The sequence below is a fragment of the Thalassophryne amazonica genome, chromosome 15 (assembly GCF_902500255.1).
Source record: "Thalassophryne amazonica chromosome 15, fThaAma1.1, whole genome shotgun sequence".
NCBI classification, from domain to species: domain Eukaryota; kingdom Metazoa; phylum Chordata; class Actinopteri; order Batrachoidiformes; family Batrachoididae; genus Thalassophryne; species Thalassophryne amazonica.
The window spans coordinates 52,005,771-52,077,859 of NC_047117.1; the positions used below are offsets into that span (position 1 = coordinate 52,005,771).

General features: G+C 40.8%; 2 long non-coding RNA genes across 2 annotated transcripts; one reads left to right on the plus strand and one right to left on the minus strand.

Moving 5' to 3' along the window:
• Positions 1–7,689: 7,689 nt before the first annotated feature.
• On the plus strand, positions 7,690–21,481 carry LOC117525597. The gene is made up of 4 exons (XR_004565097.1): positions 7,690–7,701; positions 12,774–12,811; positions 14,719–14,759; positions 21,434–21,481. It is a non-coding gene; the product is annotated as an uncharacterized LOC117525597 (long non-coding RNA).
• LOC117525598 lies at positions 15,651–35,653 on the minus strand. The gene is made up of 3 exons (XR_004565098.1): positions 35,571–35,653; positions 32,953–32,955; positions 15,651–15,664 (listed from the first exon to the last, which is right to left on the minus strand). It is a non-coding gene; the product is annotated as an uncharacterized LOC117525598 (long non-coding RNA).
• Positions 35,654–72,089: the final 36,436 nt, after the last annotated feature.

The following is a 72,089-nucleotide window of genomic DNA, read 5'->3' on the forward strand; positions in this document are numbered from 1 at the left end:
TCTGTCTCAATGTGCCGAAAAAGTGCTGATGTCCACGTCTTCTGCAATTTCTATGGTAGTCAGACGATGTCCCGGATCAGCACAGCATTCAGTTTGGAAATGAATGGCACATTCCACTGTTACAGGAGTTTTTGTCATGGAAAGAGGAGCGGAGGAATTCGCGCGTCGGGACGGAGCCGCATGGCACAAAGCAACGCCGTGATGAAGCCTCACAGGACATGTTCTGGCATGTCCAGGCTCATCCACAATTTCTCGGATAGTCACATGACTGAAAAGCCTCTGAAAGCCATCTGAAAGCCGTCCTGTGAGACCAACACAGAGGTGCCTTTGTCCCGCGCCATGAGCGGCTCTGTGGCGCATCCCTCCACTTCTCTTTCCATGAAAAAACTCCTGTAACAGTGGAATGTGTCGAAAAAGTGCTCATGTCCACATCTTCTGCCATTTCTGTTGAAGTCAGACGACATCCGGGATCAACAAAGCCTTCACTTTGGAAATGATCTGGTTGTTTCAGCGGGGTTTCAGCCTGTCGATCGGCGCTCGGAGTGCGCTGCGCTCTCAGCCGCTGTGGGCGGTCTTTAAACCGGCTGGAGCACTCCTTAATCTGTGTAATCCCCACAAAATCGTCCCTGAAAGCCATCTGAATTTTCCAAATGGTGTCCACCTGGAGGTCTCTCACAGTTTCTGGAAAAAAATTGATGCAGCAAAGCTCCAAATCGTTCAGACATTTTATTCGCAATAAAAATCCGACGAGAGGGGTGGACCAGTGCTCACACAAAGCCTGCTCACAGGTGAATGACGCAACCGACAGGCGTGAAAAAACTCATGCATGCGCACGAAGGTTCAAGCTTGGCTGATGCAATCACACGTGATTCAAATCCATATCGTTTTTGCAAAAAATAAAAAGGTCGGATAGTTTTCTAACAGACCTCGTAAAGTGTGGATTTCCCCCTTAGGTGTTCCTGGATGAATGAAACTCCTCCAGGGAGGCGGGGCACAGGGCACTCAGACTGGCATGCTCCCACGCGCAGGGGTGCTGAATTCGGCACAACACTGGCTGGGAGTGAGCCCCTCTTTGTCCCTCAGTGTGTGAGTGAAGCTGGAAGTCTGGAGGGGAGCAAGACATCTTCTTTTGGCGAGACGCCCCCTGCTCCTCACTGGGCATTCATCCAGGAGCACCTTAGGGGAAAATCCACACTTTGTGGTCTGAACACAGTGTGCTATCATCTGCTAACCTTAGCCCACTTCTTTACTGAGGGATTGGAAGTACGGAAACTTAGAGATAAGAATCTCCCGCTGAACGGCAGTTTCTCGATTTCTGGGATTAATTTAGTCACCTGTCTATCATTTCAAATCCGGTGAGAAAAAAATTGAGTTGTGATGTGTTAGTGATCGTTCTCACATTAGCCACCGGGCGTTGCTGTTACTGGACAGCGTGGTGTGCACGAGGTAGAATAAGAGTTTCTGTGCTAAATAGTTTAGCACTTTTTCCCGCACTTAGTTTGTGTCTGTAAATGTTAACAAAGCCAATTAACAGAACAAAGGCTGGGTAGTTCATGACAGCGCAGGGGTACGCTAAGCGGTAAAAACTTTGCTTTTCCTGAAAAACATCTCTCGTGTGAAATTCCACATGCCAGAAGTGCATATTATGGGAGGCATAATGGTGCAAGTAAAAAAGTTTGAAAGTTTGGACAGTTTTTTGTGTGTGTGTGTGTGTGTGTGTGTGTGTGTGTGTGTGTGTGTGTGTGTGTGTGTGTGTGTGTGTGTGTGTGTGTGTGTGTGTGTGTGTGTGAGGAAAATGTGCTGGAAAAGATAAAAGACAACAATGGCAAGTGTGTTCGAGAAACTGATAAAGATTCTGCAAAGAAAAGTTTGCGTGGACGTGGCTGGACAAAGTTGTACCGCTGACAACCTGCAGCCCCCGGACCGAGTATCAACTGATGTAAGTTAGTACTTATTAAAAAAAAACTAAGAGGGTAAGGGTGGGTGTGGCCCATGATCCACCAGGATTCAACATAAGTTACTGAATAAGTGTAAAATACCACACAAACTAGCTACTGCACAAACTGTACATGATTTTTATTATCATTATTATTCCTTTCAGTACTGTCGAAAGTGTCAACTTGGATTTTACATTGGACTGAGTGAAAAGCAACATACCTGGTTATGTGGTCTTGAGTGGATTTTACCAGGATTTACATGTACATTGGGTTGACTGTCTTGGCTATTTGCTTTCATTATTGACAAAAATTGAATTGGAATGTCTGGTCACAATAAATTTTGATACAATTTATTATGAATTGTTATTCACGGCCAAGATTTTAAACAATTAAAGGTATAAATTAGAGTGTTTTTGATGCACATAAAATAATCTTTTCATCTATTAAAATTCACCAGAATAGCTCCTTTTAAAAATTTAAGTGAAAAATGAAAAATTTTGTCCTTGCGGGGAAAATTCCCCCTCAGTCGCCCACCAGTCTTTTTTCTTCCTCACTGTTCTCATCCCGAGAAGCTCTCTTTCTCTCTCTCTCTCTCTCCATGTATATACACCCCCTGGTGATAATTATTTGAAATAATTTTTCAAGATGATAATGCATCTTGCCATAGAGCAAAAACTGTGAAAACATTCCTTGCAAAAAGACACATAGGGTCAATGTCATGGCCTGCAAATAGCCCAGATCTTAATCCAATTGAAAATCTTTGGTGGAAGTTGAAGAAAATGGTCCATGACAAGGCTCCAACCTGCAAAGCTGATCTGGCAACAGCAATCAGAGAAAGTTGGAGCCAGATTGATGAAGAGTACTGTTTGTCACTCATTAAGTCCATGCCTCAGAGACTGCAAGCTCTTATAAAAGCCAGAGGTGGTGCAACAAAATACTAGTGATGTGTTGGAGCGTTCTTTTGTTTTTCATGATTCCATAATTTTTTCCTCAGAACTGAGTGATTCCATATTTTTTTCCCTCTGCTTGGTCTAAAAAAGTAACTGTTACTGACTGCCACAATTTTTTTTTTTTTCCTGATTTCGTATAGTGTTTCTTAAAGCCAGAAAGTTGCCATTTGAAATGACTTTAGTTTTGTGTCATGTCTGTAATCTGCTTTTTTTCTACAAAATTAAACAACTGAATGAACATCCTCCGAGGCCAGTGACTCCATAATTTTTGCCAGGGGTTGTATGAACAAGTTAGACACCTGATCTCATAATTAGATCTTTTCTCATAATTACGAGATCAGCGGGATAATTTTTTTATCCAGTCAGTGCAGTTCGCTTCCATAAGATATGCCTACATCTACAATCGAGGTAATGTGGTACATTATGCAGTGTTGATTAACAGTGGTTCCTCAAGAGGTGTCGCAGGGGAGTGTGGCAATGCAAGGGGGTGTGTGTGTTATTTTATTATTTTATTTTTTCTAAACAAACTGTTGCTGTAGGATTTTTACAGTGCATCCAGAAAGTATTCACAGCCCTTCACTTTATCCTCATTTGATGTTACAGCCTTATTCCAAAATGGAGTTGATTCAATTTCCCCCCAAAATTCTACTCACAACACCCCATAATGACAACATGAAAAAAGATTTTTTGTTTTTGCTAATTTATTAAAAATACAAAAGTAATAAATCACATGCCCATAAGTATTCAGACCCGTTGCTCAGTACTTTGTTGGTGCACCTTTGGCAGCAATTACAGCCTCAAGTCTTGTTGAATATGTTGCCACAAGCTTGGTGCACCTATCTTAGGGCAGATTTGCCGATTCGTCTTTGCAGCATCTCGCAAGCTCCATCAAGTTGGATGGGGAATGTCGGTGGTCAATTACATTCAGGTCTGGGCTCTGGCTGGGTCACTCAAGAACATTCGCAGAGTTGTCCTGAAGCCACTCCTTTGATACCTTGGCTGTGTGCTGAAGGTTATTGTCCTGCTGAAAGATGAACCATCGCCCCAGTCAGAGGTCAAGAGCACTCTGGAGCAGGTTTTCATCCAGGTTGTCGCTGTACATTGCTGCATTCATCTTTTCTTCCATCCTGACTAGTCTTCCAGTTCCTGGCACTGAAAAACATCCCCACAGCTGTCACCACGATACTTCACTGTGGGGATGGTGCCTGGTTTCCTGCAAACATGACAGCTGGCATTCACCCCAAACACTTAAATCTTTATCTCAACAGACCAGAAAATTTTGTTTCTCATGATCTAAGAGTCCTTTAAGTGCCTTTTGGTAAACTCCAGGTGGGCTGCCATATACCTTTTTACTAATAAGTGGCTTCTGTCTGGCCACACTACCATATATGCCTGATTGGTGGGTTGATGTAGAGATGGTTGTCCTTCAGGAAGGTTCTCCTCTCTCCACAGAGGAATTCTGAAGCTCTGACAGAGTGACTGTTAGGTTCTTGGTCACCTCCCTGACTAAGTCCCTTCTCCCCCAGTGGCTCAGTTTAGCAGTTTAGAGGGAGCCAGCTCTAGGAAGAGTCCTGGTGGATACAAACTTTCATTTATGGTTGATGGAGGCCACTGTGCTCATTGGGACCTTCAAAGCAGCAGAAATGTTTCTGTATCCTTCCCCAGATTTGTGCCTCGAGACAGTCCTGTCTCTGAGGTCTACAGACAATTCTTTTGACTTTGTGGTTTGTGCTCTGACATGCACTATCAACTATGAAACCTTATATGTAGCCAGGTGTGTGCCTTTCCAAATCCTGTCTAATCAACTGAATTTACCCCAGATGGACTCCATTTAAGCTGTAGAAACATTTCAAGTATGATCAGTGGAAACAAGATGCTCCTGAGCTCAATTTTGAGCTTCATCAACAGCTGTGACTACTTATGTACATGTGAGTTCTTAGGTTTTTTTTTTAAAATAAATTTGCAAAAATAAAAAAAACCTAACTTTTTTCACATTATCATGGAGTATTGTCTTGCATTTTGAAGAAAAAAGTGAATTTGATCCATTTTGTAATAAGGCTGTAACAATGAGGAAAATGTACAGCAGTGTGAATATTTTGTGGATGCACTGTGTGTATGCTTTGGCTGCTTTAGTTTTTCTGATACACTAAGCAAGTTGTCATTAGTTTCTCCGTGGAATTTTTTTTTTTATCCCATGGTGTTCACTAACCTGACCAGAAATTCTTTTTCCTTTGTGTAGTGAAGCAAAGTTTGCATCTCTGTCAGCCCCCAGCTTATGGTGCCACAAAAGGGTCAGCAAGCCGTCAGTGGTCCAACGGTAGCAATAAAGGTGTGAGTGCTGCTGGAGACTACAGGTGGGTGATGGATGTCTGTAACCCTGAAACATGTTTAGTTTGAGCATTGAAATGCAAAGCGTTCAAAATTAGGCAAGTTCCAGTCACCTTTTTTTGGCGTCCTGTCCGTCTTTTCAGAATTTGCCGATACCGAGTGCGGTCAGTACACAATTGACATTTATATGTCATATGGGAAAAGTTCTGGGAGGAAAACTTCTCGTAAAGCTGCTAAACATATTTATATGTTCTTTGTCAGCTGATGTCTGGCAATTTAGCTGCTTTTTCATCTCCACAGCAAAAAAGAAAAAAAAAAAGTGACGTGATGTGCCTGGCCAGTTCAGTGTTAACCATGGGGGCAATAATTTACTTCATTGAAACGTTTTGCACAGTGTTATGTTAAACCAGAAAACTGTAAAGGAAACTTTCAAAGTTCCTACCTGTTTAAAACCAGGCGACTCTGCAGTTAAATAATCTGTTTATTGCTGTTATCATTTCCTCCTTGTTACGGTAAAACATCCATAATTTTCCTGTCAACATCTCACTGAAAACAATGGAACATCTAGAGTGTCGCTGATTTTCAACACGTGAAGTTCTCTGTGCTTGCTTGTGGAAGCACTGCATATGCTCATGCTGTGTCACACTCTGACAGAGCCACAAGATTAGTTATATAATTAAGTACTTTTTCTGTTGGCAAATTTGTCAGTCTCCCGTGGAGTTGAGGGACTAATGACATTGCATTTACACAGGGATCTGCATTGATGAATATCCTGTATTTGAGTGGAGTTTGGTGGTCTGAAAGTATGTCATATTTCCTCACTGTTCGTGCCTCCTCATTGAGAGCAGGAAAAATAAAAAAACAAGCAGAGAACAAAATGGCAAATAAATGTGCGGGCAGTGGGGAAGCCTGATCTCTGCTCAAAGTTTTGAACACTGACAAAACTTTCTGATGGCCCTACCAGGCATCAGTGGACATTTTATGGATGGAAAAAGGACTTTTAAAGGACAAAAACAAACATAAACTGATAGTGTAAGCTACTTTTTCATTTCCTTGATCATTAGCCCGGACCACTTCCTTTTTCTTGCACAAGAGTTTTTCATAATAAGAGCACAGGTCAATTGGATGATAGCACAAATCAGATGTGGAAGATAAGACAAAAAACATCGTGAAAACTCATTATTTTTTGCTTTTTATGATGTGTTGAGGGTGACTGAATGTATTTATTTTAGGTGGGTGTTTAAAAACACTTTAAAAAAATAATAAATTGGGTGATGTTTAACCAGCATACTTCAAAAAAGAAAAAAAAAAGAGGGGGGGAGTGGGCTTATGCTCGATCCTGGGCTCTCAGATGGAAGTATAATACATTCAGGTCAGCAGTATGGCCGAACGGTGACTATTTTGTGAGCTTGCAAATTAAATGAATCTGATTTAATCTATGGGTCGACCATTATCGGTGCCGATATTTAACATTTTTGCATATGTCAGTATTGGCCATTTATAGTGACCAGTGTACCAGTTAGTTTTTGCAGCATTGGATTTAGCAACTCACTGGTCACCAAAGTTACACCTTCAAATGTACTTTTCTTTTTTTTTTTTTTTTCTTTTTTTACAAAGGGAACAGCAGTCAGTGACTAAAGTGTAAACTGCAGCTGAGAGAACTCAGTGATGGAAGTTTTCCAGGAATTCCCAGAAATCCAGGTTTTTACTTACGTGGTGAATGTTTCTGGGTTGTTTTTGATAGCATATGTCAGAATCCATTAATGCTCCACACCCAAATGGTAATGCAGTAAAAACCACCAAAAACTCAATATATATATATATATATATATATATATATATATATATATATATATATATATATATATATATATATATATATATATATATATATATATATATATATATATATATATATAAAGAGAGAGAGAAAGAAATTGTAAGGAAGGGAGCACCTATCTTTGGGTAGTTTTGCCCATTCCTCTTTGTAGCACCTCTCAAGCTCCATCAAGTTGGATGGGGATTGTTGGTGCACAGCAAAATTTCAGATCTCTCCAAAGATGCTCAATTACATTCAGGTCTGGGCTCTGGCTGGGCATTAACAGGACATTAACAGAGTTGTCCTGAAGCCACTCCTTTGATATCTTGGCTGTGTGCTGAAGGTTGTCCTGCTGAAAGATTTAGACCCCAGTCTGAGGTCAAGAGAGCTCTGGAGCAGGTTTTCTTTCTTTCTTTCTTTTAATATTTATTTCATTCATTTAAAAGAAAAACAGAAAAGCAAAAAACAAAAGCACCACAATACCAGAATGAAAAGGAGCAGAAAGAAGAACAAGTCTTATGATTTCTGCCCCTTTTAACAATACAATCTTTCAATATACAGCATCATAGTCAACATTATTTAACAGATTGCATTTCTTTAACTTGTCACATACCACTGACCCATTTCATAATTATGACCATTAATTAATAGATTACATCACTGACAGGTTATATTTAAACTTAAGACACTCCAAACATTATTAACAGTTTACTTTTTTTTTTTTTGACTTTCTTGCAGCCCACTGACTTACTTCATAGTTTCATACTTACTTAATACATCTAATTTAATATGTTTTTTAAATAATTTAAGTGACCTTAATTCTTTAATTTCTTTATTAAGATTGTTCCATAATTTGACACCATTTACTGCAATACTCCTTTCCTTTACTTTGGTTCTAAATCTTGGTTTTTTAAAGACTTCTATTCCTTTCAATTTATAACTACTTACTCTTTTTTCAAACATATTTTGAATGTTTGTTGGTAAAGTATTTTTATTAACTTGGTACATCGTTTGTAATATTTTCAAATCAACTAAATCATGAAATTTAAGTACCCTATACTTAATAAACAATGGATTAGATGGATCTCTAAAACCACTGTTACTAATCACTTTTAAAGCTCTTTTCTGCAAAATAAATAAAGGTTGTATATAGGTTGTATATGTTGATCCCCAGATTTCTACACAGTAAGTTAAATATGGGACAATCAATGAATTGTACAATGTTAATAAACCATAACTATTTAATGAATATTTTACTTTATGCAAAACAGCAATGGCTTTCGCTATTTTTCCTTTTATGTAATTTATGTGTGACTTCCATGTAAGATCTTCATCAATCATGACTCCTAAAAATTTCATTTCTTTTACCCTTTGTATATCCATTCCATCTATTTGTAATGACACATTATTTTCTTTCGCTCTATCATTAAACAATATGAAATTTGTCTTATTAATATTTAGTGACAATCTGTTTATATCAAACCAATGTTTAACTTTTTCCAACTCTGTATTTATCACTTGTGCTACTTCCTGTATATCTGATCCAGAGTAAAACAGCGTTGTATCATCAGCAAATAAAATGCTGCCAAGCACATTGGATACATTCACAAAATCATTGATATACAAAATAAACAGTTTGGGTCCAAGTACCGATCCTTGTGGTACTCCATAAATAATGTTACACAATTCTGATTTGGTATTATTTATCTGAACAAACTGTTTTCTATTTTCTAAGTAGCTTTTTACCCACTGATGTGCAACACCTCTTATTCCATATTGTTGTAACTTGTGGAGCAATCTTGAGTGGTCTATAACATCAAAAGCCTTTTTCAGGTCAATAAAAATACTTACAAAATAATCCTTATTATCTATTGTTGTTGATATTTTCTCTATTAGTTCCATAATTGCCATAGCTGTCGAATGTTTTGTTCTGAATCCATACTGAGCATTATTTAAAATATGATGTTTCTCAATAAATTTATCCAATCTTGTTACAAAAACTTTTTCCATAATTTTAGAAAACTGTGGAAGCAATGATACTGGCCTGTAATTAGAAAAATTATGTTTGTCTCCATTTTTATATAATGGGACTACCTTAGCAATTTTCATTTCATCTGGAAAAACCCCTGTTGACAGAGACAGATTACAAATATAAGTAAATGGTTCAATAACAATTTCTATTATACTTTTTACAGTCATCATGTCTAAATGATCATGTCTAAACCTTTCATCCAGGTTGTGGCTGTACATTGCTGCATTCAGCTTTCTCTTAATCCTGACTTGTCTCTGAAAAACATCTCCACAGCATGATGCTGCCACCACCATTCTTCACTGTAGGGATGGTGCCCGGTTTCCTCCAAACATGACGCCTGGCATTCACGCCAAGCAGTTCAATCTTTGTCTCACCAGACCAGAGAATTTTGTTTCTCATGGTCTGAGAGTACTTCAGCTGCCTTTTGGCAAACTCCAGGTGGACTGCCATGTGCCTTTTGCAACGGGGTGGCTCATGTCTGGCCACTCTACCATACATACCTGATTGCTGGATTGTTGCTGAGATGGTTGTCCTACTGGAAGGTTCTCTTCTCTCCACAGAAATTCTGAAGCTCTGACAGAGTGACAATCAGCTTCTTGCTTACCTCCCCAACTAAGGCCCTTCTCCCCAATAGCTGAGTTTGGAGGGGCTGCCAGCTCTAGGAAGAGTCTTGGTGGATCTGAACTTCCTCCATTTACAGATGATGGAGGCTACTGTGCTCATTTTGACCTTCAAAGCAGCAGAAATAATTCCGTACCCTTCCCCAGATTGGTTCCCCAAAAGAGTCCTGTCTTGGATGTCTCCAATTCCTTTGACTTCATGCTTGGTTTATGCTCTGACATGTACTCGACTGTGGGACCTTATATGTATGTAGATGTGTGCCTTTCCAAATCATGTCCAATCAACTGAATTTATCCCAGGTGGACTCAATTTAATCTGGAGAAACATCTCGAGTATGATCAGTTGAAACAGGATGCACCTGAGCTCAATTTGTGCTTCATGGCAAAGGCTGTGAATACATCTGTAAATTTGCCAAAGTCACAGACTTTCTTCACATTGTCATTATGGGGTATAGAATTGTGAGGGGGAAAAAAATGAATTTTATCCATTTTGGAATAAGGCTGTAACAACAAAATGTGGAAAAGTGGAAATGTGGAAAACTCTCAAATTTGGCATTAAGTGATAATTATCAGTTTCACCCATTTGTGACAGTCCAGGTTCCCCGATCTGTGATAAATGCAGTAACTTAGGGTGGTCCCTTAACTGTTTTGGTCAGTTTACAGGGGAGTATTCCATTGCAGTCCGTTGTGTCAGTCAGAATTGTGATAAATGGTTTCAGTGGGTTGTGGAGGCACTTCAGATTTCAAAGAGGGCCATGGCATTCTGTGGTTTAGGAATGGTTATACTACCCAAACCAAAAGTTAAGATGCATGTTAAGCATATGATGTGGCTGTCTTGGAATTTCCAGTGACATTTTATGAGGGTTTTTTTGTTTTGTTTTGTTGTTTTTTTTGGCTTGTTCCTCTTTTATTAAATTTTCATATTTTATTTAATAAAGAACAGTTCAGTTGAACAGTAATCTTGAAATTTACATATTTAAAAAAATTACAGTGTCGTTCTAGACTATCTTTGTCTCTCGGCCAATCCACAGGCCATAGAAGGTCACATTTGGGAAGCATGTTCAGGTATCGTTTGTCATGCACAGTCTCACCCACACTCCATCCCTTTTAATTGTTTGTGGATTCGTTGCAGGGATGTGACATTTCTGTAGAATCACGGATTTCCACAGTTTAGTGGTGTAATAAATCACAATTGATCTTTTAACTCTTTGGACCACTCCCTGCGCTTCGGCACATATGTGGACCGTAAGTCAATTGCAGGGTTTAAGTGTGATTTCATATCATGGTGACTTGTTTTTAAAATGGTAACTGCGATAATTTTGGTGATGCAGTGAAATCATAGATTGAATGGAAGAAATGCAGCTGCTCCGCATGCTCACACAGCCTATTTAAAATACAAAAAAAACGGCCTTGCAGACAGACTGGGACACTTTGAATTCTGATTAGTGGATAGGATGAATATGTTTATATTTAAAGGGTTATGAATGAAATTATTCTTGTCACCTTCTCACTAGATATTGTAGACATCCTCATCTCTTATAAACTCAGATCCATTTTGCTCCGTTTGACAAAAGACCGTTTTTTTTAATTAACCGATACTGTTCATATTGCAATTGAATACAACAGTTAAGTATTTTATTTTAAAATATTTAAAAAAAAATATTGGACACCTTGTTTTCAGTTAGAACCACAGGCAAAAGTTGCTTATTGTTATTGCTGTTTCAGTTTGGCGTTTTTGTTTCCTCATCTGAAAAATGATCAGATCTGTGGCTTATCCAGATCTGTCATCAGGCTCTGGTGACATATCTGATCTGAACCATGGCTTTTGTGACCCATAATGCCCGAGTACAAATGAAAATTTTATTATGACGTGCATTTCATGGTGTTACCTATGTTATTATAAGCAGAGAGTAACACACACATTTGGATTGAGTTTGGACACGTGTGTAGGATGAGCCAGATTTGAAAAACTAGCCTGAATGCTATCGAGTTAGAAAGCAATCCGTATTGAAGCCCGCTCAAGTCAGATTGCCAACCCCGTCTGAATGGGGTCTTTCTGTCCAAGTCTCCTCTCTAGTCCCTTGGCATAGGCTTTCTCAAGGAGACTGACAAGTGTGAGTTCTTTATAATTGCAACACTCTCTGGTCCCCTTTTTTTAAAGATGGGGACCACCACCCCAATTTGTCCATTTAGTGCTGCAGTCCCCAACTTCCATGCAACACTGTAGAAGTGTGTCAGCAATGACAGACCATCAACATTCAGAGACTTCAGCATCTCAGGGTGATTCTTGCCTGCTTCTGGCAACTCTCCACTGTGGTGTTTTTTTTTTTTTTTTTGACTACCTCTCAGTGACTTCTGAAAAGGTGGTGGCACCAGATCTGCCCGAGTCTTTCACCTCTGCCTCCTCAAAGGAGGGCATGTCAGTAGGGTTGAGGAGATCATCAGTATGCTTTCCACCATCTGATGAGATCCTCAGTCTATTTTGTCCTTTTGTGTTCAGTTTTAATTTTAAGCGTTGTGTGAATTGCACCTGTCAAAAGAAGACTGGTGTACTACTCCATTTTGGAAAAAAGAAGTACAGACTATTAATGTATTGTTCATATGATACAGTACAGTTTAATTTTCTGTCAACTGCACAAATGCATCTGTTTGTTTGTGTTAGATGTGGTTAAATGTGTACTCTTTTCGCTCAAATTTAATGTGAAAAGTTGGACAACTTGCTATCAGCAGGGTGTTTTATATATTTGCTCCAATGAGTTATTAAAACATATTCTTTTTTTTTTTTAATTTTGGAAGTGACCAGAGTACCGCATTTTCCGGAGTATCAGTTGCACCCTAATTTTTTGCATTGTTGTCATGTACTTTATATTATTGGTATTTCTTTGATTCCTGTGAAAGTCCTCTATAAAGTTATTCTAATATTTATTAAGACCAAATGTGTGTGTTTAAGTGGCAGGACTTGACAAACTAGGAAAACAACAACAACAAACACTTGTACTACAGAAAATACAGTAACTATTAACACACTGCATGACACATTTTTGCAGTCAAAACATAACAGTTAAAATGTTGCTATTTTGCTCTTAGGGTGGAGAACAGTTGGGCAAACCACAAGAGACTTTCAGGTATGTGGTATTGTGCTGGACATGATGAGCAAAACCTTTCCACACAAGTTATCACGAGGCAATCTGCTAGGGCAAAATTGCACACCTTCTGACAGAAAAAGGTATAAGGTCCAATAGGCTGAGCAGAGTCAAATGAAGAGCCAGAAGATTTAAAACAATTCAAGATCTCCATTTTGTCGTGCACAACAGTGGAGCCCTTCATAAGACGGGTAGGTAGAAAAACTATGGCTTCATAAAATTTGGCGCCCAAAATGCAGGCAATAGTGTTTCAGAGCGTTATAAATTTAAAAATCTTCCCATGGAAGCTGACCTCGGTCTTCTATCCTACAATGCTCAGTCGCGGCTCGCTGCAAGGAGAACTTTAGCGGCTGTAGGAGAGGTTTTCTCCTAGCGCTCATTGTGTGGCACACTGCAAGAGAACTTTAGCAGCTTTACGAGAAGTTTTCCTCCCAGAACTTTTCCCATATCTGAACAACGATCCACACCAGAGAATCTTTGCGCGCTGTCCCATGGAAAAAGCACCTTATGAGGAACGGGGGGGGGGGGGGACGACTACGATGTGAAATGGTAGATGATTCTCTTTTCTTGCCTGCAATAACAGACGATAGTTTGGTAGTGACTTTAATCTGCAGAAAAGTGAGTCATGATTGATATCTTTAAATGGCTTTAACTGAGGTTGATGAAAAAAAAAATATATAATTTCTCAAGGTTGATTGTGGATCCACAGCAGGTGCACAATCAACCTAGAGAAATGATCATTTTTCCACTACACACCCTTGGAAACAGCGTAATGGCCCAATTGCAGCATAATTTTTTCAGGCAGCAGCGTAACCGGCCGTTACGCTGTTATAATGCTGGCGAGAACCTCGGCTTGTTTTCTGCTTGTCTTCATAAAATTGATACGGCTTATGCTGCCTTGAGATTTATAACAAATTGTAAAGTTGTGACTCATCGTTGCGAGTTATATTCTCGGGCGGGATGGCCTTCTTTGGCAACCCACAGGCTTCATCATTGGTATATTGTCATACACAAGGCAATTTTAGGTTTTCTTCCATCTTATCTATGTGTCCTTACTATGCCAAGGAGTCCTGGCCAATTCGCTGTTTTAACGTTTCCCATAATCCCCTGGCGACACCCTGCGTTTCCCAGAATGCAGCGCCAGCAGAGTTCTGGTATTTCAAAGCCGTGTAAACAATTGCTAGCGGGGATGTGGATGCGTCGATTCAGCCATTTCACGATTGATTATGATGATGACATGTTCTCACAAGTTGAGAGGGTCATCTAGAAGAGGTGTCGCATCTGTTTCTGTGAAACGGAGAATACTCCTTGCGTTCCCATGATCTTTACCTACTTTTCATTTCCAAACGTATGTACTGAGCTTGGGAAAAAAGGCATTTGATTACTCTGCCCCCACTGCATGAAACAATCAGTGGAATATTTTACAATTGGACTGCCTGTTTTCTCTGAATGAGTTTAAATCTAAATTTAAGGACTTAGAGGCAGCTTCTTTAAGCTGCCAGTGCTCTTAATTCTGTGCAATGAACTAGTTTTAAAATTGTTACTGATATATTTCTTTTTATTGTACGGGTTCTTGTGATGTCATTCTTTTTATGTAATGTCTGTAATTGTGCTTATTTTATGCTGCTGCCTGTCTTGGCCAGGTCTCCCTTGGAAAGAGGTTTTAATCTCAATGGGACCTCCTGGTGAATAAAATAAAAAATAAAATTAATGTACCCTCTAGTTTCATTGGTGTTCAGTCATGAGGATGGTCTTCATACCAGGAAATTGTCCTGGTTGGGTAAGACATCTTTCTGTCAGTATGTGTTTTCTTTGGAAATGCATATCTGTATGTTATTACATAAAAGAAATGCATAATTGCAGATTTTCACTTTTTTAAAAAAAAACAGGGAAGGCCCCTGAGCAAACCTCCAGACCCATCCCTTCAGAGGTATGAAAACTCTTTAGAAATTGTAGTTACTGATTTTTAATGTTTGGCTGAGGAGGTTCATGTTAGTGAAATGTCTGGGAAAAAATGGTTGTAGCATATTGTGAACATTTTTTCAGGTGTTGAGGAACAAACTGGTTCTGTAGCTACTTCTTAAAATACAACGTAGGTTGTGCCAACCATGCAGTCTCTCACTTCAGACAGGCCAGTGTGTCTGGCTTCATCACACGTTGGGCACCTTGTGTTTGTCCCACAGAACAAATACAAACACAGATATGGACTTCTGTGACATGTCACATGATCAGGGATGCTCATTCGCCGTCTTTGGACACTTTTCTGTCTTTTTGTAAATTCTTGCCGTCTAAAAGAAATGCAGGTCTGTGAAAAATCCGTGGATCCGTGAAATTCCACAGATTTCATCATGGGGGGAGGTGTTAGTGTTTTACTCTGTAATCATGATTGTCACTGAGTTTTTAAAATGTCTGTCGCAAAGTGTTCTCTTTTTTAATGACATCGTGCAAGTTTTATAAGACAGCTGCAGTCCGTATCAGTGTCCTCTGAGAAAAAAAAGCCTGGCTGTTGCGACAGTTGTCGTAAAGTGAGACTAATTGGTTGCTGCGGCGACGCTGTGTGTCTCCTGCATGAAGCTTTATATTAGCTAAAGTTAGCATGTGGACATCGCAAACCTTTAGAGCGCTAAAGTTTTTAAAAGAAGACTTGTGCAGCATGTCTCTGTCACGGACTGACATTGGACAGAGAGAAGATTGCGAGAAAGACTGTTTGAAAAAGTCTGATAAGGACAAGAATCCGTGGAATTGTCGCTGGCTTCATCAACACACCTGAAAGATAAAAGAAACGGGAAAAGTGAACTGTGCCATCAAGAAATGACAAGGACTGCTTTCTTCCAACTTCATAACAGAACAAGGATTTGTCCCATCCCGTTTATGACTGTTGCAGACTGATCCATGCATTTGTCTATTCTACAATGGACTACTACAATGTTCTGTTTTATGGTTTACTGCAGTCCAGTGTTAGGGGTCTCCAATTGGTTCAAAATGCTGCCAGGATTTTGACAAGAAGCAAAAAGTTTGACCACTTTCCACCGATTTTGGCCTTCCTTCTTTGGCTGCCTGTTTCTGGGAGGTCTGATTTTAATGTTCTGCTGTTAACTCTCAGGGTGCAAGACTACTTTGTGTCTGTAAGGTTAAAAAAGAAGCAGTCCACAGAGCCTTCTCATCATGCACCTGTCTTGTGGAATGATTCCCCTGTAGAGATGAAACAGTCAGATTCCATAGATACATTAAATTCCACACTAAAGACATCTGTTCTCCCTCTAGTATGGGTAGCATTCCGGTGTAGTATGGAACTATGCTTCCTCTCCTTTTATTTCATACTAGTGTGTTGTCTGTGGGGATCCACAGGCTCTAGATTGGATAGTGTTTTTAAAATGGGTACCTGACATTTTTCAAGGGTGGTAATAAATTAAGCAAAGCTTGTATAATGAGTTGGAATGGTGTGTGAGTCCAGAATGTTTTTAGAGCCTTAGACCTCAACAATGTTTAGAAGAGGAACTCAGGCCTTTTATTTTCTGTTAATTGTGTAATGTTTTAATGTTAATTTACTGTCTTAATGTGTTTCTAAATTGTTTAGGTTCTTGTTATCATATACACTTATTTTCTTTTTACTTCTATTTTGTCATTTGATTTTTAAATGGACCACAATGGAAATGTTGTCATTTTCTTGCCATCCATGTATTTGTAACATATTTACAATGATATTATGTACTTACATTGAACTTACTGAATAAAACTCACTCACTCACTGCACTCATGCTTTTAATATTGTTGTCATGTAGTTTCTCAGTGTTATTTTGACTGCAGCAACTCTCTGGTGCACAAGAGATCATGGGATATCTCAATGGGGCAAATTGTGGGACTTTAAAATGATGTACTTTTGTGAAACTGAAAAAAACAAAACAAAAAAAAAAAGCCAATTTTGACACCCCTGTAAAGTTACTGTAACTTGTCGGTTTTTACAATGCCTGTGATACTCATATTGATACGCTCTGAATATGTTGGTCTGTTTACACTCCCATCCAGTTGATGGCAGTGTTGTCTGCATTTTGACAGGGTGGGGGAGGAGGAAGTGATAACAGCAGTCATTTCAATATTTCCCATAATGCTTTTTGGTGCGTGTCTGTTTAATGTCAGACCTTCAGAATTTATGCATCACTTTAAAACTAAAACATATAGCTGATATTTCACTTTGTCAAAATGACAGAGTTGCCTTTATTTTCCTTAAACTGTCCGGAATTAGTTGAAACCATGAGTGAAAGGTGTTTTGCGCTTAATGACTTCCTGCCCACTCTGAGAATCTTTGATATGTTGAAAGTAAATTTTTTTTTCTCTCTCTCTCTCTCTCTCTCTCTCTCCTTCTCTTCTCTTCTCTTCTCTCCCCTCCCTCCCTCCCTCCCTCTCTCTCTCTCTTTTCCTTTGCATTAACGGCTGGATTGCTCACTTTTAGTGATGGCAGTTTCAAAGCCTCATGAACCAATGAGCCACTGCAACACAACTGGCTGAAAATCGACACACTGCTTCAGTTTGAAGGGTGACATCTGCTGGATTGCTTTGAGAATTACCTTGAGCGAGTGCTCTGACAAATGTTTGCATTCATGACTGATGTGGTTTGTTCTTGAAAAATAATAATAATAAAAGAAAATGTCATATGTATTATTGTGTCTTCTTAATGTAATAAATAGTCCCTACAGATGCATACATAATGGTTATGAAAGCCTTTATTGTAGACTATATGTAGGTTTGTGTTATCATTCCTCAAACTATATTTGGATAAAATGTGACGGGAAAAGTGAGGAAGGCCTGTTCTGCAACTGGTGCTTATGTTGCTGTAATTTGTAAATTAGAATAGAGGGGATAGGAGACGGTGATTGTGCAACTTTCAACAATTTTTATTCAAAAAAAGAATAATGTCAACGGTGCTGGACTTTAATCGGCTCATCTTCTGCCTCACCACCTCTCCAGCTTTGGAGAAGACCCGCTCGCAAGGCACTGATGTTGCTGGCATCGACAAATATTTTTTGCCATTCTCTGTAAATTGGGATAGACTGCGACTCATGTCGCCCAGTATTTGAGCTGGTCTTCTCCTCTGGAGGTGGGCATATGTTGGGTCAAACCTTTGTAGTAAAGCCCTGAAGGCTTTGCTCTCCACTATTTTGAATGGTTGTGAATCTTCCACAACATAGTCCACCAGTGCCTCATCCAAATCAGCTTGTCTGCCTTTAATGGAAATACAGTATGACATGCTGAGCTATTTTTGTTTATGAGTATGTTTTAATCTTAAAGAGTAAAATACAGCTTACATGGCCTGATTCCCAGGAGCAGCAACAGAAGCAGCAGCCATTGACGTCTCGGGATGTTTGGACCTCAGGTGTCTCAGCATTGAAGACGTATTGTTACTGTACCTCAACTCTTGAGCACAAATCAAGCACTTGACCTTTTTGGTGCTTATTAGATCAAAGCGCTCCCAAGCAATTGATCGTGCTCTTTTTGGAACTGGCTGCTCCATGTCCCTTCCTCACCACTACTCACTCTCTCTCACACACACACTCACCTTTCTCACACCTTTCACTTCAACAAAATTACAGCTCTTCATTCACTCAGCTCAGTCTCTGATCTACCTATAATATACGTATAGTCTAAGCCAGGGCCGTATATATAGAAATGTGAAAGGGGGAGGTTCAAATCCTTGAGTTGGGGGTCCAGTGGGCCGCAGGGCCCCCGGTGGGGTCGAGGGGCAACGCCCTTGTGGGGGGCTCAGGGGGGCAAAGCCCCCCGAAGCACAAGCTTTTTGAGGATTTCGAGGGGTAAAAAGCTACATAAATTTCATTTGAAACCCAAAATGTATCATTTTAGGAAATACATTTTTATATACAAATAGTCCTTGCTTGGGATTAGATCAGTTGCCATAAGAACCACCCAGGAAGAACCAAGATAACATTAATGCAAACTTTATACCTGCCTGTTAGTTGCGAATGACGCAACCGACAGGCGTGAAAAAACTCACGCATGCGCACGAAGGTTCAAGCTTGGCTGATGCAAGCGCACATGATTCAAATCCATACAGTTTTTGCAAAAAAATAAAAAGGTCGGATAGTTTTCTAACAGACCTCGTATTTAGCGGTATTAATATTCACGTTTACATTATGAATATGTACGTATACGTACATTATGTATTAAAATAGCGGTATTTAATTTGGCGACCTTGTTTAACTCACGAAATTCGCATAATAAATCCCACGCGAATATTTGCACCTTTACAGTATTTGCAACAGCTTTATTTCTCAGCTTATACATACAAACATGTTTTTACAAACCAGACAAGTGTAATTATGTGTCTACATGGGTATTTACAAGCCTACTAATCTGATATCAGAGGAGGATAGGGACCAGGGAGCAAAAATTCTCAACCCCCATGGGAAAAGTTTATATAGCAGTTTCCCCTTTCATCACTTAAGGGATTACTCTGGCAGAGGAAATTGAAACTTGAGGGTGTGTGATAATAGCTGTGTAACAGTTAGGGCTTGTTGCTTATTATCAATGAAAAGAAAATACATAACGTTGATATCCAGATCAGAAAAAAATCAGCAGAATTCTCGGGGGGGGGGTTCGGTTGAACCCCCTGAACCCCCTCTATATACGGGCATGTAAGCTATAACCTATGTTGATGTAATGTGAATAAATGTTGTATATGAATGGATGCCTGTTGTGTATGGTGTGTGTCTGTCTATGTTAGATCCTATGTGTATGTACTAAATGAACTTTAAACTAGACCTATATATAAACTAATGCTTTCCTTGGCTTCGATTCACGTGGTAATTGTCAATAACAGTGTCACTAGCAATCTCCTCCTCTCAAAAACCCACGGTTTGAGCTGCGATTCAGATCTCATTTAAATACTTGGCGGGTCGTATTGAAACGCCCAGATTATGCGAAGCTCGACACGTGGTGTGACGTAACGAGGCCTCGCTCGCAGTGGTCACGTGATGGGGGCGTGCTCGAAACGCTGCTCACTGACACTTCTGGTTCAAAAAGCTCGATGCTGTGTCGAGCAAACTGACTCGAGCTTAACATCAATACCCACTTTTATGGTGGGAGAACTGAGCTTCTCACAGCTGTCTGTTTATTGCAAAGCACACGACAGAAACTAACGTACGATTTTAGGTTTTACAGAAGTTTCAGACTTTTCAGCTTTACTCACTATGCCAGCAAAACAAAATGTTAGCGGACTGAAAGTTATCTGACATAAATTTAGCAGAAGCTAATTGGTCTGCTGATGGTTTTTAAAGTTAGCTGAAAAGCTAATCCACGCACAAAAATGTTAGCTTTGCTAATTAGCGGATTAGCGGAACTGTTGAAGTAATATTCCCACAAAGTATAAAGGGAACTTGTCCAGCCGCTTTTTATCCCCTGCTGGCTGAAAACCTGAAGGGCGATTATGTCGTGGCAATTTCTGTCCGTCTGTCTGTCGGTCTCTCTATCTGTCCATCCCTCACTCAGTCCATCCCGCCCTCGCTTAAAGAACGTAAGCGTTCTGAAATGAACTCCTCTTGCACTTTTAAGAGGAATTTTGTGAAAGTCCTTATTATTGGTTGGTAATATGCATATTATCATATTGCTTGAGTTCTGCCCATTTTACCAGAGTTATGGCCATTGATGAACAAATCTAGTTTCCTGAGTGTGTGTCTGCATTCTGAAATCAACTCCTCTCACATTTTTAGGAGGAATTTCGAAACACTTGGTACAGTTCCTTGAAATGTTATCAGAATGTAGCAAGTACTTGTACCAAAGCAGCATTTGCCAAAGTGGGATAGTTTGCCCTGTGAGCATGCTTGTGATTTATCTTCTCTCTCTCTCTCTCTCTCTCTCTCTCTCTCTCTCTCTCAGTTCATTTCCACTACACGTACGTTGCTGACTCAGAAAAAGACATCTATGAATATTGTAGGCTTCCACAGTATTGTCTGTGTAATTGGTGGACCTGCGTCTGAATTATTGCACGATTAGATGTTTGTGTAAATAGCCATCAGAGCATGAATGTTTTTCTCTTTGGTATCTGTTAAGTCCACAGTTAGCACCATGGTAAATCAAATATCAATAAAATAAAATGAATATGTGTGTGATTAGAGAAAAATAGGCCTTTTATTTCAAAGTAAAGGCTTGATTTTGTATTTGTGTGAGTGTATGAGGGGGTGTGTCTGACAACCAATGACAGTCTACAAAAAGAAGTCACCCAGCAACAGGGTTTGTCATTTCCTTGCTCAGAGAACTCTGTGAAGTTAGGATCTCTCTGAGGGGATTCTGAAGGGCCTTTCACACCAAATGCTCAAAGTGGTGCACATTGCTCTAAAACTCATTATTTTCAATGGCAAGTCGCGCACATAAGTGTGACGCCGAGCATGTTAGAAGAGTTTAGTCTCAGGACTGAGCTTGCATTTTTTTAGCTGTTCATTCTCCAGTGATCATGTCAAGTCACCTGACCTCAACCTTCATATTAATTCAGTATATTGGTCTCAGTCATCAAAATAGTTCTTTAATGGATAGATAACTTGATATACTGTATATGATTTATCTTCACAAGTCTTTCCAACTCTTCCCTGATTCCAGCGTAATCCATATGATGTGGACTTGGTTCACAGCAGATTAATTCAGATCAGAGCAGAGCATGTAACCGGAGCGAGAGCAAGTGCAGTGCTGTCACAAAGGACCAAGTGTATCGTTGGTGCTATATTTTCTGTTCAAGCGTGATGGCACAGCCTGTTTGAACATTCATCAGTGGTTGTCAAGTTAAAAAGCACATATCCTGTTTTGCATCAGGATTGGTGGGATTACTGACTTTAAATTATAATGGATCATTTAAGTTGGCCATCAAAGAGTTGCATGATTCTACCTCAAGGGCAATGTTTGCTTTGCTTACAAAAGTAGAAACCTCAAATTGCCACTAGATGTCACCCTTGATTTATTTGAGAAGTTAGTCATGCCAGTTATGTTATATGCATGTGAAGTCTGGGGTTACGGAAAATATTCTAGACAAATGCACATTCGATTTCTTAAATACATTTTGAAAGTTAGAATATCTACATGTAACAACTTGGTTTATGGTGAGCTTGGCAGATTCCCCATCCACATAGCTGTAAAAAAGAGAGTCATTGGGTATTGGGGGAGATTGATAGTAAATAATGACAACAAACTAGTACAACATATGTATCAATATTTGTACCAACAGTTCTGTGGGGGTGTTTTCATGTCCCCGTGGCTTCAGGAGGTCAAGAACACCCTGGATGAATGTGGTCTGTCCTACATGTGGTCCTCACAGTCTTTTAGTAATGTTCAGTGGCTTAAGTTAACTGTGGAATGGATTTTAAAGGACCAGTATGTACAAAAATGGCAAAGCCAATTATGGGAAATGACATCGTGTGACGTTTATGTTGAATTAAAAAAAGAATTCAAATTAGAAAAGTACCTATTGTGTGAAAACCTCAAATACAGGCAGGCCATTTGTAACCTGAGAACTAATAATGCTAGCATCCCCAATGTCACTGGCAGATACAAAGGCCTGGACAGATCACTGAGGACTTGTAACCTTTGTAATAGCAGTTCTGTGGGAGATGAATTCCATGTCCTGTTTGTACACATCATGAGGTCAAGAGACTAAGAGAAAAATATATCCCTGCTTTCTATAGAGAGTGTCTGTCTAAACATAAATTTGTGTTACTGTTTCAATCTGAAAACAGGAAAATCATTTGTAAACTTGGTGCCTATTTGAAAGGGGTTCTGGTATTTGTATTGAATTTTGATTTCTCGTGTTTTCCTTTTGCCAAAGTATGTATTTGTTTTTGTTTGTGCTCCATACCATGGAATTGGTTATGAGCAATCTATCTATCTATTAAACATCAAAACAAATCAATAACCTATTCGCATTTTGGGAATTTGATCATTCTCGCGCAGTCTGTCTTCATTTCTTTCTCTTTCTTTTTTTTTAATAATCTGTCTTGTTACTAAATGCTTCGTCCTTTACAGGTTGAGCAGGTTTGTGGAATTAACAAAGAGGATTGGCTGGTCTATCCCCTTCTCCCTCCCAAGCCTTCTGCTGTCTCAACTGGCACCATGAGCATTCTTTGCAAATCACAACCTACATCAACCACGACCATCACACCCATACTGCCTTCAGTTCATCTACCTCCTCAGCAACCTGACAACAACCTCACCTCTTCTATTGGACCTACAGCTGAAGTTCCTTCGAAAAGCATCTTGGCCAAGCTTAAAGTACAATTTTATTTTTTTTTTTAATCCTATCTGCATATATAGTGATGGTATATGCCAAACTGGCATAACCATTTATATTTGTATGTGTGTGTGTGTGTGTGTGTGTGTACATATATATATATATATATACACACACACACCATGGTCTGTGAGAATTCCATGTCTAACTGGCGTGCATTATTTTCGTGTACACACACGTAGTTCAGCGAAAACAAAAGGATTACATTCCTCTTCCCTTAGCTGACTAAATAAAATTGACTTTAACTGTCTTTTAAAACTTGCCTTGTTGCTAATCGACTGCTCGATATATATTTTATACAAGATATATTTTATCTGAATTGTTCCATCTTTCAACCTAACTGGCTGTTTACAGACAATCTCAGCAATAACAGAGCAGCACCGACAGCAGGGTGACTTTGTGAGTGATAATTGGGGCAGCTACAAAATGTAAGGCTCTGTAAATTATTCATATTAATTAATCAAAATATTTGTTAATTTTTTTAACCTTATTTTGTGATGTTTGATATCATCGATTCCCAGCAGAATATAAGGAAGCGCTGACTGCAGAACAAAGACTGAGACTCTGGACCTTTACAAAATCATTCAAGTGATCTGAATTTGAACAAAACTGACTGGAAAAAGAAGGTTAATTGTATTTTCCTCCATTTTGTGTGTTAGAAAATGGTTTATTTCTTTAGGTTTTAATTAAAGTTATTCATTAGTTACAGGAGTTGTTTGTGCTTCACTTGGAAGTGGATGTTTGTCTGATAACAGCACGTTTTAAAACCTACATGGAGTGAATCATCATTAAGGCTTCCTGATACTTAAATCTATCTATCTATCTATCTATCTATCTATCTATCTATCTATCTATCTATCTATCTATCTATCTATCTATCTATCTATCTATCTATCTATCTATCTATCTATCTATCTATCTATCTATCTATTTATTTATTTATTTATTCTGCAGGTAACTCCACATTTTTATTCAGAGTAATTGTTTGGGGAAAAAAAATCTGTTTTGTAACGAGTTTTTGATTTGTTTGGTTGCCATGGGTGACATTATTAAGAGAATTTAATTTTGAATCTGTTTTATGTAAACTCTTTATTTTAATGCCTTTATCTGTTTGCACACCTCGAGCCATTGTTCTGTGTTTTCTGTTCTATTTGTTTTATTAGCCTGTATTGTTTATATTTGTGTAAATAAAAAAAAATGAAAAATAAAAAAAACTAAGTTGGTTCCACTCCTCCAGCCAACGCAAAGGAGTCGGTATCGGGTTATTTGGTCACGTGACTTTTAGCCAGGAGTCTGACATTTTGCTGATTGGCTGAGACACGCCGCTCTCTGATTGGCTGCAGCCTTTATTTACAACGTAGCACAGTCTCTGGAGGACCAACTTACATCTTCGGCGGTTACGCCACAGCCAATCACAGAGCGTGGCGTGATAGCCAATAGCGGCCGACGTATCAGATGAGCCAATCACAGCCATGTTTTCAAAAACACGCCTCCAGTCTCTCTGTATAAAAGACTGTGGTACCGGCGCTAATTCGCACAGCAGCGGGACACACAAGGAGTTAGCAGGTGGAAGGACACTAATAACTGGACATCTTCACCTATTTACAGCAAAGTAAGACTTTCTACAGTTTTGGGTTAAATGACTTTTATTACTCGATCGTCGGGCAACCTTTAAAAATAAATAAAAATTACAAAATCAGGTTGAACGGGAATGTTTGATTGCAAGTCTGGAGTAAAAATAAATCAAGGCTTCTGATACTTAAATCACTTTGTAAACATTGTTTCTAGTAAAATTGACAATTCTGTTTTGAGTTATTGTTTCAAAATAAATTATTTTAATATAGACATTTCATTTGTCTTTTGTTGCTGCGTTTGTTTGTTTTGGTTGCCATGGGTAACACCTGACGTAAAATCGCTCCGACGTCATTTTTCACTCCCCAACAGTAAACACTTAGTTTACACAACTAGTTAGCAGCTGGATGTGCTTGGAACAACATGAATAAGTGGACGTCTTGACCTGTTTACAGCAAAGTAAGACTTTCAACAGTTGGATTCTTATAATCTTCAGACCAGCTAATTGTTTACAGGTTTGTAATGACTCTTATTACTAGAATATAGTCAGTGGCAACCTTTAAAAATAAATAAAAAGTACAAAATCAGGTGGCTACGTTTTTAATGGTTTTAATTATCAGTTGCAGTTTGTTTTTCACTTGAATGGGGATGTTTGTCTGATCACAAGTTATCTGTAGTAAAAAGATACTTAAATCACTGTAAACATTTGTTTACAGTTAAACTCGACAATTCTTTCCTGAGTAATTGTTTCAAAATAATATATTTTAATATAGTCATTATGTATTTATTTTTGGCTGTAGGGTTTTTTTCTTTGTTTGTTTTTGTTTTGTTTGGTTGCCATGGGTGACACCTGACATCAAATCACTCCAGCGTCATTTTTCACTCAGCAGCGATTAACAGTTCACACAACTAGTTAGCAGTTGGATGTGCTTGGAACAAAAACTGGACATCTTCACCTGTCTACAGCAAAGTAAAAAATTTTAAAATATTTGCACCATCCGACTTACATGTTTATTTGCTTTTACAGTTCCAGAAAAAAAAATAGTTGTCATTGGCAACCTCTAATAAAACCTTTCAAAATAAGTAATAAATAAATAGAGTAATAAATCAAGCACAGCAGACACCTTCAATCATTATTTCCGATTGCTGTGAACATTCAAAATCTCTTTCTCTGTGTTTTGGGTAACTTGATGCTATCTTTGGGTTTGTTCAGGTAAATAAAAACAGAGACAGGGGACACTTATTCAGATACTGTAACTGTTTGCTGGTTAAAATGCATTGAATTGAGCAGTATTTTAGACATTAGATGTTTAAAATAACAGAATGGAAAGGATTTATCAGTTTTAGATTTAAAGTCACATAGAGACATTTAAAAATATTCTGTCATGTTTAAAATAATTTGGAGAAATTAAAGTGATATTTATTATTAAAGTGATATCAAGTTTGACTTTATCCATCAGTGGAGCATAAAGGCCACGTTCTATATGTGACGAGACGTGGATGATAATTTTCACTTTCTCCATCTCCAACTTTCACTTTGTCAGTTTCCAATTTCAATTTCTGTTTTTTTTTTTTATTTATTTATTTATTTATAGAGCGGCAAATCACAACAAAGTTGCTTCAAGGTGCTGCACACAAGTAAGGTCTACCCTTACCAACCCCTACAGCAAGCACACAGGCGACAGTGGTAAGGAAAGGAAATAACGAATAAAAGTTTCAGCTTGTTTGTTTGTTTATCTCTGAATTTGTTTTTCTACAGATGGATGATCTTGAACTGTTTCAGAAGACTCTCCGAGCCATCCTCCACATGAACAAGGGGCAACTGTCACTAACCAGGCTTAAGTCAGAGTACAAGCTCCTGACTGGAGAAAACATCGCCTACAGAAAAATGGGACACAGAACACTGATGTCGCTGCTCCTCAGCATGCCCTCCATCATCCACATGGAGCAGAATCGATTTGGAGAGGTTCGTGATTTGTTTGGATCAAATGGTTGACTTAAACAGTGTCTGTCGGCCACATTTCAACAAGAAAGAACTTTTTTAAATAGGCAACTGATTTTGGGACACAGAGAATGAAAATGTTTGAAATTGTTGATTGCTGTAGTTTTAGGAAATGCTACTACTGTGCTACTAAGGATTAATATATAACCCTTTTGCCGATTTTTTTTTTTTTTAAATGTTACAAAAAGAGAACAGGTGAAATATACAAACAGCCAGAGAAACATAAAAAGACCTATGTTTATGATTTTTCATGAAACCTCTACTGTTAACACAATTATGGAGATGCAAAATGTAAAACCTTGTATATCTTGGAAACAGTAGCCAATTAGCCACTGTTATTGTCATATTTGAATTCAACATGCCAAAATCCATAATAAATAGCACATTTTATTTCCAAAGGAGACATCTAAATATTTGTATACCAGTGTTTACTATTAAATGTGAAGATTTTTCTTGCCTTTTGTTTTACCAACATTAATTGTGAGACTCAGAAATCTAAAACAGAAACTCCAATATAAATAATATCTGTTCTTAATTTTAGCAGCATATTTCATTTCTTTTATTTGAGGAATAAAATCGTTTCCGACACTTCTCTTGTGAAACATAAGCAACTTCAGGTTGATTACATCAAATCTGATCCAAAAACTACATGGTTTTGAAGTGAAACTTCTATCAGTCCCTGTAAATTCACTTTTAAAGTTTCTTCTTGAAAGAACTGAACCAAACCTCTGAATGCTGAAGTCTTTATTAGATGATGGAAGTTCGGATGATTCGCCGTAAACGGAAGAAATCAGACTTCAGTCATATTAAGCAAGTGATCCTGTGAGATCTTGTTAGAAAACCAAAGAAAGGACAAAACAGACTGAAGAACCGTCATGTGTCCAATGGCGGACATATTTCTACATTATATACTTACTGCCTGTTGAATATTTTTAACATCAGAATAAAATTTCCAGTTTGTTCACTCACCTACAGATGCTGAAGGTTTCAACCTCACACAGAATAAAGTGATGAAATTGGGACTGTAGCTTCTGTTTCACAACATATCTATAACACAAGGTGCATGAAATAAACAGCTGGCACCATAAAATTATGAAGAATAGCTGAAATACTTTGACAAATGAACTTGATATGCTGAACGCAACAGTTGGTGTCTCACATCAAGATTACAGCCAACATGTAAAAATAAATGTTTTTGATTTTTAACTTACCCTGATAAAACAATATGTGCCATTATGACACCATCCAACATCCATATAATTACACCAATTGCTGATATTTTACTGCTGGTCGTGGATTATACACATCAATGTTTGTTTTTGACTCTTTGCAGATGATGTGCTTTTCATCCACCGAGCCCCAGACAGTCAAGATGAGAAGCCCTCAGCAGGTCTCAAAGGACATGAACCGACCACAGCAGAGCAACGCCTATGTGAGGGTCAGACCGGCTGCACCGCCAGTATTCAACGGTAAATTTTGGTTTTGGAATATAATCTTTTAAAGGGGAACTGTGGGATTTTTTTCAACCTGAGCATTATTTTTATACGTTTTTGTTTCAACATTTCACTTGGGACAAAATCGATTTTAACTGTTCCATTGTGGAGTTGGAACAATGTAACGGTACGGGGCAAGCTCAAAGTTAACCCCTTAATGTCGGAAAAGAATCAGTGAAAGTCTAATCGGACACATCTGGTTGGCTGAAGAGACTTTCTGTGGATGTACACATGTGCATGTTTTTCTCAGTAAACGTCAAAAAAATTGAACCATTTGAACCAGAAGTGACGTTTCTGGATTAGAACTGAGCAGACAATCAAGATGTTCCTGAGTCAGTCACTCTGAGGATCGAACCCCTTTTCAGGAAAAAAAATAAAACATTCTTCGTGTCCATGTTCTTAATTTTTAGACAGTATGAATGTTGCATGTGCAGCGTTGTCTTAGAATAAATACAAAATTATATTAAAGTCATGACAAAGGTTTTCAGACAGTTTGGAAAAGTCTGTAAATCTTTTGGTTTGGTGCTTTGTACAAAACAATCATGAGCCATATTTACCTGATACAACTTTAAATCTGAGGAAATGTTTGTGTGCAGCTGCTGAGTCCAGGAGAGACGTGGACATTTATTTTGCCAGTGTCTTCTTATGTTGCCACCTTTAATTGAATTATTACCTCCGACAAGGAGGTTATGTTTTCGGTCGCGTTTGTTTGTTTGTTTGTCTGTTTGTCAGCAGGATAACTCAAAAAGTTTTGAACGGATTTTGATGAAATTTTGTGGAGTAGCTGGAAATGACAAGAGGAACAAGTTATTAAATTTTAGTGGTGATCCGGATCCCGATGCTAACGCATTAGCATGTCTATGACATTTTCAATGTTAAAAGTTAGCATTAAGCAGTTGCAGCTGTCATCACGTTCGGGTGCATTTGTTTTCAGATTGTAATATTTCTTAAATTTATTTTTGTTTATATATTAATAATCTAATGATTATTATATATAATTTTAGAGAAAGACAAAAAGAAATAGATCACTGTACCAAGGAGGGAATCTCTTTAGGGTCAGTGACCCTGTGGCCTTGTTTAGAGAAGTGTTTCATAAATGTTAAAAAAAATCATATATTTGCAGTTTAGTTGAATAATAAATTGAATTTTGTCTCATTTGTTTTTGTTTATAAGCACATGCAATATCAATATCAGTGCTCAGATGACAGTAGCTTCTGGGAAAGGTGCAAGTTGCAATAAACTGTGATGCCAAGCGCTAAGGATACATGCTATCCAGTCACAGCAGATGAAACTTTTTTTACTACTGAGCAAACATATTGTTAGACTTTTTTAGGTTCAATGATTCCACGGGGTGTAGATGTTATGGTGTCAGTGACCCCAAGGCCTTGGTGGAGGTTTGCACTCTGAGTGCTTCTAGTTACTGTGTTTAATGGATCAGATTTCTGTAGATCTGTACAGTCAGTAGCATTGAGAGAGACACACGTCTCTGTCTCAGCAGGTTTGGACTTTAGCTGAAGACTGTTTCTCTTTCTGTCTGCAGACAAACCTCAGACTGCTCACAGGACATCCACCTCCAGCAGAGAGAATGCCGGTGTCATCATGACGAGGGACATCAGGATGGTCCCGACAGAACGCCGGTCCTCACGCCCGTCTTCAGCACAGTGAGTGAATGATGTGATTTAGAGTTGGACTTACACACTTGCATTGGTTCCTTGTATCTTTTTTATGACTCAGTGAGGGGACTTATTGTGGGCATGAAGACAATAACAGCTACGGCAGTCTGACGTTTGACCACATTGACTGTGACTTCACCCAAATCATTGACCTGTTGCTGACCTAGGCAAGGCGAATCCAGAGTCCAACTTACATTTGCTACAAATTCATTCATTCATTCAGTTTTGTCAGTTATCTGGGTCATGTGTCAGCGAACTAAGCAGCTCAACCCAAACTTCCCTGTTCTGACCTTTAACCACCTTCGCTGTGTTCCCAAGCCACCTGGGAGATAAAATCCCTCCAGTGTGTCCTGGGTCTTCCCTGTGGCCTCCTCCTATGTACCTGGAAGACTTGGTGGGGGAGATGACCAGGGGGCATCCTCAGTATATGCCTGAACCAGCTTTGTGATCTGCTTTCAGTCTGAAAGATCGATGGCTCTACTCCAAGTCTCTCTTGCTATTAAAATGTCTCACCCTGTCCCTGAGTGTAAGACTGGAATACTGTACAAAGAGACCTCATTTCCCTTTTATTCATGATCTTGTTCTTTCAGTCCCTACCCAAAGCTCATGACAATTTGGAGGTGCTGATTGTCATTCTTTTTTGAGGCCCTTCATGTTGGGACTCAAACATGCCCAGTGCACATCAGAGGTCTCAATCTGATCCCAGCAGAAACACATCATCTGCAAAAAGCAGAGATGTGATTCTGTGGTCACCAAACTGAACACCCTCCAATTTCTGACTGAGCTTTGAAATCCTGTTCATAAGAAAAAACAAAAATCACAAACAGGATTATTAAGAAGGGACAGCCCTGGGACAGTCCAACAGCCACAAGAAACTGGTCCAATGAAGTGGCAAGAATTTGGACACATTCCCAACTTTGGTTGTATCAAGACCCAATTCTGATTTGAAAATCAGATTCCTTTACCTTGACCTTTGTCAAAATTAATTGTTTCAGGGTCAGCTTTCATTGACATGCCAGGTTTGGTAGAAATCAGCAAAAGGACCTGGGAGGAGTCAGCCAACAATGACAGGAAGACATGAGCTCGGCCCCAATGACGGAGGTCAGGAAAATGTGAACTTGCTGGTCATTTCCAAAAACCACCTCCAAATGTGTCCCAAGTTTCATTTAAATCAGACTGAGAAACTTTTTTTTTTACTTTTGACAACAATGACCTTCACCCTCATTGATTTAATCTGACCTGGGCAATTCCAGAATCCACCTCCAAATGTGTGCTGTGTTTGGTGCACGAAATTTTGACCTTTCACCCCATTGAGCTTGACCTTTGCCAAAACAAACCCCTTGGGTGCAACTCCTGGAGTTGACTGTCATTCACATATCATGTTTGGACAAATGTTCAGATGATGGTCTGATGTTTGAGGGTAAATCAGCATCTGTGGGGAACAAGAGGGAACAGTGAGGGAGTGAGATAGTTGAAATGTTGAATTAAAGCTGAGATGAAACTCATGTCACACACAGTGAAGTGTTGGTAAAGTATCACAGAGAGAATCATCTGATGAATTCTTTCCTGTCTTCCTCCTCCAGCCCTCCTTCCTCCCCTGCAGCTCTCAGCCCAGAACTGAACCTGAGGCTGAAGGAGCTACTGAAGACCTTCCCTCATGGACTGTGGGCCAAGGCGCTGCCAAAAGTTTTCCAGGACAAATACAAAGTAAGTGACATTCTGAAACACTCCATCTGCTTTTACCTTCTTCATCAGTCAGAGCAGCTGTGATCAATAAATGACTTTAAAAAACACCACGTCATTAAAAACAGACTTAATGAGTGTCTGTGAGAACTCTTGTGAAAAGTTACCTGATGGACTTTTAACTCTAATATATTTGCATCTTTTCCAGACCCAACTGCCTGAAGACATCCTGGAGAATGTGGATCGACTGAAAGACATCTGTGACATCATCTGTCCAATACCTGATGACCCCAAGAGGGTCATCCTGTACAGCAAGATCCCCCCCTGAAGGACAGCGATGAGAAGAGGGACTCCTTAAAACCCATGAATGAAGACATTTTTTTAACATAGTAATAATACAATAACATGCATTTTCAGAGTCCCTCCGTTCATGCCCAGTCACCTAAAATGATAGATATTCGCCCGAGTTAAACGAAGGAGAATATCGGGCATTGCGGGCGACAGCATGGACAGAGGGACTCAGAAAATGCATACCACAGGACAACTGCATGTTATTTGCATTATTATCACTTACTGAGATACACAACACGTGGAATCACATTAACAATATTTAATGTAATTTCAAAACGCACAACACCCAGCAAACGTGTACATAAAAACTTGTCTCACTTTAACTTTTGTCGTGTTGACTGGCGCACATTGCTCTACAAATTCGCCAGTGCGTGTTCATCAAGCTGGCTGCTTTGGCTCCTGTTCATTGTCTGACTATCCATGATATAATCATCTGTGATATCCATATTGGCACCAACACACACTTCTTGCCTTTCCATCTTTTCCTCTACAGTTCTTGGGCTGCGCGGTATGACGTCATCAGTTTATGCACAGCGGGCGGGTATTGGGATACACCCACTACTGCGGACAGGTATCAGGTAGCATAAATGTAAATCTATGCTACCGGCCCAGCAACACCTCAGTAAGTGATAATAATAATGTGTAGTGTAGATTGAAGTCTGTTTCCTGGCCTGCCCCAGCTGTTAATAAAAAAGCCAAGAAAAACGCTGCTATGTCACTTTTTTCTTTCTTCAGGATCATCACTTTTTTACTGTCTGATATTAAACTGATTCATTTTCTTAAAGAGCTGCACAACTGTAACATACGGTTGTATGCAAAAGTTTGGGCACCCCTGATGATTTCCATGATTTTCCTTTATAAATCATTGGTTGTTTGGATCAGCAGTTTTGATTAAATATATCATATAGCAGAAAAACAGTGATATTTGAGAAGTGAAATTAAGTTTGTAGGATTTACAGAAAGTGTGCAATAATTCTTTAAACAAAATTAGGCAGGTGCATAAATTTGAGCACCCCAACAGAAAAAATACATCAATATTTAGTAGATCCTCCTTTTGCAGAAATAACAGCCTCTAATCGCTTCCTATAGCTTCCAATGAGAGTCTGGATTCTGGTTGAAGGTATTTTGGACTATTCTTCTTTACAAAACATCCCAGGTTTGTTGGTTTCTGAGCATGGACAGCCCACTTAAAATCACACCACAGATTTTCAATAATATTCAGGTCTGGGGACTGAGATGGTCATTCCAGAACATTGTACTTGTTCCTCTGCAAAAATGCCTTAGTAGATTATGAGCAGCGTTTAGTCGTCTTTTTGAAAGATCCAGCCCCGGCGTAACTTCAACTTTGTCACTGATTCATGAACATTGTTCTCAAGAATCTGCTGATATTGACTGGAATCCATGTGATCCTCAACTTTAACAAGATTCCCAGTGCATCAAAGTCCAACCTTTTAGGAAGTGTTTGTGCTTGGAAAGTTTGTATTTTTGCTGCTGAGTCTGAACACACACACTGCAACTTGTGTTGATGGTTAAACGGTTTAGATGAAGTTATGAGTTTGCATTAAAGTTTTCTTCACTTGTAACATCAGTGTGTAATCACGCTGCATCAACTGATGCAGTCAGAAAATTATTAAAATCAACTAAATTTAACAGCACAACTTAGTGTAGTGGACGTAACCCGTACTTTAGTAATTATTTCTCAGTACATATAGATAATTTTTAAAAGTATAAATGGGTGATTCTTAGACTACGGGCACTTTTATGTCCCTTGATCATATTTTATGAAAAAAAGAAAAAAGGGGAAATTTCACACTTTTATAGTTATCTTTACAATGAAAGTGTTTTAAGAAATTTGTCCTAGTAGTCTATGATGACTTTTTCACCTTTTTTCAGCATCATTATATGCAAATATTGCTGTTTTGTGCTTGTCCCACACCCAGACTTATGATCTTCAATGATAAAAATGAATAGTAAACAAACATTTTTTCTAATGTTTTAAAATAGCAGTAAAATAATCAAAACATAATTGGGGTATTCAATGTCATACAACTGTTGTGATTTTTTTTAAAGGAAATGTAGTTGTCCCACACTATTGCCGTAATTTCCAGCACAACAATAATGTCCCTTTAAAAAGTTTGTATGAAAGATTGTGTGGGTAGTTTCTATGGAGATAAACAGTAACATCAGAGCACATGTATATAGCACCAAATCACAACAAACAGTTGCCCCAAGGCGCTTTATATTGTAAGGCAATGGTGTGGTGGAAATTACATTTTACAAGGCCAATAGTGCCCGTAGTTAAAGAATCACCCAAATATTCATATTGAGCCTGGAATTGTATTTTTTTATTTCAATCCATTTTGTCTTGCTGGAGATGTTGGCCCTTGCACAAGGACTCAAGGAATTGTTTGAGCAAGCAAAAGATACACCTGTTTTTAGTGGAAAAGAGGGCAACCCTGATAGACTGAATTCCAAGGAGCCTTTGAAATTAGACGGCCAACTGGACTACTTTGAAGCATAACATGCAGGCGATGAATGCAGCCTTCAAAGAATGCAAATCTGAGCCACAGTCATAGTTCATTACATAAAAGACACTGAAGTCAGGATACAGTCAGGTCCATTAAGGTGTTGGACAGTGACTTGCTGTAGTTATCAAATAAAATCAATAAAATTTTATGGTCAACAGTATCAAAAGCAGCACTGAGGTCTAACAGAACAAGCACAGAGATGAGTCCACTGTCTGAGGCCATAAGAAGATCATTTGTAACCTTCACTAATGCTGTTTCTGTATTATGATGAATTCTGAAACACTTCAAATAGACCATTCCTCTGCAGATGATCAGTTAGCTGTTTTACAACTACCCTTTCAAGAATGTTTGAGAGAAAAGGTTGGTTGGAGATTAGCCTATAATTAGCTAAGATAGCTGGGTCAAGTGATGGCTTTTTAAGTAATGGTTTAATTACTACCACCTTAAAAGTCTGTGGTACATAGGCAACTAATGAAGATAGACTGATCATATTTAAGATCGAAGCATTAATTAATGGCAGGGCTTCCTTGAGCAGCCTGGTAGGAATGGGGTCTAATAGACATGTTGATGGTTTGGAGGAAGTAACTCATGAAAATAACTCAGAACAATCGGAGAGAAAGAGTCTAACCAAATACCAGCATTACTGAAAGCAGCCAAAGATAACGATATGTCTAATAGTTAAAATTTTATTAGCAAAGAAAGTCATGAAGTCATTACTAGTTAAAGTTAAAGGAATACTCCACTCAATAGAGCTTTGACTCTTTGTCAGCCTGGCTACAGTGCTGAAAAGAAACCTGGGGTTGTTCTTATTTTCTTCAATTAGTGATGAGTAGTAAGATGTCCTAGCTTTACGGAGGGCTTTTTTATAGAGCAACAGACTCTTTTTCCAGGCTAAGTGAAGATCTTCTGAATTAGTGAGACGCCATTTCCTCCAACTTATGGGTTATCTGCTTTAAGCTACGAGTTTGTGAGTTATACCACGGAGTCAGGCACTTCTGATTTAAGGCTCTCTTTTTCAGAGGAACTACAGCATCCAAAGTTGTGCTCAATGAGGATGTAAAACGACAAGATAATAATAGTCATGCCTGTTTATTGTATCTTTTCCTTAATATTGTAGTAACCATTTAAAATGTTGCTATTTTTATACATAGTCAAACTATATACAGTGTATCCATAAATTATTCACAGCACTTCACTTTTTCCACATTTTGTTATGTTACAGCCTTATTCCAGAATAGATGAAATTCATTTGTGCCTCAAAATTCTACTCACAACACCCCATAATGATGAGATTATTATTATTATTATTATTATTATTTTGCAAATTTATGTAAAAAACTGCAGTGCTGTGAATACTTTCTGGATGCACTGCATATGGACAAACAGATTACAGTTAACACAGGCGATCAGTTGTACAGCAAGTACTCCAGATAGATTTACCAGATAGTGCAACAACTTTTGTATTTCATAATGACTGCTGCAAATTAAGTCCAAAATACTCTGACTTAGGAGGTGGAATTTATGTTTATAGCTAAGCTTTACACTTTTAGACTGAGTGAGAGAAGCTACTGTCACAGAGCAATTTCTATCAAACTATATGCCAATATGGGTAAAATATGCTCTCTCTCCTTCTAGTCCCCGTCAGTACTCTAGCTGCAGCATTTTGAATTAACTGAAGGCTTTTCAGGGAACTTTTAGGACAACCTGATAATAATGAATTACAGTAGTCCAGCCTAGAAGAAATAAATGCATGAATTACAATCGCATGAACAATCGGAGAGAAAGAGTCTAACCAAATACCAGCATTACTGAAAGCAGCCAAAGATAACGATATGTCTTTGGGATGGTTATGAGTAATTTTTTCTCTAATAGTTAAAATTTTATTAGCAAAGAAAGTCATGAAGTCATTACTAGTTAAAGTTAAGGAATACTCGGCTCAATAGAGCTCTGACTCTTTGTCAGCCTGGCTACAGTGCTGAAAAGAAACCTGGGGTTGTTCTTATTTTCTTCAATTAGTGATGAGTAGTAAGATGTCCTAGCTTTTCAGGGAATACGGTTAAGTCTTCAATTTTCACACCATAAGTCAGAACAAGATCTAAAGTATGGTTAAAGTGGTGGGTGGACTCATTTACATTTTGAGCGAAGCCAATTGAGTCTAATAATAGATTAAATGCAGTGTTGAGGCTGTCATTCTCAGCATGTATGTGGATGTTAAAATCACCCACTATAATTATCTTATCTGAGCTAAGCACTAAGTCAGACAAAAGGTCTGAAAATTCACAGAGAAACTCACAGTAACGACCAGGTGGATGATAGATAACAACAAATAAAACTGATTTTTGCGACTTCTAATTTGGATGGACAAGACTAAGAGTCAAGCTTTCAAATGAATTAAAGCTCTGTCTGGGTTTTTGATTAATTAATAAGCTGGAGTGGAAGATTGCTGCTAATCCTCCCCCTCGGCCCGTGCTACGAGCATTCTGACAATTAGTGTGACTCGGGGGTGTTGACTCATTTAAACTAACATATTCATGTTGCTGTAACCAGGTTTCTGTAAGACAGAATTTACTAACAGGGACTTAGAAGAGAGAGATCTAATGTTTAATAGACCACATTTAACTGTTTTAGTCTGTGGTGCAGTTGAAGGTGCTATATTATTTTTTCTTTTTGAATTTTTATGCTTAAATAGATTTTTGAAACAGATATGTTCTTGATGTGACCAGGGCCTCTACTGGTGGTTGTCTCTCACTGCGGTATTGCATCACTCCGTGTTCCGGAGCACAGCGGTGTTTTGCTTTATCTGTTAGCTGTTTCATCTGCATAGTTAGATTGATCTAGATAACTAGGTAATGATTTGTTTCACAGTGTAATCTTCACGTGCCTTAACTAAAGCACTCTCTCTGCTGAATCACCTCTAAATTATTTACACATTATTCACTTTGTGTGTTTTTAGGAATCCGCTAGCTTAGCGCAGCTACTAGCTCTTAGCCGGTTTAGCATGGCAGCTTCTCCTGTCTCTCCCGCACTTTTCTGCTCTGGGTGTGAAATGTTTAGTTATTCCTGGGCCTCCTTTAGCAGTAACGGTACTTGTAATAAGTGTAGCTTATTCGTAGCTTTGGAGGCCAGGCTGGGCAAATTGGAGATTCGTCTCCGCACCCTGGAAAATCCTACAGCTAGCATTTTTCACAAACATTTTATGTTTCAAATAGATATTTGAAACATAAAATGTTTTTCTTCTTCTGGTTGGTGGGACAACGTGCTGGCATCTTCTGGTTCAGACTGAGAAAGGAACCCGGAGCAAAAACAGAGAGACTTCTTTAAAAAAAAATAAAAATGCTGCATTTATTATTAAGTATTTCCAGATGTCATCTTAAAAAACCTTGTGTGGATAACAGTTTTCATCAGACTTGAGATTTACTCAGTGTGGGAATGATTTTAATATTTGCAACAGCACAAGTCTGATCTGTCTGAATGGCCGCCGCACGAGAACATCACTGAAAAGAAATATAGGGTCAAAGTCAGCTTTATTATCAATGCCATATGTTCCGAACATACAGATGACTGAAACTGCAGAACTCCCCGAGGCCCATGGTGCAAGTGATAATAATAATAAAAAGATAATAGAAATGTAAAGATACACGAGAGACTAAAACCTGGTTCACACGGCAAGATTTTAAAATTATCTGTAGGTTTCCAAAACCTGAGAGACCACACATGTGAAGATAAAAAAAATCATAGATCTAACAGGTTTGGTCGTACAGTGTGTGGTGATCAGCCACACGGTAAAAGCAACACACATGAACAGATTTCACACACGAACATTCCCAGGTCAGACAGGAAATCTCGCAAAATCTCTCGAGATTAAACGTGACTTCAGAGTAAACAAACAGAGATGTGAGATTGTGGACTATTTACAACAGAGGAAAAAAACAATGCAAAAACAAAAGGAGTTCTTTAAAGGAATGGAGGCAGCGCAACCACGAGACACTTTGGTAAGTCAGAACAGCTGTTTTGATGTTAGATTCCGCTCCATGTGTCCGTCACATTGCTTTCTGATTGGCTACATGTCACATTCAGCAGGCTGCGTGCTCGTTTGTACTCGGAGGACATAACACACACTGCGATATTGGGCCAAGACAATCCAACATGTTGAATATCCCTGATTTGCGATCGGAGCGCCCCCGACGTCCTTCCGAGCAGATCAGAGCGCTCTTAACACACCACACATGGCAGGAATATCTGATAAGATTATCTTTAGCGTCATCATGATTATCTGGGCGTCCTTAAGATTGTCAGAAGGGGAAGATTGGGTCCGATATCGGCCTAATTATCTTGCCGTGTGCACCAGGCATAAGGGCATGCAAAATAGAAAAATAAAGTAAGTGAAATGCAAATTATTAAACAAAATAAAAACAGTACAATATTCAGAGTCCAAGTACAGATTTAATAAGACAGTGACAAAAGCTAAATGACTGTACTGCGAGAAACTCTGTCACCAGTTCTCAGCCAATGACTGGAAGGGGCTCAGGTAGATCACCAATGACAAAGCCAACACCCCCCAACCCCATCAACAAACTGTACCTGGACAACAATCTGAATGACTGTTACTGTCACTCTGAAAGAGAGCGGCACGCTGAAAACATCACCTACATGCTGCACTTCACCAGGTTTCACTACAGACAGAAAGCCAGTTAGACAAATTTAAAAATAAAAGACTTGACCCGATCCTAACCTGAACCCCTTTTTGGTAATATATAATCCATATTATTAAGTTATTACAAAAATGAATCCGACTGGTGTTTGTCTGTCTGTTAACAACAGGTTTCATTTCCCCAGCTTCAGCACTGTGACTGACAGAGCAAATTAATTAGTTACATACACTCAACAAAAATATAAATGCAACACTTTTGGTTTTGCTCCCATTTTGTATGAGATGAACTCAAAGATCTAAATCTTTTTCCACATACACAATATCACCATTTCTCTCAAATATTGTTCACAAACCAGTCTAAATCTGTGATAGTGAGCACTTCTCCTTTGCTGAGATAATCCATCCCACCTCACAGGTGTGCCATACCAAGATGCTGATTAGACACCATGATTAGTGCACAGGTGTGCCTTAGACTGCCCACAATAAAAGGCCACTCTGAAAGGTGCAGTTTTATCACACAGCACAATGCCACAGATGTCGCAAGATTTGAGGGAGCGTGCAGTTGGCATGCTTACAGCAGGAATGTCAACCAGAGCTCTTGCTCGTGTATTGAATGTTCATGTCTCTACCATAAGCCGTCTCCAAAGTCGTTTCAGAGAATTTGGCAGTACATCCAACCAGCCTCACAACCGCAGACCAAGTGTAACCACACCAGCCCAGGACCTCCACATCCAGCATGTTCACCTCCAAGATCGTCTGAGACCAGCCACTCGGACAGCTGCTGAAACAATCGGTTTGCATAACCAAAGAATTTCTGCACAAACTGTCAGAAACCATCTCAGGGAAGCTCATCTGCATGCTCGTCGTCCTCATCGGGGTCTCGACCTGACTCCAGTTTGTCATCGTAACCGACTTGAGTGGGCAAATGCTCACATTCGCTGGCGTTTGGCACGTTGGAGAGGTGTTCTCTTCACGGATGATGTGAAGGAGATGTGTTGCACTGCATGAGGCAAATGGTGGTCACACCAGATACTGACTGGTATCCCCCCCCAATAAAACAAAACTTCACCTTTCAGAGTGGCCTTTTATTGTGGACAGTCTAAGGCACACCTGTGCACTAATCATGGTGTCTAATCAGCATCTTGGTATGGCACACCTGTGAGGTGGGATGGATTATCTCAGCAAAGGAGAAGTGCTCACTATCACAGATTTAGACTGGTTTGTGAACAATATTTGACGGAAATGGTCATATTGTGTATGTGGAAAAAGTTTTAGATCTTTGAGTTCATCTCATACAAAATGGGAGCAAAACCAAAAGTGTTGCGTTTATATTTTTGTTGAGTATATTTAAATATTTTGTCTAGTGGCAATATCGCTTAATGTCAGTGTACCATGGATTTGAGGCTCTGATGGATGGGTGGATGGCACCACATTTCCACTGGCAACACAGACAGCTGCATTCAGCAAAATTTTCTGGGTTTCAAGACGTTATACTGGTGGGAGCTGGATTTGAGCGGGATGTGGATACAGTCCATCCTCATTTTATGTTGCAGCCTCATTCCAAAATGGAGTAAATTCATTTTTTCCCCCTCAAAATTCTAGTCACAACACCCAATAATGACAACATGGAAAACATTTTTTTTTTTTCTGAAATTTTTGCAAATTTCTTAAAAATAAAAAACTAAGAAATGACATGTACATAAGTATTCACACTCATTGCTCAACACTTTGTTGATGCGCTTTTTGGCAGCAATTACAGCCTCAAGTCTTCGTGAGTATGATGCTACAAGCTTGGTGCACCTATCTCTGGGCAGTTTTGCTCATTCCCCTTTTCAGCACCTCTCAAGCTCCATCAGGTTGGATGTGCCAAATCTGATGTTGTACATCATGACCCCTTTAATAATTATATTATGTGATCAAGACTTAATTGTCAAATATGTTCCTAGAACGTTAATGAATCATAGATTTGTACAGTTTGACGGATTTAACATATGTTGCTGGATTTAATTAATAGTTGATTTCCAAATTGATGTGCATTTGTCATTATTTAGTAGGTGTTAATTTAAGTTTGTCTTATTCGAAACATATTTTTGTCCTGGTGGTGCAGTTCTGCTGTACAAGCCCGACACTCTCACCCGTGTATCTTTCCAGTCCAATAAAATACATTGTTGTCATTCTGCTCTCATCCATTTAGTAATCACCAAAGCTTCAGTAGTCATTTGTTGACAAATGTCGTTTTCACACCGGAGGACACGCGAGTGACGGCGGCAACAGGTTGCCATGTAATCCCTATGGAAGGACGTGTTGTGGCGCCACAAAATTCAAAGCCACTCAATGCGACGCGATGGATGCGAATGAAGCGATTTTCCAATCCAATCCACTTTATTTGTATAGCACATTTAAACAACAAAACAGTTTATAAAGTGCTGCACATAAAAATGATTATACAAACTGTACAAGACAATAAACCAACTCATATACTAATAAATTAACATAAAAACAATAAATAAATAAAACACGGCCAAAAGACAACAGAGACAGAGATACAACTCACGCAGAGATAAAAGCCAGAGAATAAAAGTGGGTCTTCAGACGAGACTTAAAACACTCCACTGTGGGGGCTGTTCAAACGTGGAGAGGCAGAGCGTTCCAGAGTCTGGGCCCAGCCACAGAGAAGGCACTGTTCCCCCTGGTCTTGAGTCTCCTCCTAGGCACCACGAGCTGAAGCTGGCCCTCAGACCTCAGAGCGCGCGCTGGGGCGTAGATTTGGAGGAGGTCTACAATATATTGTGGGGCCAGTCCGTTTAAAGCTTTAAAAACAAATAATAAAATTTTAAAATCAATTCTAAAATGAACAGGGAGCCAGTGCAAAGACGCAAGAATGGGTGTAATATGTTCATGTTTTTTTGCTCCCAGTTAAGAGGCGTGCAGCAGCGTTCTGGACTAACTGCAATCTGTGAAGTGTATTTTGATTAATTCCAAGAAAGAGTGAATTGCAGTAGTCCAGGCGTGAAGAAATAAAAGCATGCATGACGCGCCCCAAGTCTGAAAAGGATAAAATTGATTTAATTTTGGTTAAAAGATGAAGATGATAAAAGCTGGATTTAACAACCACATTGACCTGCTTATCCAGTTTAAAATCAGAGTCCATAATGACGCCAAGGTTGGTGGCTGTGGGCTTTGTGTGTTGACTGAGAGGGCCCAGGTCTAATCGAGCTGTGGAACCGACACTGGGCCCAAACACAATCACCTCAGTTTTGTTCTCATTTAAGCTAAGAAAATTTTGAGCCAACCAAGCCTTGACATCTTCCAGGCACACAAGCAAGGGTGTCAGGGGGCTGCTAGAGTTCTTCTTAATAGGCAAGTAGATTTGAGTATCATCTGCATAAAAATGACAAGATATGCCATGTTTTCTAAACACCTGAACTAGAGGGATAAGGTACAGGGTAAAAAGAACAGGCCCAAGAATAGAACCCTGGGGGACTCCACAGTTCGGAGGAACAAAGGACGAAGTGGACTCCCCCAGCCTGACAGTAAACGAGCGGCCTGTAAGGTAAGAGTGGAACCAGTCCAAGGCTGTCCCCCTGACACCCACACAGTTCTCAAGAAGGGATAAAAGAGTTGCATGGTCAGCTGTGTCGAAGGCAGCAGTCAGGTCTAAAGCACTAAAATGGCAGAATCACCAGAATCAGTGATTAAAAGCAGGTCATTAAAAACCTTTTAAATTTGCAGACTCAGTGCTGTGAAACGATTTATAACCTGACTGAAAACTGTCTAAAATGCTGTTGTTTCTAAAACTCTTGTAGTTGTGCAAGAACAGCTTTTTCCAAAATCTTTGAAATAAAAGGAAGCTTAGATATGGGCCTATAATTAGAAATAACAGAGCTATCAAGACTCACTTTTTTTTAAAAGAGGCTCAACTACAGCCTGCTTGCAGAACACAGGGACTTTTCCTGACATAAGGCTGCTGTTGACCAAAGCAACGACATCAGGGCCGATAGTTCCCCAGACCTCTTTAAAGAGTCGTGGGGGGCTACAGTCTGAGGGACAAAATGAAGGTTTGAGATTTTTAATAATGTTTGATACATCTGAAAATGACACAAGTTCAAACCGGTCCAACACAGCAGAACAGGTGTGAGCCATGATTGAACTGAAGTGACAGTCATCCCAGCCCTAATAGTGGCGACCTTATCACAAAAGAAATTTAAAAAGCGATTACAAACAACTTGAGTCACTTCCAAAGTGGTGGATTGGCCAGGGTTTAGCAAAGATCCAATAGTTTTTAAAAGAACACGAGGTTTGTCCCAGTTATCAGAAATTAGATTAGAAAAATATTTTGCCTTTTCAGACCTGACCATATTTTGGAATTTTCTCCAACTATTTTTAAGAATTTGATAGGAGACGGTCCATGTCCATCTTTCTTCCATTTTGCACCTCCGCCGATTTTGACGCGACTTGGCGCATTTGTGGATATTGCGTCATGTTGTCCCTCCTCCCCACAGTTGAAATCTGAACGTTTTCGTCTTGTCGCGTCACAATGACCAAACAGGGATTGGATAGTAGTGATGTGGAGATGTCTGGAGTTTATACTTGGTGTGGACATGTCCTGTCTCTGGCAGCCAGCCTTTGAGCAGGACCTATGTCCCTTTTGTATGTGCTGCAGACACGAGTTGAGGAGCGCGGCCAGCGTTTGACTGAACCCAGCGCTAAATAACCAGAAAGCGGTTCCCAAAAACAAAACAAATTTATTTCCCTTTTGTTGCAATAATTGTGTACAACATAAATGTGCATTTTGTCTGGCGAGGGTGAAGGACGGCGCGCTCTCCCAGCGCCCAAATGGATCGAGCCCGACGCTTCTGGACCCAGACTCACCGCCGAACACCCCCCAGGTGGACATGACAAACTGACTCTTGTGAAGGATGGAAAGGTGAGGTAAGTCAACAGCTACAACAAATATCCTTCAAAGGCACACACTATCAGCAACACATTCAGGTCTGACATTTAAGCTTTATGTAAATGAGCAGCTTCTCACAACGGTGGAGGATCATCAGTCGTACGCCACGGCAGTGAGAAGCGAGCTGCACAATTCTCATCAATGTTCAAATATACTGCGTAACAAAGCACCAAATTACTGTTAACACTTATTCAGACAATCATCACCTCTGATGTGTGCTGACAGCATGTGTCCCTCACCCGTCCTCCTTCACAGGCACGATGTGTCAAACCCAGACACGGTCCCTCAGCGTCTCACAACCGAACGTCACAAGGTCGAGTTCCCGGCAATCTGCTTGAACCCACCCATGGCTTAAATGCAGAACGCCATCTCATTATCTGCTTCAGCTGAAAGTCTTTAAGTTTACACGTGAGCATCATCCACAGGTGCAGCTATAATGCTTGATGAGGTGAAGGACTCTTCTGCCAGCACCGTCTCCACAGACAAAAACCAGTTTGCATACCACCTGGAGAGCAAAGAAAAGAAAACAATCAAATGTCCAGCCAAACCCCCAACACCACAACACCTTTTGTCCGATTGGACCCCTTCCACCATCACACAATACCAGCTATTTAGAGAGGCGCAGAGGAAAGACTGAAATGTTGGTATTCAGTCAAGGTGTTCACGCAGCAAATGTTTGTATTTTATCATTCATAAAACGTTTAAACACATTTGTTCTTCCGTAATTAATGACAGCAGTGTGACTTTCGGTGTGATAATTTCACTTTGGTGAACATGTTTTTCTGTAACAATGTAACATAGCACCATTTAATTCATGGGATTTAACAAAAAAAACATGGTATTAACCATTCAGGAATTATGGGCATTTGTCTGTACACTCCTTCTATTTTCAATTCCGGTGAGGAACTGGGCAAACTAAATGTAAAGAGATTTTAAATTCAAATCACTATTTTCACAGCCAAGACAAGATTAGAAGCAGTTATATAAACACCTTGTTGTGAAAGTGTAGTGACACGGACCCACAACAGGGGGCGCAAATGAACGGCCAATAGATGAGCCAAAAAGTAACAATTTAATGTTGTGAAATGTGCACAACGAACATACAGACAATCTCAGAATATAATTACAGTCAATCCACAAAAGGTGACGTGTGGGCAGGCTCGAGGATAGAAGACGTCTGTCCTGAGGAAGAGCCGGAACCACACGATTTCCGCCGCCACAGAACCTGGTGAATACTGGAGCTGCCAAGTCCCGAATTCCAGGTGATCACCGTCCCGACTGTCGGATCTGTACTGCTGGCGAGAACAAAGACAGTCAAGTGTGGGTGTGTGTACACCCAGTAACAACAATGGTGGGAATGCCACCTCCACCTCTCACTCAATACGTTGCAGCGATCCCTCAGAGGAAAAAGAGTGCCGTCTTGCACAGCCTCCACAAACTAAGGACCTGCAAACACTCACAATAAACAGATTTCAGAAATACCACAAAAAGGCTGAGGATATTACCTCTAATGAAGTACGATATCTCGGCGATGAGGTGGAGATGACGTCTGGGTTTTTATGGAGTGCGATGATGTAGAATGTGTGACAGCTGTCAGGAATTAATGAGTGACAGCTGTCACTCCCGGCTGTGTCCGTGGCGGCAGCGCCCTCTCGTGCCTGAAGCCCACACTTCAGGCAGGGCGCCCTTTGATGGTGGGCCAGCAGTACCTCCTCTTCTGGCGGCCCACACAACACACCTAAATAGATCTTTGTCATTTGACTGGTGGTTTATAGGTCATGTGATATTGATCATTTGACATTTTGTTCTATTTAGCATGCAATTTTGGTTCTATACATTTTGTGTTATTGCACTCCATGACCACCACTCACTCACACGAGCGGCGACAGCGCTTATCTTACAAACAAAATGACGGGGTTTGAACTATCTTGTTGACGGTGCTCATTCTTCTAACACAAAAAAACAAATCCAGTATGCTGTAAGTCATCTGGAGGCATTTGCAGTATTCACTGGGACGTCGGATGAAGAGCTCGACAAATTTCTGTTTCGACAAATTTCACCCACTCACTCAGCCATCTCAAATCTCTGCTTGTCCTCACATTCCCAGCGCTAAACTGACCTCTCATCAGTGTGCGTCTCACATGACAGAGTGCACATGTGTAGAACAGGTGATCAAAGCAGTGTGAGTGGCCGAAATGTTCGCCCAGCTGCATGTGTATGTGTCCATAAATGCTGTACCTGCACTCGAGCTGTCCATTCAGGCGATGCGCACAAACAGGCTGACAGCTGTCACTGATCACCTGCTGTTAGTCCGGTGAAAATCCTTTATAGGTGTTTGATCAGTATATACTTACATTGCTAGATTTTATTTGTCCGGCTGGACTCCGTAGCTGCTGCTGAACTGTGCTAACAGTGCGCCAACTTCCCACATGTGCGCAAAATTGTCAGTTTGTAAAAATAATGAAAAGTGGCTAAGTGGTTCATGTGCTTGGTTCCAGTGTGGAAGGTTCCTGGTTCAAAGCCCACCTCTGCCACATTTCTCCATGTAATGTGGAGTTGCATCAGGGCATCTGGTGTAAAACTTGTGCCAAATCAACATCACATCCACCTTGGATCTGCTGTGGCAACTCTGAGTGAAAACAAGGGTGCAGCCAAAGGAACATACAAAAATACATTTTAGCAAAGATAATCTAAGTTCATAACTTCACATTCCTTTTCAAAAACATGAGGATGTCGACATTGTCTGGTGCAAGAGTAACAATAATATAACTTTATTTATAATGTTTCAAGATAAATAAATTCATCTTTGATCAAAATTCAATCAGATCAGTGGTCCTGCCAAGCAGATGCTCCGAAAAAGTCAAAAATACTCAAAGGGATGGGTACTGATAAGATTTTATTGATTTATCGATACCATGATCAATTCTGCTTATCGATCCGATTCCTTATCGATTCCCTTATGATACCTCTTGTGAATTTTCTGTGTACTAAAAGTAGGCTTTACAGGTTTTCTATGTTAACAACATTGCATTGAGTCTTAAAGTAAATAAATGTGAAATTGGTCACTGGATCCTTAAACTCTGGATATAATAAACTCTACATGGTGGATCCTTGATCTCTGGACATAAATAGAAATAAAGAAAAGTTTTTGCCAAAAGCATTTCCTTTCAGAAATTACTGGCATTAATGTCTCTCCATATCTAAGCTGAGCTCTTGTAGCTGGCTGTGCTGCACGTCAGGATGTAATTCATAAAGAATGCAGGACGTCTCATTTTGGGAGAAAAAAAATGTTTTAGTCGATTGTAGTTTATTGTCTGTATTACAGTGTTTGGAAAGAGGTTGTCATTTTATTGAAAGCGGTAATTCGCTTTGAAGTTATTAATTCCAATCGGGCTCTGGGCAGAGAGCCGCGCAGCGTTTGGAGCTGTGCCAACGGAACGGAGGACAATTCTCATTTCTTGACTGCCACAAGACAAGAGTCCCAGTGAGTGCCTTTAATCCACTCACGATTAACATATTTTAATGGTTCTGAGAGGGGTTAAGAAGCAGACCTGCCACTTCTGAAGAGCAGTGAATGAAAGAACCAACAAGCCAGTGGATTGAAGCATTGCTTCATTGGGTCACGCTTCAAAGTGGAGTCGCACTGGAGAAACGGGTGATTACAGACCTGCTGCAGGGTCTGTAAACAATGCAGAGGAATAATCATTTTCCTGACAAACACCCTCAAAAACAATGGCTGCACTGAAGGGCCGATAAGGGAATCATCCGGTTCTCGATACCCAACCCTAAATACTCATTTACTGTAGCTGTGGAACTTCTGCCAGCTCAGTTGTGCAGGGCCTTCGAGCAAGATGCTCAATTCAGTGAGTGTATAAATGCACAGGTGAGAGATGGACACTTCATCCTTAAACTCCCTTCATTTTTCAGAGATGTAGAAATGCAGGACGTGTGCAGCAAGCAGAGCACAAGGCTGTTTTTAATATGACGTGGTGAATGCAGCTCCTCTAACTTCTACTCAGACTGATTTTACCATGACTGCATTGAAATGAAAGCAGTTATCTCTTTAAAAACAAGTCACCATAACAAACTTTACACTTGAGTAATCTTTGCAAGTAATCCACAGTTCATGTGTGCGCTGGTCTGTATGGACCACAGATCAACTATGATGTTTACACAACTACAACCCCTGGCAAAAATTATGGAATCACCGGCCTCAGAGGATGTTCATTCAGTTGTTTAATTTTGTAGAAAAAAAGCAGATCACAGACATGACACAAAACTAAAGTCATTTCAAATGGCAACTTTCTGGCTTTAAGAAACACTATAAGAAATCAAGAAAAAAAGATTGTGGCAGTCAGTAACGGTTACTTTTTTAGACCAAGCAGAGGAAAAAAATATGGAATCACTCAATTCTGAGGAATAAATTATGGAATCACCCTGTAAATTTTCATCCCCCAAACTAACACCTGCATCAAATCAGATCTGCTCGTTGACATTGACCCTATGTGTCTTTTTGCAAGGAATGTTTTCACAGTTTTTGCTCTATGGCAAGATGCATTATCATCTTGAAAAATGATTTAATCATCCCCAAACATCCTTTCAATTGTCCAAAATATCAACGTAAACTTGTGCATTTATTGATGATGTAATGACAGCCATCTCCCCAGTGCCTTTACCTGACATGCAGCCCCATATCATCAATGACTGTGGAAATTTACATGTTCTCTTCAGGCAGTCATCTTTATAAATCTCATTGGAACGGCACCAAACAAAAGTTCCAGCATCATCACCTTGCCCAATGCAGATTCGAGATTCATCACTGAATATGACTTTCATCCAGTCATCCACAGTCCACGATTGCTTTTCCTTAGCCCATTGTAACCTTGTTTTTTTTCTGTTTAGGTGTTAATGATGGCTTTTGTTTAGCTTTTCTGTATGTAAATCCCATTTCCTTTAGGCGGTTTCTTACAGTTCGGTCACAGACGTTGACTCCAGTTTCCTCCCATTCGTTCCTCATTTGTTTTGTTGTGCATTTTTCAATTTTTGAGACATATTGCTTTAAGTTTCTGTCTTGACGCTTTGATGTCTTCCTTGGTCTACCAGTATGTTTGCCTTTAACAACCTTCCCATGTTGTTTGTATTTGGTCCAGAGTTTAGACACAGCTGACTGTGAACAACCAACATCTTTTGCAACATTGCGTGATGATTTACCCTCTTTTAAGAGTTTGATAATCCTCTCCTTTGTTTCAATTGACATCTCTCGTGTTGGAGCCATGATTCATGTCAGTCCACTTGGTGCAACAGCTCTCCAAGGTGTGATCACTCCTTTTTAGATGCAGACTAACAAGCAGATCTGATATGATGCAGGTGTTAGTTTTGGGGATGAAAATTTACAGGGTGATTCCATAATTTTTTCCTCTGCTTGGTCTAAAAAAGTAACCGTTACTGACTGCCACAATCTTTTTTTCTTGATTTCTTATAGTGTTTCTTAAAGCCAGAAAGTTGCCATTTGAAATGACTTTAGTTTTGTGTCATGTCTGTGATCTGCTTTTTTTCTACAAAATTAAACAACTGAATGAACATCCTCCGAGGCCAGTGATTCCATAATTTTTGCCAGGGGTTGTAGCAGTAAACATTACAACATTCCAGTATTTGACTGAACACACATCATAACGGCTAATTTTGTATTAAATACAAAATTACAGATTTAGCCTTTTTAAGTTTTTATATGCAGTAGTTCCTACTTTTCAATATGACATAGTAATTGTTTACTTGCACGATGAAACTCACCTCTCAGACATCTAATGACTAAAGAGCAAATGCCATTTAGTCAAAATACTGAAGCCAAGTCTCAAGTCAATCATTTTGCAACAAACTGTGAAAACAAAAACATAATTGATCACCTGTGTGCACATCTTCAGTTCTACAAAGGAGCAATGGGGAAAGAGAACGTACAGCATTTACTGTATGCACTGGTAAGCTGTAGGACTCAGGCAAACCCATCTCTTCAATGGAGAAAAAAATGTGTACAATATAAACAACAGGATAAATATTTTCTCCATACACACCGTGGGAAGCTCCAGTGGCGGCATCAGAAGTGTCTGCTTTGCATCTGTGGTGATCACTGCAGAGAAAAGAGTACAAGGCAAGTATGGGATGACTAATGTGTACAGTTATGGGCCTTTCACACTGCATGCCTCATCTGCATATTTTGACGTTTCCCCTCACGTTGGACATGGACATGTTTTGTGTCTGCCAGAACCACAATTTTAAGAGAAAAAAAGCAGAACGAGTCACCCAACACCCTGCTTGCAGAAGCTTTTTTCAGTGGCTGCTCGGAGTGACGCTGAGCCAAGAAGGACTGATCAGAGGTACACACAGCAGCCAGGATTCAGGCCACAGCCCCAGGCAGAGAGAAACACAGCAGCCAGAGTGATGGAGCAGACCCACTCAATCTGAAATTCTTCATTTTTGGATATATACAAACACACAGTTTGAGCAACAGAGCTTCTGCAAATTTGTCTGAGGTTAGAGTAATCAAAAATAAAATGTGACTTCACTGCACTACTGAAGGTTCATGATTGGCTAATGTTAGCTTAGCCTTAAGCTGTCGAAGGGTAAAGGTTGAGTTAATGAGTCTGTGATCGGACTGACGACACAGTAAAGACGTTCCACCTCAACACAAGGCACAAATTCCAAATCTTAACACCTTTAACATAAACACAATGATGTTTTACAGTCATTTGAATGTTTGATTTTTGAAATAATGTTGCTTGCATAGTATAACTGGAGCCCCTCATTTTGAACAGGTGTTGGACATCTTGTGGTAAAAGTTTTTTTTTTATTTTTAAATAATTTGTTTTATGCTATAATCAATCAGGTCCCAAAATTTTAAAATGTGTAAACAGACAATGGATTTGTTGGCTCACAATTTGGTTTATTCCACTGTAAAACATTGCAGTTGCATTTAGTTATGTCCACTTGCTTCTCTCCACATAAAGAGCTCTTACAAGTTTTGGATGTTGAACTCAACTTTACAACTCAACTCAACTTGTAAAGTTGAGTTCAACATCCAAAACAATAAGAGGTCTTATGTTGAAGAGAGGTAGCAAGTGGACACAACTAAATGCAGCAGCATGTTTTAGATGCTATTTTAGCATGTTCTTGTGGCTTTCTTGTGTTGTGAAAATGCTGAGTTTGTATTATTTTTGTAGGTGGTTCCCCAAACTTCAATACAATAGGTCATGTACGGAACAAGTAATGAATGATATAAGGTAACTAATGAGTGTTGGGGAGGAAGTATTTATACAAAATGGCATTGGCTTTTGACATTTTTGATTTAACAATTTAGATGTGTTTTCCAACTAAATTTATTATCAATGAAAATCCCAAGAAATTTAGTTTCATTTACAAGTTTGATTTCAATATTGTGTACCAGAGGTTAGATGAAGTCACTGTCAAGTCATGAATCAGCAAGTCCCAAGTCCAGTCTGAAGTCAGCGTGCAAATAATTGGTGGTCATTATAACTTCAGACTTGACTTGGGACTTGCTGATTCATGACTTGAGAGGGACTTGATGGTGACTGCGTCCCACCTCTGTCGTGTACTATTACTGGGTTTATTTCCAAATATGATACACTTTGTTTTACCAAAATTAAGCAATACTTTATTTGACTCAAACCATTCTTTAAGCTTCTGCAGTTCCCTCTCCATCATGTCCAGAACCCGTCCCAAATGATTCCCACGACAAAACACAGTCGTGTCATCAGCAAATAAAATGCAACTCATAAACTTAGAAAACAAACACATGTCATTAATGTATAAAAGAAACAACAAAGACCCAAAGACTGAGCTCTGGGGCCACAAGCGCACTTCAAAAATTCAGAATTTATCTCACCAATTTGAACATATTGATCCATATTGTGCAGATAACTTGCTATCCAATCATGAGCTAATCTTTGATACCATACTTCCATAATTTATCCAATAAGGTATGATCGATGGTATCATATGAGTTAATTTATTTATTTAATTTTGAATGTATTTAATTTATATATATATATATATATAAAACCTTGCCAACCCCTAGAGCAAGCACACAGGTGACAGTGGTAAGGAAAAACTCCCTTTGATGATTTGAGGAAGAAACCTCAAGCAGACCAGACTCAAAGGGGTCAATCAATCAATCAATTTTTTTATATAGCGCCAAATCACAACAAACAGTTGCCCCAAGGCGCTTTATATTGTAAGGCAAGGCCATACAATAATTATATAAAACCCCAACGGTCAAAACGACCCCTGTGAGCAAGCACTTGGCTACAGTGGGAAGGAAAAACTCCCTTTTAACAGGAAGAAACCTCCAGCAGAACTAGGCTCAGGGAGGGGCAGTCTTCTGCTGGGACTGGTTGGGGCTGAGGGAGACCCTCTGCTTGGGCCATGCTACCAACACAATTGACAATTCAAGTATACAGGAAATTTTGGAAGTCTATGCTGGTGCACAGGATGAAAGGCTTGCAGAAGAAGACACCCAGTCCCATCTCTGGATGGAACCGCACCTCAAAGAAAAAAAAAAAAAAAAACAGAATCAGACGGCAGAAACACAACAATTCAGTATTATTTGTCAGCATGAAGCAACAAGAAAAACAGGGAGAAATGTTAAGGTGCCCTAGCCCTAAGCTTCACTAAAAGTCCCAGACTAAAGTTGTAGAATATCTCACAGTAAAATGCCGCCCTCACCATCTGCTGTGGGAATTTACAGCAGTGTTTATTGTGGCCGTCTACGTCCCCCCACGAGCTAATGCTAACGAAGCTCTGAAGCAGCAACATAACTCCATCAGCTTGCATCAAAATAAACATCAGATGTGCTGTATGTAGCAACAGGGGACTTCAACCATGTAAACCTGCAAGATATTCTCCTCAAGTTCCACCAGCATGTAAACATTACCACACGAGGGGAAAACACGCTGGACAAAGTGTATATACGAGGGCTGTCCGTAAAGTATAGGTCCTTTTTATTTTTTTCAAAAACTATATGGATTTCATTCATATGTTTTTACGTCAGACACGCTTGCACCCTCGTGCGCATGCGTGAGTTTTTCCATGCCTGTCGGTGACGTCATTCGCCTGTGAGCACTCCTTGTGGGAGGAGTCGTCCAGCCCCTCGTCGGAATTCCTTTGTCTGAGAAGTTGCTGAGAGACTGGCGCTTTGTTTGATCAAAATTTTTCTAAACCTGTGAGACACATCGAAGTGGACATGGTTCGAAAAATTAAGCTGGTTTTCAGTGAAAATTTTAACAGCTGATGAGAGATTTTGATGTGATTCTGTCGCTTTAAGGACTTTTCACGGTGCGAGACGTCGCTCAGCGCTCTCAGGCAGCGTCATCAGCCTGTTTCAAGCTTAAAACCTCCACATTTCAGGCTCTATTGATCCAGGACGTCGTGAGAGAACAGAGATGTTTCCGAAGAAGTCGGTTTCAGCATTTTATCCGGATATTCCACTGTTAAAGGAGATTTTTTTAATGAAAGACGTGCGGACCGGGTCCGTGCGACGGGTCCGTGCGGACGGGTCCGTGCGGACGGGTCCGTGCGGACGGGTCCGTGCGGACGCGGCGCGGCGGCACAGGAAAAACACCTCCGTGTTGATAACCATTTGTAAAATCCAGGCGGCTTTTGATGGCTTTCAGTGGAGTGAGTATATGAGCAATTGTTTATCAGCTGGAGATGTTCCAACTTGTCCTCAAGGCTTCCAACAGAGGGTGTTTTCCTGTGGCGGAGCGTCGCGGCGGCTGCGAGCCGACGCTGCAATCTGCCCGCATGTCTTTCATTAAAAAAATCTCCCTTTAACAGTGGAATATCCGGATAAAATGCTGAAACCGACTTCTTCTGAAACTTCTCTGTTCTCTCACGATGTCCTGGATCAACAGAGCCTGAAAGTGGAGGTTTTAAGCTTGAAACAGGCTGATGACGCTGCCTGAGAGCGCTGCGCGACGTCTCGCACCATGAAAAGTCCTTAAAGCGACAGTATCACCTCAAAATCTCTCATCAGTTGTTAAAATTTTCACTGAAGACCAGCTTAATTTTCGAACCATGTCCACTTCGATGTGTCTCACAGGTTTAGAAAAAAGTGTGATCAAACAAAGCGCCAGTCTCTCAGCAACTTCTCAGACAAAGGAATTCCGACGAGGGGCTGGACGATCCCTCCCACAAGGAGTGCTCACAGGCGAATGATGTCACCGACAGGCGTGGAAAAAACTCACGCATGCGCACAAGGGTTCAAGAATGTCTGACGTAAAAACATATGAATGAAATCCATATAGTTTTGAAAAAAACAAAAAGGACCTATACTTTATGGACAGACCTCGTAAATATAAGTGGAGCTTACAGAGCAGCCCCCCCGCCCCCATCTCGGTGCCTCAGACCACATCTCACTCCTCATGCTTCCTACTTACAGTCCAGTGTCAAAAGCAGGGACACCATCACAAAGACCATCTCTGTGTGGCCAACTGGTTGCTGTGTCCATGCTTCAAGACTGCTTTGAGACCACCGACTGGCAAATGTTCAAAGCAGCTGCAACAACAGGGAGCGATGTGGACCTGCGGAATACTCATCGACTGTGCACTGCTACGTCCAGAGCTGCATAGACAATGTGACCACCTCCAAAACCATCACCATCAGGCCAAACCAGAAACCATGGATGACTGGAAAGGTGCGCTCCCTGCTGAAAATTTGTGATGCTGCATTCAAAGACAGCGATACAATAGCACTCAGAGCAGCCAGATGGAACCTGTCGGCGGGAATAAAAAGAGGTTAAGTCCACATATGCCCTCAAGGTTCAAGGCCACCTCCAATCTAATGACCCCACGGAGCACGTGGAGGGGCATCAAATGCATCACAGACTACAAAAACAATGTAGCACAGTGCTCTGCAGACCCAGCGCTCCCGGACACTCTGAACGCCTTCTATGCACGTTTTTGAGGCGTCCAACACCACCACCCCCCTCCAGAGTCCCTCCCTCCCCCAAAGACCCCAGTCAGCAACATCACTACAAGCTGAGGAACGTGCTGCAGAGGAGCAACCCCAAAAGGCCCCGGGCCCTGATGTAATACCAGGGAGTTTCCTAAAAGACTGTGCACACCAGCTGTCTGAGGTTCTGGCGGATATATTCAACATCTCTCTGTCCCAAACCAGAGTTCCGCCGTGCCTCAATGAACATCAAGGATAATCCCCCCCAATATTCTACCAATAATGTAAATAGCGACAGACATATTTGTGGATCTCAACTGCTGTTTTGCGCTGAGAATGTCTCAGTATTGCGTAACTGAGCAAGGTGATGAATGCAATCATTCTAAGTGATGTGTGTGTGGCATTGATACCACACTTTAGAGGAGCAACGGGTGACTAAAACATATACCTTGGTATTTATAAAGCAATTTACTATATATTGTCATTTCAACGACATTTTGTGGAGCCCCTCCAACTTTTACCCCAGCTCCCCCTACAAAACTTTCCTGGTGCCGCCACTGTTACAAATTAAGCTTTATATACACTGCATATAGGATTTTTAGAGGCTTGAATACAGTAGTTACATAGTGCTCACATTCTCTCTCTCTCTCATACAATTGAGTGATACAGAGGGTACTTCAGCTGACACTGAACCAGGCTATATCACTTGAGTAGCAGTAGTGGTAGCACCCACCTTGCCCCCACTGAGACCGATATTGCATGTGGTGATGGGGACCCTCTCCACCAAAAAACCAAAAGGACCTCTGCAGTATGGGACTCTTTAACCTTGTTTGTGAAAATGATCCTCCAAACGCCAGCATAGCTTTGAATAACACTAAATGTCTGACACATCCATGCGGTGCTTATTTATCCATCCATCCATCCATTTTCTTCCGCTTTATCCGGAGTCGGGTTGCGGGGGCAGCAGCTCAAGCAAAGCTGCCCAGACCTCCCGATCCACACACACCACCCCAGCTCCTCCGGGGAACCCCAAGGTGTTCCAAGCCAGCTGAGAGGTAGGTCCCTCCAGTGTGTCCTGGGTCTTCCCTGGGGCCTCCTCCCAATGGGACGTGCCCAGAACACCTCTCCAGCGAGGCATCCAGGGGCATCCGGAAAAGATGCCCGAGCCACCTCAACTGACTCCTTTCGATGTGGAGGAGCAGCAGCTCGACTCCGAGCTCCCCCGAGTGACCGAGCTCCTCACCCTATCTCTAAGGGAGCGCCCAGCCACCCTGCGGGGGAACGCATCTCGGCTGCTTGTACTCGCGATCTTGTTCTTTTGGTCATGAGCCAAATCTCATGACCATAGGTGAGGATCGGAACGTTGATCGATCTGTAAATCGAGAGCCTTACCCCCCTACTCAGCTCTCTCTTCACCACGACGGTCCGATACAGCGACCGCATCACTGCAGATGCTGCACCAATTCATCTATCGATCTCACGCTCCATCCGTCCCTCACTCGTGAACAAGACCCCAAGATACTTAAACTCCTCCACTTGAGGCAAGGACACTCCACCGACCTGAAGAGGGCAAAGCACCTTTTTCCGGTCGAGAACCATGGCCTTGGATTTGGAGGTGCTGATCTTCATCCCGGATGCTTCGCACTCGGCTGCAAACTGCCCCAGTGCACGCTGAAGGTCCTGATTTGACAAAGCCAACAGAACCAAACAGCAAACAGCAGTGACGAGATTCTGTGGTTCCCAAACCAGACCCCCTCTACACCTGGCTGCGCTAGAAATTCTGTCCATAAAAATAATGAACAGAACCGGTGACAAAGGGCAGCCCTGGCGGAGGCCAACGTGCACTGGAAACAGGTTTGACTTACTAGCGGCAATGTGAACCAAGCTCCCGCTGAGGTTGTACAGGGACCGGATAGCCCTGTACTCCCGGAGCACTCCCAGCGGTGCCCCAAAGGACACGGTCGAACGCCTTCTCCAGATCCACAAAACACATGTGGACTGGTTGGGCGAACTCCCATGAACCCTCGAGCACCCGATGGAGCGTGTAGAGCTGGTCCAGGTGCCGCGACCAGGATGAAAACCACACTGCTCTCCTGAATCCGAGGTTCGACCATCGGTCGAATTCTCCTCTCCAGTACTGGAATAGACCTTACTGGAGGCTGAGGAGTGTGATCCCCCTATAGTTGGAACACACCCTCCGGTCCCCCTTCTTAAAGAGAGGGACCACCACCCCGGTCTGTCAGTCCAGAGGCACTGTCCCCGATGTTGCAGAGGCGTGTCAGCCAAGACAGTCCCACAACATCCAGAGACTTAAGGTACTCAGGACAGATTTCATCCACCCCAGGAGCCTTGCCACTGAGGAGCTTCTAACCACCTCAGTGACTTCGGCCTGGGTAATGGATGAGTCCGCCTCTGAGTCTCCACTATCTCTGCTTCCTCTTCGGAAGACGTGACGATGGGATTGAGGAGATCCTCAGGGTGTCCTGGTGCCACGTGCACTTATGGACACCCTTGTGCTCGAACATGGTGTTCGTGATGGACAAACTGTGACTAGCACAGAAGTCCAACAACTGAACACCACTCGGGTTCAGATCGGGGAGGCCGTGCTTCCCGATCACCCCCCCCTCCACTGTCGTCGCCCATGTGGGCGTTGAAATCCGCCAGGAGAACAATGGAGTCCCCAATAGGAGCACTATCAAGTACCCCTCCCAGGGACTCCAGGAAGGTTGGGTACTCTGCACTGCCGCTCGGCCCATAGGCCGAGACAACGGTGAGAGACCTGTCCCCGACCCGAAGGTGTAGGGACGCGACCCTCTCATTCACTGGAGTGAACTCCAACACCTGGCGACTGAGCTGGAGAGCAATAAGCAATGCAACCCCAGCTCTCCGCCTCTCCCCGTTGGCAACGCCAGAAAAATGAAGCGTCCAGCCCCTCTCCAGGAGTTGGGTACCAGAGCCCAAGCTGTGCGTGGAGGTGAGCCCGACTACCTCTAGTCAGTATCTCTCAACCTCCCACACAAGCTCAGGCTCCTTCCCCCCTAGTGAGGTGACATTCCACATCCCAACAGCCAGGGGCTGTGAGCATAGACCGGGACACAGGTCCACCGCCCTCGACCGCCACCCAATCCTCTCTGCACCCGACCCCCAGGCCCCCTCTGCAGGTGGTGAACCCACAGGAGGGCGGGCCCACGTTGCTCTTTCGGGCTGAGCCCGGCCGGACCCCATGGGCTAAGGCCTGGCCACCAGGGCTCGCACGCGAGCCCCAACCCCGGGCCTGGTTCCAGGGTGGGGCCCCGGCTCTGCCATACCGGGTGATGTCTCGGTCCTTGATTTTTACTGGTCATGGAGGTTCTGAGGTGGTGCTCATTATTCATGACTTTATTATTCGGTGGGACCAGAGCTTAAGGCTGACCATGTGTGTGTGTTCGCGCACATACGCTTTCAACCGAAGGGCCCCAGTGACCTCCCCTGGTGCTCCCAGTCAACATACCAAGTTTGGTGTTGATTGCTTAATTACTGTGGCTGTGTATAGCAAACCACACAAACACATGGTCAGCTTTATATATTAGAGAAGAGATGAGAAGATGAGAAAACACAAGATGACTTACACTGCAAGATCGGATTTTAAGGTTCTGTTATTAGTTTATAAAATTGTCATGGACTTGCACCTCCCTATCTGGCTGACTTGGTAAGCCCTTATGTACCTGCTTGGGTCTTGCGTTTACAGGGTGCAGGACTTTTTGTGTTCCCAGGGTGAATAAAAGCCTGCCGGTCACAGAGCTTTCTCCTACCGTGCACCAGCTCTGTGGAACAATCTCCTGGCACACATATGACAGTCGGATACTGTGGAGACATTTAAATCACGTTAAAGACTCATTTGTTTTCCTTGTTTGATCATTAGTTTAATTGTGTTATGTGTTTGTGCATCTCTGACTCTTGCTTGCCTCTACTGGTGGTTGACTCTCACTGCGGTATTGTATCACGTCCCGTTCCGGAGCACAGCGGTGCTTTGCTGTATCTGTTAGCTGTTTATCTGCATAGTTAGATTGATCTAGATAACTAGATAACGATTTGTTTCACAGTGTAATCTTCACGTGCCTTAACTAAAGCACTCCCTCTAAATTATTACACATTATTCACTTTGTGTGTTTTAGGAATCCGCTATTAGCGCATCTACTAGCTCTTAGCCGGTTTAGCATGGCGGCTTCTCCTCTCTCCCGCACTTTTCTGCTCTGGGTGTGAAATGTTTAGTTATTCCTCGGCCTCCTTTAGCAGTAACGGTACTTGTAATAAGTGTAGCTTATTCGTAGCTTTGGAGGCCAGGCTGGGCGAATTGGAGATTCGGCTCCGCACCTTGGAAAATCCTACAGCTAGCCAGGCCCCTGTAGTTGGTGCGGACCAAGGTAGCTTAGCCGCCGTTAGCTGTCCCCCAGCAGATCCCTACCAGCCAGGAAAGCAGGCCGGCTGGGTGACTGTGAGGAGGAAGCGTAGTCCTAAACAGAAGCCCCTGTACACCACCAACCCGGTCACATCTCTAACCGTTTTTCCCCACTCGGCACCACCACCCGCCGAGGAACAAACTCGGTTATTGGCGACTCTGTTTTGAGAAATGTGAAGTTAGCGACACCAGCAACCATAGTCAATTGTCTTCCGGGGGCCAGAGTAGGCGACATTGAAGGAAATTTGAAACTGCTGGCTAAGGCTAAGCGTAAATTTGGTAAGATTGTAATTCACGTCGGCAGTAATGACACCCAATTACGCCAATCGGAGGTCACTAAATTAATATGGAATCGGTGTGTAACTTTGCAAAAACAATGTCGGACTCTGTAGTTTCTATGGGCCCTTCCCCAATCTGACCGGGAGTGACCTGTTTAGCCGCATGTTGTCCTTGAATTGCTGGCTGTCTGAGTGGTGTGTCCAAAAAATGAGGTGGGCTTTATAGATAATTGGCAAAGCTTCTGGGGAAAACCTGGTCTCGTTAGGAGGACGGCATCCATCCCACTTGGATGGAGCAGCGCTCATTTCTAGAATCTGGCCAATTTTATTAAAGCCTCCAAACCGTGACTATCCAGGGTTGGGACCAGGAAGCAGAGTTGTAGTCTTACACACCTCTCTGCAGCTTCTCTCCCCCTGCCATCCCCCCAATACCCATCCCCATAGAGACGGTGCCTGCTCCCAGACCACCAACAACCAGTAAAAATCTATTTAAGCATAAAAATTCAAAAAGAAAAAAATATAGCACCTTCAACTGCACCACAAACTAAAACAGTTAAATGTGGTCTGTTAAACATTAGGTCTCTCTTTCTAAGTCCCTGTTAGTAAAATAGAATAATTGATCAACATATTGATTTATTCTGCCTTACAGAAACCTGGTTACAGCATGAATATGTTAACAACCAGTCAACACCCCTGAGTCACACTAACTGTCAGAATGCTCGTAGCACAGGCCGAGGGGGAAGATTAGCAGCAATCTTCCACTCCAGCTTATTAATTAATCAAAAACCCGACAGAGCTTTAATTCATTTGAAAGCTTGACTCTTAGTCTTGTCCATCCAAATTGGAAGTCCCAAAAAACAGTTTTATTTGTTATCTATCGTCCACCTGGTCGTTATTGTGAGTTTCTCTGTGAATTTTCAGACCTTTTGTCTGACTTAGTGCTTAGCTCAGATTAGATAATTAGAGTGGGTGATTTTAACATCCACATAGATGCTGAGAATGACAGCCTCAACACTGCATTAATCTATTAATAGACTCAATTGGCTTCGCTCAAAATGTAAATGAGTACCCACCACTTTAACCATACTTTAGATCTTGTTCTGACTTATGGTATGGAAATTGAAGACAAAACAGTATCCCTGAAAACCCCCTTCAGTCTGATCATTTTTAATAACATTTACATTTACTTTAATGGACTACCCAGCAGTGGGGAATAGGTTTCATTACAGTAGAAGTCTTTCGGAAAGCGCTGTAACTAGATTTAAGGATATGATTCCTTCTTTGTTATGTTCTCCAGTGCCATCTACCAACACAGTGCAGAGTAGTTACCTAAACTCTGTGAGTGAGATACATTATCTCGTCAATAGTTTTACATCCTCATTGAGCAAACTTTGGATGCTGTAGCTCCTCTGAAAAAGAGAGCCTTAAATCAGAAGTGCCTGACTCTGTGGTATAACTCACAACTCACAGCTTAAAGCAGATAGCCCGTAAGTTGGAGAGGAAATGGCGTCTCACTAATTTAGAACATCTTCACTTAGTCTGGAAAAAGAGTCTGTTGCTTAAAAAAAAAAGCTCTCCGTAAAGCTAGGACATCTTACTATTCATCACTAATTGAAGAAAATAAGAACAACCCCAGGTTTTTTTCAGCACTGTAGCCAGGCTGACAAAGAGTCAGAGCTCTATTGAGCCGAGTATTCCTTTAACTTTAACTAGTAATGACTTCATGACTTTCTTTGCTAATAAAATTTTAACTATTAGAGAAAAAATTACTCATAACCATCCCAAAGACGATCGTTTATCTTTGGCTGCTTTCAGTGATGCCGGTATTTGGTTAGACTCTTTCTCTCAGATTGCTCTGTCTGAGTTATTTTTAAGACTTCATCCAAACCATCAACATGTCTATTAGACCCCATTCCTACCAGGCTGCTCAAGGAAGCCCTACCATTATTTAATGCTTCGATTAAATGATCAATCTATCTTTATTAGTTGGCTAGTACCACAGGCTTTTAAGGTGGCAGTAATTAAACCATTACTTAAAAAGCCATCACTTGACCCAGCTATCTTAGCTAATTATAGGCCAATCTCCAACCTTCCTTTTCTCTCAAAAATTCTTGAAAGGGTAGTTGTAAACACGCAACTGATCATCTGCAGGGAATGGTCTATTTGAAGAGTTTCAGTCAGGTTTTAGAATTCATCATAATACAGAAACAGCATTAGTTAAGGTTACAAATGATCTTCTTAGGGCCTCAGGACGACAGTGGACTCATCTCTGTGCTTGTCCTGTTAGACCTCAGTGCTGCTTTTGATACTGTTCACCATAAAATTTATTACAGAGATTAGCATGCCATAGGTATTAAAGGCACTGCGCTGTGGTGGTTTGAATCATATTTTATAATAGAATACAATTTGTTCATGTAATGGGGAGTCTTCTTCACAGATTAAGGTTAATTACGGAGTTCCACAAGGTTCTGTTGCCAGGACCAATTTATTCACTTATACATTCCCTTAGGCAGTATATTAGAAAGCATTGCTTACATTTTCATTGTTACCAGATGATACCCAGCTTTATCTATCCATGAAGCCAGAGGACACACACCAATTAGTTAAACTGCGAATGTCTACAGACATAAAGACAGGATGACCTCTAATTTCCTGCTTTTAAATTCAGATAAAATGAAGTTATTGTACTTGGCCCCACAAATCTTAGAAACATGGTTTCTAACCAGATCCTTACTCTGGATGGCATTACCCTGATCTCTAGTAATACTGTGAGAAATCTTGGAGTCATTTTTGATCAGGATATGTCCTTCAATGCGCATATTAAGCAAAATATGTTGTTACGTGTCGAGCGGGTTGAGGAGCGGACCTGCGTCTGACGGAACCCAGCGCTAAACAACCAGAAAGCGGTTCCAATAACAAAACAATTTATTTTCCCCCTTCTGTGCAATACAAAGTGTACAAACATAAACTGCGTCAGTCTGGCGGAGTGAAGGACGGCACACTCTCCAGCGCCCAAAAGGGGGACACGACAAACCGACTCTGCAAAGGATAGAAAAGGTGAGGTAAGTCAGCAGCTACAACTAATATCCTTCAAAGGCACCACTATCAGCAACACATTCAGGTCTGAATTAAGCTTTATGTAAATGAGCAGCTTCTCACAACAGGTGGAGCTCATCAGTCCGCACGCCACGGCAGTGAAAAGCGAGCTGCACAATTCTCATCAATGTTCAATTCTACTGCGTAATAAAACCAAGTTACTGTTAACGATTATTCAGATAATCAATCACCTCTGATGTGTGCTGACAGCATGTGTCCCTCACCCGTCCCTTCACAGGCACGATGTGTCAAACCCAGGCGCGGTCCTCAGCGTCTCACAAACGAACGTCACAGGTCGAGTTCCCGGCAATTTGCTTGAACCACACATGGCTTAAATGCAGAACGCCATCTCATTATCTGCTTCAGCTGAAAGTCTTTAAGGTTGCACGTGAGCACCATCCACAGGTGCTGCACATTACGTTGATGAGGGTGAAGGACTCTTCTTCCAGCACCTTCTCCACAGCAATAAATCAGTTATCCATACCACCTGGAGAGCAAAGAAAAGAAAAGAACACCCAATGTCCAGCCAAACCCCCCAACAAACAACATATGTAGGACTGCTTTTTTGCATTTGCGCAATATCTCTAAAATTAGAAAGGTCTTCTCTCAGAGTGATGCTGAAAAACTAATTCAGCATTTTATTTCCTCTAGGCTGGACTATTGTAATTCATTATCAGGTTGTCCTAAAGTTCCCTAAAAAGCCTTCAGTTAATTCAAAATGCTGCAGCTAGGTACTGACGGGGACTAGAAGGAGAGAGCATATTTCACCATATTGGCCTCACTTCATTGGCTTCCTGTTGATTCTACAACCCCTGGCAAAAATTATGGAATCACCGGCCTCAGAGGATGTTCATTCAGTTGTTTAATTTTGTAGAAAAAAAAGCAGATCACAGACATGACACAAAACTAAAGTCATTTCAAATGGAACTTTCTGGCTTTAAGAACACTATAAGAATCAAGAAAAAAGATTGTGGCAGTCAGTAACGGTTACTTTTTTAGACAACCAGAGGAAAAAATAGGAATCACTCAATTCTGAGGAAAAAATTATGGAATCACCCTGTAAATTTTCATCCCCCAAATTAACACCTGCATCAAATCAGATCGTCATTGACATTGACCCTATGCCATGACATTGAGTCTGGCTCCTCTTCTGTGGAACCAGCTCCCAATTCAGATCAGGAGACAGACACCCTCTCTACTTTTAAGATTAGGCTTAAAACTTTCCTTTTGCTAAAGCTTATAGTTAGGGCTGGATCAGGTGACCCTGAACCATCCTAGTTATGCTGCTATAGACTTAGACTGCTGGGGGGTTCCCATGATGTACTGAGTGCTTCTTTCTCTTTTTGCTCTGTATGCACCACTCTGCATTTAATCATTAGTGATTGATCTCTGCTCTCTTCCACAGCATGTCTTTTTCCTGATTCTCTGCCTCAGCCCCAACCAGTCCCAGCATAAGACTGCCCCTCCCTGAGCCTGGTTCTGCTGGAGGTTTTTCCTGTTAAAAGGGAGTTTTTTTCCTTCACTGTCGCCAAGTCTTGCTCACAGGGGGTCGTTTGACGTTGGGGTTTTCTGAATTATGTATGGCTTTTGCCTTACATTAAAGCGCCTTGGGGCAACTGTTTGTTGTGATTTGGCGCTATAAATTGATTTGATTTGTTTTTCTTGTGGTCTTTTATGGTTTGTCTTTTATGTGTTTTAAATTTTTAATTCATTTCTTTCTGTTTTTATGCTGTGTGAATGCCTGGAGGAGATCTCATCGCAAATTGGCGCTATATGACTTAAGAAATTGATGTATGTGATTGTCAATCTTCCTTGGTCTGTGGCTCCATGCAAGTTCTCACCTCATGAGGTAAGGATGATTCTGAGAAAGCCCAGAACTACACGGGAGGACCTGGTCAATGACCTGAGAGGCTGGGACCATATTAGCAAAGATTACATTAGTAACACACACTATGCTGTCATGGTTTAAAAGGGCACACAAGGTCCCCCTGCTCATTCCAGCCCATTTGATATTCGTCAGTGACCATCTGGATGAACCAGAGGAGGCATGGGAGAAGGTTAAGTGGTCAGATGAGACCAAATAGAGCTTTTTGTATCACTCCACTGACATGTTTGAGCATGAGGAAACCCCAGAACACCATCCCAACAGTGAAGCATAGTGTTGGAAACATCATTTTTTGGGGGTGCTTTTCTGTAAAGCAGACAGGACGACTGCACCGTATTGAAGGGAGGATAGATGGGCTCGTGTATCCTGAGATTTTGGCAACAACCTCCTTCCCTCAGTTAGAGCATTGAAGATGGGTCATGGCTGGGTCTTCCAGCTGACAGTGACCCAAACACACAGTGGTTAGTGTCTTTCAGGTTCACCTGAAAGACTAACACCACACGTTTGAGGACAAGGAAGTTAAAATCTTAGCCAGAGAGAAGAAATGGTTTTGAGAGAGGTGTCAAGGAAGCATTCTTTGTAAAACAGTTGAAACCCAACCTTAACCGGAGGCGGTCTCAGACACACTTTCATCAATCAATAATTTTTTTATATAGCGCCAAATCACAACACAACAGTTGCCCCAAGGCGCTTTATATTGTAAGGCAAGGCCATACAATAATTATGTAAAACCCCAACGGTCAAAACGACCCCTGTGAGCAAGCACTTGGCTACAGTGGGAAGGAAACTCCCTTTTAACAGGAAGAAACCTCCACAGAACCAGGCTCAGGGAGGGGCAGTCTTCTGCTGGACTGGTTGGGGCTGAGGGAGAACCAGGAGGCCAATAGTGCCCGTAGTTAAAGAATCACCCAATATTCATATTGAGCCTGGAATTGTATTTTTTTATTTCAATCCATTTTGTCTTGCTGGAGATGTTGGCCCTTGCACAAGGACTCAAGGAATTGTTTGAGCAAGCAAAAGATACACCTGTTTTTAGTGGAAAAGAGGGCAACCCTGATAGACTGAATTCCAAGGAGCCTTTGAAATTAGACGGCCAACTGGACTACTTTGAAGCATAACATGCAGGCGATGAATGCAGCCTTCAAAGAATGCAAATCTGAGCCACAGTCATAGTTCATTACATAAAAGACACTGAAGTCAGGATACAGTCAGGTCCATTAAGGTGTTGGACAGTGACTTGCTGTAGTTATCAAATAAATCAATAAAATTTTATGGTCAACAGTATCAAAAGCAGCACTGAGGTCTAACAGAACAAGCACAGAGATGAGTCCACTGTCTGAGGCCATAAGAAGATCATTTGTAACCTTCACTAATGCTGTTTCTGTATTATGATGAATTCTGAAACACTTCAAATAGACCATTCCTCTGCAGATGATCAGTTAGCTGTTTTACAACTACCCTTTCAAGAATGTTTGAGAGAAAAGGTTGGTTGAGATTAGCCTATAATTAGCTAAGATAGCTGGGTCAAGTGATGGCTTTTTAAGTAATGGTTTAATTACTACCACCTTAAAAGTCTGTGGTACATAGGCAACTAATGAAGATAGACTGATCATATTTAAGATCGAAGCATTAATTAATGGCAGGGCTTCCTTGAGCAGCCTGGTAGGAATGGGGTCTAATAGACATGTTGATGGTTTGGAGGAAGTAACTCATGAAAATAACTCAGAACAATCGGAGAGAAAGAGTCTAACCAAATACCAGCATTACTGAAAGCAGCCAAAGATAACGATATGTCTAATAGTTAAAATTTTATTAGCAAAGAAAGTCATGAAGTCATTACTAGTTAAAGTTAAAGGAATACTCCACTCAATAGAGCTTTGACTCTTTGTCAGCCTGGCTACAGTGCTGAAAAGAACCTGGGGTTGTTCTTATTTTCTTCAATTAGTGAGTAGTAAGTATGTCCTAGCTTTACGGAGGGCTTTTTTATAGAGCAACAGACTCTTTTTCCAGGCTAAGTGAAGATCTTCTGAATTAGTGAGACGCCATTTCCTCCAACTTATGGGTTATCTGCTTTAAGCTACGAGTTTGTGAGTTATACCACGGAGTCAGGCACTTCTGATTTAAGGCTCTCTTTTTCAGAGGAACTACAGCATCCAAAGTTGTGCTCAATGAGGATGTAAAACGACAAGATAATAGTCATGTTTATTGTATCTTTTCCTTAATATTGTAGTAACCATTTAAAATGTTGCTATTTTTATACATAGTCAAACTATATACAGTGTATCCATAAATTATTCACAGCACTTCACTTTTTCCACATTTTGTTATGTTACAGCCTTATTCCAGAATAGATGAAATTCATTTGTGCCTCAAAATTCTACTCACAACACCCCATAATGATGAGATTATTATTATTATTATTATTATTATTTTGCAAATTTATGTAAAAAACTGCAGTGCTGTGAATACTTTCTGGATGCACTGCATATGGACAAACAGATTACAGTTAACACAGGCGATCAGTTGTACAGCAAGTACTCCAGATAGATTTACCAGATAGTGCAACAACTTTTGTATTTCATAATGACTGCTGCAAATTAAGTCCAAAATACTCTGACTTAGGAGGTGGAATTTATGTTTATAGCTAAGCTTTACACTTTTAGACTGAGTGAGAGAAGCTACTGTCACAGAGCAATTTCTATCAAACTATATGCCAATATGGGTAAATATGCTCTCTCTCCTTCTAGTCCCCGTCAGTACTCTAGCTGCAGCATTTTGAATTAACTGAAGGCTTTTCAGGGAACTTTTAGGACAACCTGATAATAATGAATTACAGTAGTCCAGCCTAGAAGAAATAAATGCATGAATTACAATCGCATGAACAATCGGAGAGAAAGAGTCTAACCAAATACCAGCATTACTGAAAGCAGCCAAAGATAACGATATGTCTTTGGGATGGTTATGAGTAATTTTTTCTAATAGTTAAAATTTTATTAGCAAAGAAAGTCATGAAGTCATTACTAGTTAAAGTTAAAGGAATACTCGGCTCAATAGAGCTCTGACTCTTTGTCAGCCTGGCTACAGTGCTGAAAAGAAACCTGGGGTTGTTCTTATTTTCTTCAATTAGTGATGAGTAGTAAGATGTCCTAGCTTTTCAGGGAATACGGTTAAGTCTTCAATTTTCACACCATAAGTCAGAACAAGATCTAAAGTATGGTTAAAGTGGTGGGTGGACTCATTTACATTTTGAGCGAAGCCAATTGAGTCTAATAATAGATTAAATGCAGTGTTGAGGCTGTCATTCTCAGCATGTATGTGGATGTTAAAATCACCCACTATAATTATCTTATCTGAGCTAAGCACTAAGTCAGACAAAAGGTCTGAAAATTCACAGAGAAACTCACAGTAACGACCAGGTGGATGATAGATAACAACAAATAAAACTGATTTTTGCGACTTCTAATTTGGATGGACAAGACTAAGAGTCAAGCTTTCAAATGAATTAAAGCTCTGTCTGGGTTTTTGATTAATTAATAAGCTGGAGTGGAAGATTGCTGCTAATCCTCCCCCTCGGCCCGTGCTACGAGCATTCTGACAATTAGTGTGACTCGGGGGTGTTGACTCATTTAAACTAACATATTCATGTTGCTGTAACCAGGTTTCTGTAAGACAGAATTTACTAACAGGGACTTAGAAGAGAGAGATCTAATGTTTAATAGACCACATTTAACTGTTTTAGTCTGTGGTGCAGTTGAAGGTGCTATATTATTTTTTCTTTTTGAATTTTTATGCTTAAATAGATTTTTGAAACAGATATGTTCTTGATGTGACCAGGGCCTCTACTGGTGGTTGTCTCTCACTGCGGTATTGCATCACTCCGTGTTCCGGAGCACAGCGGTGTTTTGCTTTATCTGTTAGCTGTTTCATCTGCATAGTTAGATTGATCTAGATAACTAGGTAATGATTTGTTTCACAGTGTAATCTTCACGTGCCTTAACTAAAGCACTCTCTCTGCTGAATCACCTCTAAATTATTTACACATTATTCACTTTGTGTGTTTTTAGGAATCCGCTAGCTTAGCGCAGCTACTAGCTCTTAGCCGGTTTAGCATGGCAGCTTCTCCTGTCTCTCCCGCACTTTTCTGCTCTGGGTGTGAAATGTTTAGTTATTCCTGGGCCTCCTTTAGCAGTAACGGTACTTGTAATAAGTGTAGCTTATTCGTAGCTTTGGAGGCCAGGCTGGGCAAATTGGAGATTCGTCTCCGCACCCTGGAAAATCCTACAGCTAGCATTTTCACAAACATTTTATGTTTCAAATAGATATTTGAAACATAAAATGTTTTTTCTTCTTCGGTTGGTGGGACAACGTGCTGGCATCTTCTGGTTCAGACTGAGAAAGGAACCCGGAGCAAAAACAGAGAGACTTCTTTAAAAAAAAAAAAATGCTGCATTTATTAAGTATTTCCAGATGTCATCTTAAAAAACCTTGTGTGGATAACAGTTTTCATCAGACTTGAGATTTACTCAGTGTGGGAATGATTTTAATATTTGCAACAGCACAAGTCTGATCTGTCTGAATGGCCGCCGCACGAGAACATCACTGAAAAGAAATATAGGGTCAAAGTCAGCTTTATCAATGCCATATGTTCCGAACATACAGATGACTGAAACTGCAGAACTCCCCGAGGCCCATGGTGCAAGTGATAATAATAATAAAAAGATAATAGAAATGTAAAGATACACGAGAGACTAAAACCTGGTTCACACGGCAAGATTTTAAAATTATCTGTAGGTTTCCAAAACCTGAGAGACCACACATGTGAAGATAAAAAAAATCATAGATCTAACAGGTTTGGTCGTACAGTGTGTGGTGATCAGCCACACGGTAAAAGCAACACACATGAACAGATTTCACACACGAACATTCCCAGGTCAGACAGGAAATCTCGCAAAATCTCTCGAGATTAAACGTGACTTCAGAGTAAACAGAGATGTGAGATTGTGGACTATTTACAACAGAGGAAAAAAACAATGCAAAAACAAAAGGAGTTCTTTAAAGGAATGGAGGCAGCGCAACCACGAGACACTTTGGTAAGTCAGAACAGCTGTTTTGATGTTAGATTCCGCTCCATGTGTCCGTCACATTGCTTTCTGATTGGCTACATGTCACATTCAGCAGGCTGCGTGCTCGTTTGTACTCGGAGGACATAACACACACTGCGATATTGGGCCAAGACAATCCAACATGTTGAATATCCCTGATTTGCGATCGGAGCGCCCCCGACGTCCTTCCGAGCAGATCAGAGCGCTCTTAACACACCACACATGGCAGGAATATCTGATAAGATTATCTTTAGCGTCATCATGATTATCTGGGCGTCCTTAAGATTGTCAGAAGGGGAAGATTGGGTCCGATATCGGCCTAATTATCTTGCCGTGTGCACCAGGCATAAGGGCATGCAAAATAGAAAAATAAAGTAAGTGAAATGCAAATTATTAAACAAAATAAAACAGACATGATCAGAGTCCAAGTACAGATTTAATAAGACAGTGACAAGAAGCTAAATGACTGTACTGCGAGAAACTCTGTCACCAGTTCTCAGCCAATGACTGGAAGGGGGCTCAGGTAGATCACCAATGACAAAGCCAACACCCCCCCAACCCCATCAACAACTGTACCTGGACAACAATCTGAATGATGCTTACTGTCACTCTGAAAGAGAGCGGCACGCTGAAAACATCACCTACTGCTGCACTTCACCAGTTTTCACTACAGACAGAAGCCAGTTAGACAAATTTAAAAATAAAAGACTTGACCCGATCCTAAACCTGAACCCCTTTTGGTAATATATAATCCATATTATTAAGGTTATTACAAATGAATCCGACTGGGTGTTGTGTCTGTCTTTAACAACAGGTTATCATTTCCCCAGCTTCAGCACTGTACTGACAGAGCAAATTAATTAGTTACATACACTCAACAAAAATTAAATGCAACACTTTTGGGTTTGCTCCCATTTGTATGAGATGAACTCAAAGATCTAAATCTTTTCCACATACACAATATCACCATTTCTCTCAATATTGTTCACAAAACCAGTCTAAATCTGTGATAGTGACACTTCTCCTTTGCTGAGATAATCCATCCCACCTCACAGGTGTGCCATACCAAGATGCTGATTAGACACCATGATTAGTGCACAGGTGTGCCTTAGACTGCCACATAAAAGCCACTCTGAAGGTGCAGTTTTATCACACGCACAATGCCACAGATGTCGCAAGATTTGAGGGGAGCGTGCAGTTGGCATGCTTACAGCAGGAATGTCAACCAGAGCTCTTGCTCGTGTATTGATGTTCATGTACTCTACCATAAGCCGTCTCCAAAGTCGTTTCAGAGAATTTGGCAGTACATCCAACACCTCACAACCGCAGACCAAGTGTAACCACACCAGCCCAGGACCTCCACATCCAGCATGTTCACCTCCAAGATCGTCTGAGACCAGCCACTCGGACAGCTGCTGAAACAATCGGTTGCATAACCAAAGAATTTCTGCACAAACTGTCAGAAACCATCTCAGGGAAGCTCATCTGCATGCTCGTCGTCCTCATCGGGTCTCGACCTGACTCCAGTTTGTCATCGTAACCGACTTGAGTGGGCAAATGCTCACATTCGCTGGCGTTGGGCACGTTGGAGAGGGTGTTCTCTTCACGGATGATGTGAAGGAGAATGTGTTGCACTGCATGAGGCAAATGGTGGTCACACCAGATACTGACTGGTATCCCCCCCCAATAAAACAAAAACTTCACCTTTCAGAGTGGCCTTTTAGTTGTGGACAGTCTAAGGCACACCTGTGCACTAATCATGGTGTCTAATCAGCATCTTGGTATGGCACACCTGTGAGGTGGGATGATTATCTCAGCAAAGGAGAAGTGCTCACTATCACAGATTTAGACTGGTTTGTGAACAATATTTGACGGGAAATGGTCATATTGGGTATTGGAAAAAGTTTAGATCTTTGAGTTCATCTCATACAAAATGGGAGCAAACCAAAAGTGTTGCGTTTATATTTTTGTTGAGTTATTTAAATATTTTGTCTAGTGGCAATATCGCTTAATGTCAGTGTACCATGGATTTGAGGCTCTGATGGATGGGTGGATGGCACCACATTTCCACTGGCAACACAGACAGCTGCATTCAGCAAAATTTTCTGGGTTTCAAGACGTTAGACTGGTGGGGAGCTGGATTTGAGCGGATGTGGATACAGTCCATCCTCATTTTATGTTGCAAGCCATCATTCCAAAATGGAGTAAATTCATTTTTTCCCCCTCAAAATTCTAGTCACAACACCCAATAATGACAACATGGAAAACATTTTTTTTTTTCTGAAATTTTTGCAAATTTCTTAAAAATAA